The following is a 72,089-nucleotide window of genomic DNA, read 5'->3' as shown; positions in this document are numbered from 1 at the left end:
TGGAATAAACTGGTAACACTTAAAACATTTAATTTAAAAAGGAACACAATGAGGAGGTTCATTTTGCCATAGAAATTATGATTAATGCTGAAGAAAGAAAATGAGGGCACATTTTGAGTGACTTCTCAAATCCTCTTCTATTTCATTAAAAAATTCTGACATGCAGACTGAAACATGCACTTTTAATACCAGGAGCAGACTTCCATGGTGCAGTAGTTTTACTACAGTGATCTAATGAGCAACTAGAGTGCTAACATTCAGAATTTATGGCAAATGTGTGACATATCTGAATACCTTCATGATGGAATCAAAGTAAAAAACTGAAAGCATTTCCTACTGAGGAGACTGCAGTACATGAGGAAATTAGGAAACTTCATAACAAATAAATCTCCCAAGATGGCCACCGGAGACAAAAGAGCCCAAATGTAGCCCAAAATCACCCAGATGTAGCCCAAATATAGCCCAATGACAGAAGTGTGCAAAACACTTATTATTTTGTGTTTTTGCAGTGTTATATAGTGCAGACTTGTCAGGTATTGGAGTGCTTTACATGAGCATTGGTTACATCACACAAGAACAAATTCATTTTGGTTGTAGACATGGGGAGACTAAGTGATTTGACCAGAATCACAGAATGTCGAGCTGAAGCAGAAACTTCAACCTGGTTCCCCAGTTGCAAAGTCTGCAGTTCTGAAAGTAACACCACATCCTCTCCCCTAAGTGCAACATTTAATCAAGTGGTCAACTGGATAAAAAAACATAAAGATAACAAATAATTTAAAAGTGCTTTGTCGCTATTTGAAAACTCAGAAAATATGTCCTTATTTTAGTCTTTTAGAGCACTAACCATAATTTTGATGCCAATAAGACCCTCTCATATATGTAATTTCTAAAGGAAATGCTCTAGGTATTACAGTTTTGATTACATCAAGATGACGTCAGGCGTTCCACACTTTTGTAATAAATATAGAATGTTAGCAATCTAGTTGTTCATTAGGATACTGTTGAGAGGCAGAGGCCAGGGGCACGGACTCTGAAAATTGAAGGCAGGTAGGAGGGTGCAAAGGCAACAATGTAACCACACTGAGCAGGCAGGAAGGGCCGTGGAAGCACAACAGACTATGGAGGGCAGTGGAAAGGGGGGAAGGGGCAACAAACCAACAATACAGGACTTGCAAGAGAGGCTGTTGGAGGGAAGATCTATTACGGGTCAAGGAAGCTAGGGGCGGTCCCCAGATCCCCGGGAGCCACCACAGAACTGAGCAGGAGAGTGAGTCAGGGACAAAAGGGGCACCTTAATTTGAGCCGGGGTGCCTAGGAACGCTTGCTCCAAAAATGAAGAAAACAGACATATGAGACATGGAATTGGAGGCAGAATACAATGGCAGTTTAATGAGAAGATGCAACTTCAAAGAAACCGCAGAATAGAGACATAAAGTACAAAATACAGAATCCAGATAATCATACAGCTGTCATAATATTCTCTGTATCTCAATTAATGTACTGACAGAGAGAGAGAGAAAACACATCTATAAATGCATCATGAGAAACAAGTTACACCAAGGAAAATGTTACCTAGGAACACTCACGTTTACTCTTAGAGCAAGCATTCCTGCAATTACAATATAAAATCTTTTAAATGCAAAAGTAAAGAGAACAATGGTTAAACATAACATGACATTTCATATAGGTAAAATAGAATAAGATACTTCAAGCAAAGCAGAGCAAGACATTTTAAGCAAAGGAAGACAAGAGCTCCCAGCTCTTGGGGAAAACCTGCACTGCCTGTTAACCTACATACAGACGGCGAGGTAGTCCGTCGATATCTGTGGGTGCTCCCTTTTTATATAATTTTGTGGGCTCCTTTGCACGCTAGATCTACCTACGTATGCTACCCAAAAGCTTTGTCTGCAGATTTTACCAGACATTTCGTCATTTACCCACTTAATGCTGACAATGGACTGGGTGAAAAGGTCAGTCTCTCAGGCCAATCGCTTATCGTAAGTTCCATAGAGCAAGCAGAAAATAATGGGTATTGTACGGGAATTCAATATATTCATGTATAAAATCTCCTCAGTTCTCCTAACTTGACGCTCTGCGGTTGCCACTTCCTTAAAAGCGGGAAACCTGCCCAGGAAGCAAGTACCAGAAACAGGATGCAGCCTACTGTATGTTGACAGCTTCAGGGGGATGTTGAACTTTGATACCGAGCACGGAGCACTCGGGTAGGGTGGGGGCTACTAGTTTGGATCAGAAGGCCTCGCAGACCTGCCTTCAGACTGCTATACACTAAAATTGCAGAGCTATGGTCAATTTAACAAAGAGGCCTACATATTGAACAGAAGGGCCTACACAGGGGTTTTATGCTGGCTGAGTGGTAAGGATGTCTCAGGATAATTATATAGCAACACAGGACCCGCTGGTCAATTTAATACGGCCTACAAATGCAGCTGGCAGGTCAAGGACAAGGGTCTCATACTTCAGGTGTGGACAGAACGGGCCAGGTGCCCCCTGTGATACAAAATCTACCCTCCTTCAAGGCTGTGGCAATGTAATAGACCATTGTGGGCAGAAGGAAGAGGCAATGGTAGTACAACCATACATGCCAACAGACCCGATTCAGCCAGGAAACGTCCAATGTTTTTAAGCTCAAATGGGCTTTATTTGATCTGTTTCCTGTCTACAATATCCTCTTTTTCAATGTAACTCAAAGGGGAAAATCAATACCCCAGTTTTTTTTCAAAATCTCCCTCTTACCAAGTTCAAAATGTTCGCAAGTATGGTACATTGGATCATGGAAGGAAATGGGATAGGGACATGGACTTGGATAACAGAGGACAGGAGGGACATGGAGAGGTGCACCAAACTGACCCTGCAGGGCAGGCATCAGGGTTTGCAGCAGCACAATACACCACACAGGGCATGCAGGACGGGAGTGCAGCACAACAATCCATAGAAAGCAAGAGGGAGGGGACAGGACCATGCACATGGACAACAGAGAACAGAGGGGCAAGAGGCAATGGTAGCTAGCTGACCATAATGGACAGACAGGAGAGAAAGCTGCAGTATAACAGACCATAAAGGGCAGGAGGGACGGATCAGGGGCATTACAATGGAACAGACAAGCCAGGAGGGAGGGAGTAGGGCTGGGGGCAAGGGGGCAGGGCAGGAGCAGCAAGATAGCCATGGAGGTCAGGCAGGATGGGCACTAGAAGCAAGACACACCATGAAGAGCAACAGTGAGACTGTGATGGCATACACACAGACCATGGAGGGAAGGTGGGAGGGGGTCAGGGGCAGCTAACTGACCACACAGGGAAGGTGGGAGGGGCCATTGCAGCACAGAAGACCATGCATGGCAAGTGGGAGGGTTAGTGGCAGCACAATGGCTATGATGGGCAAGAAGGAGGGTGGAGGGGCATGCACAAAGGACGATGGAGGATAGAAGGAAGGGTCAGGACCTGTGCACAGACAAGAAAGTTCAGGGAAAGGGACCTCACAACAGACCACACGGGGCAGGCAGGAGGAGCAGTTGCAGCACAACAGACCAGGGAGGGCAGAAGGGTGTGGCAGTACAATGGACCATGTAGGACAGGAGGAAGAGGATAGGGGCATGGCATGTGGACAGGCAGGGTGGAGGTGGCAGGGACAGGTTACAGTCATCTGACAATGCTAGGCAGGTGGGAGGGGAGTGGCAGCTCAACAGAACACTCAGAGTAGATAGGAGTGGCAGGTCCATGGGACATGGTGAGCAAAAAGGATGGAGCAGGGGCATGCACAAAGACATCGGAGGGCAGGGGGAAGGAGAATAGGGGCAGCAAGCTAAGCACAGAGTTTAAGCAGGAGGTCAATGATGGGGCATAGAATTGGGCAATGGAGGGCAGGAGGAGTGGACTGGTACATCATACTAAATTGAGGGCAGTGGCAGCACATCAGACCATGCATGGCAGGAGGGAGGAGGCTAGTCCATGGATTCACACAACAGAGGATAGGGAGGAAGGGGATGGGGCAGCAAGCTAACTGTTCAGAGAAGGCGGGTATTAGGAACTTTATTGTTTTTAAAACATTGTGTCTGTGCGAACTACTTAAAATATGAACAAGTATGCAGCATAATCTCACTTTTATTCAGGAAGAAGAGGACGTTTGTGACTGTGACTCCGGGCTCACTTGACAGAAACACCCCCTGACCCTCCACCCCCTATCGCAAAATGTAATGCCCGTGAAAAGGGTAGGGGAACACAGTGTTATATAGAACATAGTCCTGAGAGCACGATTGAAAATGAAAACTAGATATAGTGTATGGTATAAACTATGCACCAAAAAGTGTGATATAAGATGAACCGGGCGTGAAATATAATATGCAATACATTGTGCGCAATGACAGATTCATTGGAGAGCGCGAGATAGCACAGGCACTAGCGCGTGCTATGCGATATGCGCCTTGGAGTGTAATATGCACAGGGCAGTGTTGTGTAACCTAACTAGTCTCTAAAGTTGTAATATAAAATATGTGCTGGGGAGTGTAACGTTGCATATGCACTGTGACAAAGATATGGATCCCAGATTGTAATATGTATGGCATAGCACTGTGCGTTATAACATAGGCATCGAGAAAGGCACGTTAGATGGGGCAATATAACCCGTGCGAAGACAAGTGTGGCATGACATATTCACGGGGTGGTGTTACAGTGCACATGGGCTAGAGAGTGTCATAGCATATGCACTAGCTAGTGGAATACAACACAGAGGTGTGTGGCACTCGGCAGGCAATGGTGGGTGTAACACAGCATTGGGCTCTGTCAGGAGCACGCTGTGACTCTCAAGTGATGTTCGTCCCCTTTCCAGAGAGTAAAATAAAAAGCATTACACATCCGGCAGTGGATGTGTGTTTTATTAACCGTGAGGGGGGTTTCTTGCATAGTTTTGGTCGAATTTTTGTCGAATCCCCTTTGAATGGCTTGGTGTGCATGTGTATTAAATGTGCCCGTCAATAGCTACCCATGTTTGTATAAATAAACGACAAGGGTGTCTACCAGGATTAGGCACGGTAGGGCATCAGACATGTCAGAGCTTCACTAGTGGTGTAAATACATTCCACGTGGATTCATTGCATGCATAGTCACCTTTTAATGAATATCACGCAAATCGTCATGGTAATAGGTACGTACGGTTTGTCCAGCATGTCCTAGGTGTGTCTATAAATATATATTTTTTAAAAATAATAAAAAACAGTGGCCGGCCCTGGGGATAGGGGTCAAAAAAATATAATTAGGAGACTGGCCCTGGGGGATGGGGTCATCAGGGCCAATAAATTAGAATAAGAAGGGGAACCAAACAGCCCCCCTTCTTAAAAAACTAAAATAAATAAAAGACTGGCATCGTGCCGGAGGCCATGCCCCCTCCGTGCAGCACTCTGCAAACGCGCCCCCAACAGGCATCTCCAGTATGCGCCAGGTGTTCTGAGGCCAAGCCCCTTTTTACACCTCTCTGCAACGCAGCTCTGTGGCGCTTACTGGAGGTACCTAGTGGTCTAGTTTGACCCTAGGGACCCTTAGGATTCAGGGGGACTTAATCTCTCAACTTAGAACAGCCACAGGGCGCGTTTACACAGTGGTGAAGGGAGGGGACGGGGCCTGAGGTGACGTGTGCAAACACGCACTATGGCACGTTTTAAATTGGGGATATAATTTCCCTTCAATACTGAGGGCCCCTGGGGGCTAACTAGCCCACCAAGTGCTTCCAGTAAGCGCCACTGAGCTGTATTGCAGAGAGGTGGTCCAGGCCGTGCCACTTTTTACACCTCTCTGCAACGCAGCTCTGTGGCACTTACTGGAGGTACCTAGTGGGCTAGTTGGACCCTAGGGACCCTCAGGATTCAAATGAACTTAATCTCCCAACTAAAAATGGACACAGGGCGTGTTTACACAGTGGTGAAGGGAGGGGACGGGGCCTGAGTTAACGTGTGCAAAAACTCCCTGTGGCCTGTTTTAAGAGGTAGTTTTAATCCCCATGCCCTATTATACACTAGGGGCTTACAGAGGAGGTCATGCTAATCACAGGGGGACCCCAACGCATAATGTTCCCTAGTGTATGTAGGTGTTTTCACTGTATTCTAAGTGTCTTTTAACATAGCACTGGCTCTAGGACTGGTTAGTCAGACTCAGTTACCACCAGTATCCGTCTGAAAAAGTTGAGGGTACAGGATGATTTTGCAACAAGGCTTCTTTCTGCTCTTCTTTTTGTTCTTTCTGCACGTTATCCTTCTTCCTGCACTTATCTTCGTATTTGAGGACTTCTGTTGCTTCTTTCTGCACTTCTTTTGTTTCTTTCTGTGCATTTTTTCTTCTTTCTTCACATGTCCTATCTCTGTAGGCATAGTTAGAAATTAGCATTTAAAAAACCTTTGAAATTCACAGAAAAAAACATAGGTTTCAGGCACGTTATAGTTAGGAATTAGCATTTAAAAAACCTCAGAAATTCACTGAAAAAACCATAGGTTTCAGGGGTGTTATAGTTAGCTGGACTTTTCACTTGTACAAAACCATTGAAATTCCCCCGTTATAGTTAGTTCAGCTAACTATAACTCGCGTGCCCGCAATGCACTGCTGATGACGTCACATATTACATCACTCATGACATGGTCAGTGACATCACTCATGACATCACTGATGACATCTCAAATGACATCACTGATGACATCACTGATGACATCATCCTTGTGATAGAGTGGTAGACCTCCTCTCACCCTAATATAACCTTTGATACACACATTCAAAAATAGAGACTAAAATTTTCAAAACAATGGACATACCAATACCAGTTAGAACAACCTCTTCAGTAATTCTAAGATCCACATACACATCCACTCATTCACCAACAGTCCTATACAGTCACTCATACATGTACTCCCTCATCATATGTACTCATACACCTATACATCCTGTTACACAATGCCACTCATCCATAGAGTTACTCACACACATAGTCACTCATGCTAATAAAGAATCAAACATACATTTACTTGCATATACAGTTATACACACACCACCATACTTACTTCTACGGAAACTTACACATACTTAGTCTTTTAAACAATCACTTATAGAAACACATACTTATTCATACAGGAACTCTTTCAATCTCTCACTCTCACATATACTCACATATATACACCAATAGTCACATATACTAGTTTAAAACATATGTAGTTACTCATAAAGACACTATTGAGACAGTCATTCACTCACTAACACACCCATACACACACTCATCCACCCATACAGTCCTGCACACATGCTGTGTTCAACACATACAAACAGTGAGTCACTCATTCATGCACCTATGCACTACGTAATACCCCCCACCGAACCATGCAGACACTCAGACTGATACTCAAAAAACCAACTAATAACCTATATAGACACCCATGTAGCTACTCACCAACCCATGCAGCCACTTATACACAAAGTGAGAGACTGATACAGATATTTACATATTTAAACATTACTCACTAAGCCATGTATTCACTATGATACACTTAATCAGTAAGTTACACAATCAATTTTTCAAAAACAAATCATCCATTTAGACACTTATATACCCATTTATTCTTCCATCGACCTTGAGATATACATATATAAAACATATTTAATTTTCAGAAAAACACACATTCACTGGATGATGTCATCAGTGATGTCATCAGTGATGTCATTTGAGATGTCATCAGTGATGTCATGAGTGATGTCACTGACCATGTCATGAGTGATGTAATATGTGACGTCATCAGCAGTGCATTGCGGGCGCGCGAGTTATAGTTAGCTGAACTAACTATAACGGGGGAATTTCAATGGTTTTGTACAAGTGAAAAGTCCAGCTAACTATAACACCCCTGAAACCTATGGTTTTTTCAGTGAATATATATATATATATATTATCTACTGGCGGTCGCCAGTAGATAGTTATAGTTAGGACAGTGTTTGTTTCCATAGGAAATCCGCAACATTCTATTTGGAATAACTTTGGCGCCGGTTGATGAATCCTCGCGAAATTTCAAAATAGGTGGGGCGCTCCGCTCCGCTCCTACCTTCAAAGTCTCGGGGGGATTCGTCAAGCGGGGGCTGAGAAAAAAGGGGGGTCCCAAAACACGTTTTCCCCATGCAATTTTCCTTAGGGACCTTTAGTCCAAGGTACAGCCCAAACGGCTGAACAGAATTACTTGAAATTTGGCAAAGAGGTAGTCCTCAGGTCAGGGAAGTGCCTTTTGCAGGTCTGGTGTCAATCTGTTCTGTAGTTCCTGAGAAAATCAAAAGTAAAATCATATATATATGTGGGCGGAGCCTAACCATACATCTCATCGTGAGATCTGATTGGCTGTCAGCACTTCATCCAAGAAGTGTTGGCAGCCATCTTGGGACCAATATACATGATAGCACCTCATTAAAAAGCATTGCAGTTAATAGAAGGTTTTAAGACTTTAGTTACATTATAAATCATTTGTTGATGGTACCATACTCATTTTAGGAATTGTGGTATGTTCTAAGCTGATTTCACCATGTGAAAAAGCCTTCTGCTGGGTTATCATGATTGAGAGAAAAATATTTTCTCATGCTTTTCCCACAGAGGTTTGGAAGGTGATCTATAAGCTAAACTGAGAGCTTATTTTCTGTAAATTCACATTATCTTTCTCAGTCATGTGAGAATGAAGTCTGACATTCTCAGTAAAACATGTACATCCAACAAGGGCAGAGACTGTCAGTTGATTCCTTTGTGTTCTACTGCAGCTTCCCAGAGTGTTCCAAAGAACTACTAGAGCGCTAACAGTCCTACTTATGATAAACGTATGGCACACCTGAAGCCATCTTGCTTGGATTAAAGTGGTAACTCTTAAAACATTTAATTTAAAAAGGAACAAAATGAGGGGGTTCATTTTTCCATAAAAAGTATGATTAGTGCTGCAGAAAGAAAAATTAGGGCACATTTTGAGTGACTTCTCAAATCCTCTTCTATTTCATTAAAAAATTCTGACATGCAGACTGAAACGTGCACTTTCAATACCAGCAGCAGTTTTCCCTGGTGAGCAGTAGCTTTACTACAGTGATCTAATGAGCAAAAAGAGTGCTAACATTCTGAATTTATGGCAAATGTGTGACACATCTGAATGCCTTCTTGATGGAATCAAAGTAAAAAACTGAAAGTATTTCCTACTGAGGAGACTGCAGTAAATGAGGAAATTTCATAACAAATAAGTCTCCCAAGATGGCCACCAGAGACAAAAGAGCCCAAATGTAGCCCAAATATCACCCAGATGTAGCCCAAGTATAGCCCAATGACAGAATGTCCCAGAGCGCTTACTGTCTTCATTATGACAAAAGTATGGCACACCTGAAGCCATCTTGATTGGAATAAACTGGTAACACTTAAACATTTAATTTAAAAAGGAACACAATGAGGGGGTTCATTTTGCCATAGAAATTATGATTAATGCCGAAGAAAGAAAATGAGGGCACATTTTGAGTGACTTCTCAAATCCTCTTCTATTTCATTAAAAAATTCTGACATGCAGACTGAAACATGCACTTTTAATACCAGGAGCAGACTTCCATGGTGAACAGTAGTTTTACTACAGTGATCTAATGAGCAACTAGAGTGCTAACATTCAGAATTTATGGCAAATGTGTGACATATCTGAATACCTTTATGATGGAATCAAAGTAAAAAACTGAATGCATTTCCTACTGAGGAGACTGCAGTACATGAGGAAATTAGGAAACTTCATAACAAATAAATCTCCCAAGATGGCCACCGGAGACAAAAGAGCCCAAATGTAGCCCAAAATCACCCAGATGTAGCCCAAATATAGCCCAATGACAGAAGTGTGCAAAACACTTATTATTTTGTGTTTTTGCAGTGTTATATAGTGCAGACTTGTCAGGTATTGGAGTGCTTTACATGAGCATTGGTTACATCACACAAGAACAAATTCATTTTGGTTGTAGACATGGGGAGACTAAGTGATTTGACCAGAATCACAGAATGTCGAGCTGAAGCAGAAACTCCAACCTGGTTCCCCAGTTGCAAAGTCAGCAGTTCTGGAAGTAACACCACATCCTCTCCCCTAAGTGCAACATTTAATCAAGTGGACAACAGGATAAAAAAATATAAAGATAACAAATAATTTAAAAGTGCTTTGTCGCTATTTGAAAACTCAGAAAATATGTCCTTATTTTAGTCTTTTAGAGCACTAACCATAATTTTGATGCCAATAAGACCCTCTCATATATGTAATTTCTAAAGGAAATGCTCTAGGTATTACAGTTTTGATTACATCAAGATGACGTCAGGCGTTCCACATTTTTGTAATAAATATAGAATGTTAGCAATCTAGTTGTTCATCAGGATACTGTTGAGAGGCAGAGGCCAGGGGCACGGACTCTGAAAATTGAAGGCAGGTAGGAGGGTGCAAAGGCAACAATTTAACCACACTGAGCAGGCAGGAAGGGCGGTGGAAGCACAACAGACTATGGAGGGCAGTGGAAAGGGGGGCAGGGGCAACAAATAAAACAATACAGGAATTGCAAGAGAGGCTGTGGCAATGTAATAGACCATTGTGGGCAGAAGCAAGAGGCAATGGTAGTACAACCATACATGCCAACAGACCCGATTCAGCCAGGAAACTTCCAATATTTTTAAGCTCAAATGGGCTTTATTTGATCTGTCTCCTGTCTACAATCTCCTCTTTTTCAATGTAACTCAAAGGGGAAAATCAATACCCCAGTTTTTTTTCAAAATCTCCCTCTTACCAAGTTCAAAATGTTCGCAAGTATGGTACATTGGATCATGGAAGGAAATGGGGTAGGGACATGGACTTGGATAACAGAGGACAGGAGGGACATGGAGAGGTGCACCAAACTGACCCTGCAGGGCAGGCATCAGGGTTTGCAGCAGCGCAATACACCACACAGGGCATGCGGGACGGGAGTGCAGCACAACAATCCATAGAGAGCAAGAGGGAGGGGACAGGACTATGCACATGGACAACAGAGAACTGAGGGGCAAGAGGCAATGGTAGCTAGCTGACCATAATGGACAGACAGGAGAGAAAGCTGCAGCATAACAGACCATAAAGGGCAGGAGGGACGGATCAGGGGCATTACAATGGAACAGACAAGCCAGGAGGGAGGGAGTAGGGGTCTGCACATGTAAACAGAGGGCTGGGGGCAAGGGGGCAGGGCAGGAGCAGCAAGATAGCCATGGAGGTCAGGCAGGATTGGCACTAGAAGCAAGACACACCATGAAGAGCAACAGTGAGACTGTGATGGCATACACACAGACCATGGAGGGAAGGTGGGAGGGGGTCAGGGGCAGCTAACTGACCACACAGGGAAGGTGGGAGGGGTCCTGGCAGCACAGAAGACCGTGCATGGCAAGTGGGAGGGTTAGTGGCAGCACAATGGCAATGATGGGCAAGAAGGAGGGTGCAAGGGCATGCACAAAGGACGATAGAGGATAGAACGGAGGGTCAGGACCTGTGCACAGACAAGAAAGTTCAGGGGAAGGGGCCTCACAACAGACCGCACAGGGCAGGCAGGAGGAGCAGTTGCAGCACAACAGACCAGGGAGGGCAGAAGGGTGTGGCAGTACAATGGACCATGTAGGACAGCAGGAAGAGGATAGGGGCATGGCATGTGGACAGGCAGGGTGGAGGTGGCAGGGACAGGTTACAGTCATCTGACAATGCTAAGCAGGTGGGAGGGGAGGGGCAGCTCAACAGAACACTCAGAGTAGATAGGAGTGGCAGGTCCATGGAACATGGTGGTCAAAAAGGATGGAGCAGGGGCATGCACAAAGACATCGGAGGGCAGGGGGAAGGAGAATAGGGGCAGCAAGCTAAGCACAGAGTTTAAGCAGGAGGTCAATGATGAGGCATAGAATTGGGCAATGGAGGGCAGGAGGAGTGGACTGGTACATCATACTAAATTGAGGGCAGTGGCAGCACATCAGACCATGCATGTCAGGAGGGAGGAGGCTAGTCCATGGATTCACACAACAGAGGATAGGGAGGAGGGGGATGGGGCAGCAAGCTAACTGTTCAGAGAAGGCGGGTATTAGGAACTTTATTGGTTTTAAAACGTGTGTCTGTGCGAACTACTTAAAATATGAACAAGTATGCAGCATAATCTCACTTTTATTCAGGAAGAAGAGGACGTTTGTGACTGTGATTCCGGGCTCACTTGGCAGAAACACCCCATGACCCTCCACCTCCTATCGCAAAATGTAATGCCCGTGAAAAGGGTTGGTGAACACAGTGTTATACAGAACATAGTCCTGAGAGCACGATTGAAAATGAAAACTAGATATAGTGTATGGTATAAACTATGCACCAAAAAGTGTGATATAAGATGAACCGGGCATGAAATATAATATGCAATACATTGTGCGCAATGACAGATTCATTGGAGAGCGCGAGATAGCACAGGCACTAGCGCGTGCTATGCGATATGCGCCTTGGAGTGTAATATGCACAGGGCAGTGTTGTGTAACCTAACTAGTCTCTAAAATTGTAATATAAAATATGTGCTGGGGAGTGTAACGTTGCATATGCACTGTGACAAAGATATGGATCCCAGATTGTAATATGTATGCCATAGCACTGTGCGATATACATAGGCATCGAGGAAGGCACGTTAGATGGGGCAATATAACCCGTGCGAAGACAAATGTGGCATGACATATTCACGGGGTGGTGTTACAGTGTGCATGGGCTAGAGAGTGTCATAGCATATGCACTAGCTAGTGGAATACAACTCAGAGGTGTGTGGCACTCGGCAGGCAATGGTGGGTGTAACACAGCATTGGGCTCTGCCAGGAGCGCGCTGTGACTCTCAAGTGATGTTCGTCCCCTTTCCAGAGAGTAAAATAAAAAGTATTACACATCCGGCAGTGGATGTGTGTTTTATTAACCGTGAGGGGGGTTTCTTGCAAAGTTTTGGTCAAATTGTTGTCGAATCCCCTTTGAATGGCTTGGTGTGCATGTGTATTAAATGTGCCCGTCAATAGCTACCCATGTTTGTATGAATAAACGACAAGGGTGTCTACCGGGATTAGGCACGGTAGGGCATCAGACATGTCAGAGCTTCACTTGTGGTGTAAATACATTCCACGTGGATTCATTGTATGCATAGTCGCCTTTTAATGAATATCACGCGAATCGTCATGGTGATAGGTACGTACGGTTTGTCCAGCATGTCCTAGGTGTGTCTATAAATATATATTTTTTAAAAATAATAAAAAACAGTGGCCGGCCCTGGGGATTGGGGTCAAAAAAATATAATTAGGAGACAGGCCCTGGGGGATGGGGTCATCAGGGCCAATAAATTAGAATAAGAAGGGGAACCACACAGCCCCCCTTCTTAAAAAATTAAAATAAATAAAAGACTGGCATCGTGCCAGAGGCCATGCCCCCTCCTTGCAGCACTCTGCAAACCGGCCCCCTGGCGAGTTGTAAGTTGGGGAATTAATTATTCCTCTTCAATACTGAGGGTCCCTGAGGGCCAACTAGCCCAACAGGCATCTCCAGTATGCGCCAGGGAGCTGCGCTGCAGACAGGTGTTCTGAGGCCAAGCCCCTTTTTACACCTCACTGCAACGCAGCTCTGTGGCGTTTACTGGAGGTACCTAGTGGTCTAGTTTGACCCTAGGGACCCTTAGGATTCAAGGGGACTTAATCTCTCAACTTAGAACAGCCACAGGGCGCGTTTACACAGTGGTGAAGGGAGGGGACGGGGCCTGAGGTGACGTGTGCAAACACGCACTATGGCACGTTTTTAATTGGGGATATAATTTCCCTTCAATACTGAGGGCTCCTGGGGGCTAACTAGCCCACCAAGTGCTTCCAGTAAGCGCCACTGAGCTGCATTGCAGAGAGGTGGTCCAGGCCGTGCCACTTTTTACACCTCTCTGCAACGCAGCTCTGTGGCACTTACTGGAGGTACCTAGTGGGCTAGTTGGACCCTAGGGACCCTCAGGATTCAAATGAACTTAATCTCCCAACTAAAAACGGACACAGGGCGTGTTTACACAGTGGTGAAGGGAGGGGACGGGGCCTGAGTTAACGTGTGCAAAAACGCCCTGTGGCCTGTTTTAAGAGGTAGTTTTAATCCCCCTGCCTTACTATATACTAGGGGCTTACAGAGGAGGTCATGCTAATCACAGGGGGACCCCAACGCATAATGTTCCCTAGTGTATGTAGGTGTTTTCACTGTATCCTAAGTGTCTTTTAACATAGCACTGACTCTAGGACTGGTTAAGTGAATTTGCAAGGTTTTTTAAATGCTAATTCCTAACTATAACGTGTGTGAAACCTATGGTTTTTTCAGTGAATTTCAAAGGTTTTTTAAATGCTAATTTCTAACTATGCCTACAGAGATAGGACATGTGAAGAAAGAAGAAAAAACGCACAGAAAGAAAAAAAAGAAATGCAGAAAGAAGCAACAGAAGTCCTCAAAGACAAAGAAAAGTGCAGGAAGAAGGATAATGTGCAGAAAGAACAAACAGAAGAGCAGAAAGAAGCCTTGTTGCAAAATCATCCTGTACCCTCAACTTTTTCAGACGGATACTGGTGGTAACTGAGTCTGACTAACCAGTCCTAGAGCCAGTGCTATGTTAAAAGACACTCAGAATACAGTGAAAACACCTACATACACTAGGGAACACTATGCGTTGGGGTCCCCCTGTGATTAGTATGACCTTCTCTGTGAGCCCCTAGTATATAAGAGGGCGGGGGATTAAAACTACCTCTTAAAACGCGCCAGAGGGCTCGTTTGCACACGTTAACTCAGGCCCCGTCCCCTCCCTTCCCCACTGTGTAAACAAGCCCTGTTGCCGTTTTTAGTTGAGAGATTAAGTTAATTTGAATCCTGAGGGTCCCTAGGGTCCAAGTAGACCACTAGGTACCTCCAGTAAGCACCACAGAGCTGCGTTGCAGAGAGGCGTAAAAAGTGGCACGGCCTGGACCACCTCTCTGCAACGCAGCTCAGTGGCAGTTACTGGAAGCAACTGGTGGGCTAGTTAGCCCCCAGGGGCCCTCAGGATTGAAGGGGAATTATTTCTCCAACTTAAAATGCGCCATAGGGCATGTTTGCACACGTCACCTCAGGCCCCGTCCCCTCCCTTCCCCACTGTGTAAACACGCCCTGTGCCGATTTTTAAATTGGGAGATTAAGTCCCCTTTAATCTTGAGGGACCCTAGGGGCAAAATAGCCCTCTAGGTACGTCCAGTAAGCGCCATTGCAGAGAGTTGTAAAAAGGGGCACGGCCTGCACCACCTCTCTGCAACGCAGAGCATTGGCGCTTACTGGAAGCACCTGGTGGGCTAGTTGGCCCCCAGGGTCCCTCAGGATTGAAAGAGAATTATTTCCCCAACTTAAAACGTGCCACAGGGCGTGTTTGCACACGTCACCTCAGGCCCCGTCCCCTCCCTTCACCACTGTGTAAACGCGCCCTGTGGCCGTTCTAGGTTGAGAGATTAAGTCCCCTTGAATCCTGAGGGTCCCTAGGGTCAAACTAGCCCACTAGGTACCTCCAGTAATCGCCACAGAGCTGCGTTGCATAGAGGTGTAAAAAGGGGCGTGGCCTCAAAACACCTGTCTGCAACGCAGCTCCCTGGCGCATACTGGAGATACCTGTTGGGCTAGTTGGCCCACAGGGACCCTCAGTATTGAAGGAGAATTAATTCCCCCAACTTACAACTGGCCAGGGGGCACGTTTGTAGAGTGCTGCAAGGAGGGGTCGTGGCCTCCGGCGCAATGCCGGTCTTTTATTTATTTTATTTTTTTAAGAAGGAGGACTGTGTGGCCCCCCTTCTTTTTCTAATTTATTGGCCCTGGGGACCCCATCCCCCAGGGACTGCACCCTAATTTTTTTTGTTGAAAAAAATTAATTTGGCCCTCCCAAGGCCTTAATCGGCCCCGGGGACCCCAACCCCGGGTCGTGGCCTTTTTTTTTTTTAATTCTTCAGGAGGGGGGCTGCGTTGCCCCCCTCCTCAGGCCACTTATGGCCCTGCGGACCGGATCCCCCGGGCCGGCCTTTGTTTTTAATTATTTAAAAAAAATATATATTTATAGAAACACCTAGGACATGCTGGACAAACCGTATGTACCTATCACCATGACGATTTGTGTGATATTCATTAAAAGGCAACTATGCATACAATGAATCCACGTGGAATGTATTTACACCGCTAGTGAAGCTCTGACGTGTCTGACACCCTACCGTGACTAATCCCGGCGCCCCGGCCGGTGGATACTCTCCAAGTAGACACCCTTGTCGTTTATTTATACAAACATGGGTAGCTATTGATGAGCACATTTAATACACACGCCCACCAAGCCATTCAAAGGGGATTCGACAAAAATTCGACTAAACTATGCAAGAAACCCCCCCTCACGTTTAATAAAACACACATCCACCGCCGGATGTGTAATACTTTTTATTTTACTCTCTGGAAAGGAGACAAACCTCACTTGAGAGTCACAGCGTGCTCCTGGCTGTGCCCAATGCTGTGTTACACCCACCAGTGCCCGCAGAGTGCCACACACATCTGTGTTGTATTCCACCAGCTAGTGCGTATGCTATGACACTCTCTAGCCCATGTGCACTGTAACACCACCCCATGAATATGTCATGCCACACTTGCCTTCGCACGGGTTATATTGCCCCATCTAACGTGCCTTTCTCGATGCCTATGTTATAACGCACAGCGCTATGCCATACATATTACAATCTGGGATCCATATCTTTGTCACAGTGCATATGCAACAGTACACTCCCCAGCACATATTTTATATTACAACTTTAGAGACTAGTTAGGTTACACAACACTGCCCTGTGCATATTACACTCCAAGGCGCATATCGCATAGCACGCGCAAGTGCCTGTGCTATCTCGCGCTCTCCAATGAATCTGTCATTGCGCACAATGTATTGCATTTTATATTTCACGCCCCGGTTCATCTTATATCACACTTTTTGGTGCATAGTTTATACCATATACTATATCTAGTTTTCATTTTCAATCGTGCTCTCAGGACTTTGTTCTATATAACACTGCGTCCACCTACCCTTTTCACAGGCATTACATTTTGCGATGGGGGGTGGAGGGTCAGGGGGTGTTTCTGCCAAGTGAGCCCGGAGTCACAGTCACAAACGTCCTCTTCTTCCTGAATAAAAGTGAGATTATGCTGCATACTTGTTCATATTTTAAGTAGTTCGCACAGATACACATTTTAAAAACAATAAAGGTCCTAATACCCACCTTCTCTGAACAGTTAGCTTGCTGCCCCATCCACCTCCTCCCTATCCTCTGTTGTCTGAATCCATGGACTAGCCTTCTCCCTCCTGCCATGCATGGTCTGATGTGCTGCCACTGCCCTCCATTTAGCATGATGTACCAGTCCACTCCTCCTGCCCTCCATTTCCCAATTCTATGGCCCATCATTGACCTCCTGCTTAGCCTCTGTGCTTAGCTTGCTGCCCCTATTCTCCTCCCCCCTGCCCTCCGATGTCTTTGTGCATGCCCCTGCTCCATCCTTTTTGCCCACCATGTTCCATGGACCTGCCACTTCTATCTACTCTGAGTGTTCTGTTGAGCTGCCACTCCCCTCCCACCTGCCTAGCATTGTCAGATGACCTTATCCTGTCCCTGTCACATCCACCTTGACTGTCCACATGCCATGCCCCTATCCCCTTCCTCCTGTCCTCCATGGTCCATTTTACTGCCACACCCTTCTGCCCTCCCTGGTCTGTTGTGCTGCAACTGCTCCTCCTGCCTGCCCCGCACTGTCTGTTTTGAGGCCCCTTCCCCTGAACTCTCTTGTCTGTGCCCAGGTCTTGACCCTCCCTTCTATCCTCCATGGTCCTTTGTGCATGCCCCTGCACCTTCCTTCTTGCCCATCATAGCCATTGCGCTGCCACTAACCCTCCCGCTTGCCATGCATGGTCTTCTGTGCTGTCATGGCCCCTCCCACCTTCCCTTTGGGGCCAGCTAGCTGCCCCTGACCCCCTCCCACCTTCCCTCCATGGTCTGTGTGTATGCCATCATAGTCTCATTGTTGCTCTCCATGGTGTGTCTTGTTTCTAGAGCCCATCCTGCCTGACCTCCATGGTCATCTTGCTGATCCTGCCCTGCCCCCTTGCCCCCAGCCCTCTGTTTCCATGTGCAGACCCCTATTCCCTCCCTCCTGGCTTGTCTGTTCCATTGTAATGCCCCTGATCCGTCCCTCTTGCCCTTTATAGTCTGTTATGCTGCAGCTTTCTCTTCTGTCTGTCTATTATGGTCAACTAGCTACCATTGACTCTTTCCCCTCTGTTCTCTGTTGTCCATGCGCATGGTCCTGTCCTCTCCCTATTGCTTTCCATTGATCGTTGTGCTGCACTCCCGTCCCGCATGCCCTGTGTGGTGTATTGTGCTACTGCAAACCCTGATGCCTGTCCTTAAGGGCCAGTTTGGTGCACCTCTCCATGTCCCTCCTGTCCTCTGTTATCCGAGTCCATGTCCCTACCCCAATTCCTCCTGCCTACCATGATCCAATGTACCATACTTGCGAACATTTTGAACTTGGTAAGAGGGAGGTTTTGAAAAAAAACTGGGGTATTGATTTTCCCCTTTGAGTTACATTGAAAAAGAGGAGATTGTAGACAGGAGACAGATCAAATAAAGCCCATTTGAGCTTAAAAACATTGGACGTTTCCTGGCTGAAACGGGTCTGTTGGCATGTATGGTTGTACTACCACAGCCTCTTCTTTCTGCCCACAATGGTCTATTATATTGCCATATCCTCTCTTGCCAGTCCTGTATTGTTGGTTTGTTGCCCCTGCCCCCCTTTCCACTGCCCTCCATAGTCTGTTGTGCTGCCACTGCCCTTCCTGTCTGCCCAGTGTGGTCAAATTGTTGCCTCTGCACTCTCCTACCTGCCTTCAATTTTCAGAGTCCGTGCCCCTGGCCTCTGCCTCTCAACAGTATCCCAATGAACAACTCGATTGCTAACATTCTATATTTATTACAAAAGTGTGGAACGCCTAACGTCATCTTGATGTGATCAAAACTGTAATACCTAGAGCATTTCCTTTAGAAATTACATATATGAGAGGGTCTTATTTGCATCAAAATTATGGTTAGTGCTCTAAAAAACTAAAATGAGGACATATTTTCTGAGTTTTCAAATAGCGACAAAGAACTTTTAAATTATTTGTAATCTTTATGTTTTTTTATCCAGTTGACCACTTATTAAATGTTGCACCCACCTGAACACGGAGTGCGACTCCATCTCTGAGCAACTCTTTGGAAAATGGACACACGGCGGCTCCAGGCCGTGGGAGCGACGCACCGCCCTTGGACTGATCTGGGTTTGCGTGGGGGAAAAGATTTCCCTTGCGATCGGCGTGGACAGGAAATTCATTTTAAGCAAACTGAATCTCATTCGGAGGCTCACTATAGAGCTGCACTATCGATCCCTTCATCGAAACACGAGCAACTAACCCACTGGAGGGCAACAAAGTGCTGATTTGAACTACAGGTTCCGGCATGCAATGGAGAGTGAATGAATTAAGTGGCACATCGGAGGCTAATAATTATTACTGAAGTAACATGCAGGGAACAATGCAGGCGCACGTAATGGAGCTGCTCGTGTTTGGCCGCTGAGGAAAGGGAATGTTTTCCCTGAAACGCGTAAGGCCAAGGGATAATCACGGAATGGGAAGCAGTTTGTTTTTTCATAATAAAGGTTGTTACCTACCTGAACACGGAGTGCGGCTCCATCTCTGAGCAACTCTTTGGAAAATGGATGGCGGAGCTGCAGAGGCAAGATGGCGTCTGCGCGAGTCTTCGCGCCGGCTGTGTGAGCTGATTCTCCTCTGTCCCGCAGCTCTACACATGAGCTGCTGTGTCCTGCTCGCGATCGATGAGAACGGGTGTGCTTTGCTGAGAGAACGCTCTCCACAGAGAATTCGCTTTATTTTCCTCCCGACCCCGGACTTACGGAAATGCTGAAGGTTTTGTGAAGAAACGCTGGTATCTTCTGAGGCGTGGATGCTGGAGGCAGTCACCGCTGTTGCCGCGCTGGGGAGGTTGCGAAGAGCGTGGTGGGCGGCGACCAGCACAGGTGTATCGGCTTGGCTTCGTGGCGAGTACTCCGCTAGTAAAGAGACGGTTTTGTCGAAGACGGGAGAAATGGCTCCAAAACAGGCTCGGAAGGGCCGTGGACAGGATTTAAAGACTTCTATCCCGGCAACAAAAAAAGGTGAGAGAGACTCCGGCGTTCACCCAGGGAAAGTTAAACAAACAATTATGACTTTGTTCTCTAACACCAATATCGAGCAAAAATGCTCGGCGACGCCGACTAGTGAACCTTCATCGCTTAATAATTGTTCTACACTTCAGCTTGATATTTATGCTACAAATGAAGTTTTGAATGATGGGGGAGATAGCAACATAGTAACAGCTGCGGGCAATAATGTAACTGCAGAGAAAGAACCTAATTGTTTAATCCCTCTCGAAGTCTTAACTGTAACGGATAATTTAACCCTTGAAGAGCCTGCTAGACTTACGCCAATAGAGGTTGAATCCGGAGATTTCTATTCTGTCTCAGAGAATTCAGCATCATCGTGTGAGGACTTGGTAATACAAGGTATGAGTCAGATGTCTTTTGAAGGGGACCGTGAGTCTTTTGAAGACAAGGTGAACGCTAGTGGCGAGCCTGGGGAAGAAGACACCCCCATTACAGTAAGAGGCCGTGATACACCTTCAGTTGCCGGTATTGCCGATTTTCAAGCAGCCCAAACGGCTGATATCACTCTTACCACAATCTATCAAACAATTTTGAGCCACATGGACAAGACTGCATTAGATAGCCAGAAGATACAAAATTCCTGTCGGAAATTACAAGGCTCGATCAGGCGGCTCGTGAAGGCTCAATCTGATTTCGGTGAACGATTTACAGAAGCTGAAACATGCATATCTAATATAGAAGATGAAATGTCCAAACAAAAAAAAACTACCGAGCTCTTGAATAGCAACAGAGACGATGTCCTTTGGCGAATGGCAGATTTGGAAAACCGATCACGACGCAATAACCTAAGGATAATGCAGATCTCGGAAGGTGACGAAGGGCAAGATCCACGGAAGTTTGTGGTGGATTTGTTTCAGAAAGCTTTCCCTGGTTTAAATAAATGGGATTGGGATAGAGAAATTGAAAGGGCCCACAGATTCCCTTTTAATGTTCAGTCTCGACCCGAGCAAAGCACAAGATCTAGACCGAGGCCGATCCTTGTTGCCTTCAACAGCTTTCGAGCAAGAGAAGATGTTTACTTGCAAACTCGATTAAACAGCAAATCTATGGCAGACGGGTACACCTTTTTCACGGTACCTGACTATTCGAAGTACACTATGGATATTCGCTGGCAACTGCGACAATTGGTGGATTCATTTCAAAAAGAGGGTGCGCAGGCTTACATTATGAATCCCGCAAAACTTAAAGTGACTTATAAAGAAAGATCAAGATTTTTCACCAATGTCGCTTTAGCAAAAGAGTATTTACATTCTTTGAAGAACCCTTAAATGTACACGAATGTATGGGGTTTACCAGATCTATTTTGGTGTATTTGGTGTATTAGATAACTATATTTTGTAATGTTTAGCAATGTTTCGGGTGGTTAAGCATTTGCCAAGAAAGGAGGGCAAAGACTAGATTAGACAGGATTGCGGGGGGGCATAGCAGGTAGGGGGTTGTTTCCCCAGAGTTGATTTTCTTTCTTTTTCACAATAGAGCAGATAGAGCTGTGGGGGCTGACAGAGGGGCTGACGCTCACTCCCATCCTCAGGACTGGGTCCTATAGCCTCGATTAAGGGAGAGGGGAAGGGGTCACCGGGGTCGGGGAGGAGTAGAGGGCGGGGTGGGGTAGGGGATGGTGGTGGGGGTGGCTGGGGAATAAGGGGAAAAAAGTCCTTGGCGGTTCCAAATGATAGTTTCGTAGCGGATAGTCTGGAAAGATTTACATGTATCAAGAGCTTATGTTTGTTTAATCCCCAGTTTGATCGGAATGATACTGTATTGTGGATATTGAGAAGAATTCTTAATGTCTCGTAGTATAAAAATCTGCTCGTTTAATGTATCCGGGCTTAACTCCAGCAATAAAAGACGCCAAATAGCTGCAGAAGTTCGATTTATTCAACCTGATATTCTCTGCTTGCAGGAAACACATCTTTCTTGGGATAATAGGCTTTTGATAGCTGATCTTGGTTATACGTTGAATGTAGCCTCCCAACAAGCCAATAATACTAGAGGGGTTATGATTTTATCGAGACCTGGATATTGTACAGTCGGTCGTAAATTAGCTGACAAATGGGGTAGATGGGTGATTGCAGAGTTCATAGTGCGGGGTAAGATTTTTACCATATGCTCCATATATGGCTCTAATATGGATGAGGCTGAAGTCCTTGAGTTTCTAAATATAGAGTTAGCTAATTGGGGAACACCGCTAATCCTATGCGGAGATCTGAATATAAACTTAAGTACCACGGAACTAATGAGAGGCTTAGTACATTATCAGGGACGTAAACCACGAGTTTTTAAAGCTCTATACAACTTAGTTGAGGATCATGGCTTAGTGGATATCTGGAGTAAAAAATACCCTTCTCTTCCTGGATACACGTATTACTCAGCACCTCATAAGAAATTAGTCAGACTAGATTACTTTTTTATATCCTCAAGTATTCATACATTGACAAAGATACAGATTTACCCCAGAGTCACTTCAGATCATTCTCCCCTTATGATTGACTGTTCAATTTTGGCCGAGATGAATATTGTAAAAAACTTCTCATTTGATAGGAAGCTTTGTCTTGATATACAATTTAGAAATCACATAATTGAATGGATGACAGAATTTTTCAGTATTAATCTAGGATCGGCTAATATCCCGATAGTCTGGGATACATTTAAGGCCTGCTTCAGAGGAGAAACGACAAAATTTGGATTATACAATCAAAATAAAATACGAGCACAAATGAGAGTGTTCTATCAGCGATTAGAGGCAGCTGAAGTGGGTTTGGCTACAGCTTTGACAAAAAAAGATAACTTAAATCAGATACTGCTTATGGAAGAAAAAATTGCACAATGTAAGGCTACTATTACAGGAGTATGGGCCGAAGAGATAGCGCGCAAATATTTAGCAAATAGAAGACATATTTATGAATATGGGGAATCTATCGGCCGCTCTTTAGCTTTGAGATTAAAAATGAGGTTCACCTCTCGGGTGATCTTAAGAGTTCAGGATCAAGCCGGGGTGGTTCGTGAAGCCCCCTCGGAGATCCTAGAAGTATTTCATCAATTTTATTCAGAACTTTATACTCAGCAATCAAACTCCACTACGGCTCAGATCCCTGATTGTGCAGTGATAAATCAACTAAATAAGATTGAAGCAGATATTTTAGATAGCCCCTTTACTATAGAGGAACTAGAGGAGGCTGTTAGTCAAATACCTAATGGGAAGGCTGCCGGCCCTGACTCTATTCCGGGGGAAGTCTATAAATGCTTCTTTGAACCACTAAAGAATGTATTGTTAGCAACATTTAGGATGGCACAAAAGGGAATAGCACCCGTTACTTGGAACGACGCCTCTATAATCGTTTTTAGTGAAAAAGGGAAACCTCCTGAATTACCTGGATCATATCGTCCAATATCTTTACTTAACTGCGACAGTAAGCTATACTCTAAAATGCTAGCCAATCGTATGTCTAAGGTTATATCATCACTAGTCACTATAAATCAGCATGGCTTTATACCTAAAAGAGGAACGGTCTCTCATATCAATAAAGTTATTACTTTATTTGACTATGCTGATGTGAAAAAAAGGACTTAGCTCTGATACTTCTCGATGCTGAGAAAGCTTTTGATCGCGTGGAATGGGTTTATCTATGGGAGGTGATGAAACGGATGGGTTTTGGAAGTGCTTTTTTAAAGGCAATTCAGGTATTATATAGTGCACCAACTGCCAGAATCTCAGCTATGGGCTTAAAGTCAGAGGAGATCAAAATTACTAGAGGAACAAGACAAGGGTGTCCTTGCTCCCCTTTACTGTTTGCCTTATATATCCATCCTTTTATCATAAACCTACAGAATTCTTTATGCATTAAACCCTTTCCAGTTGCTGACATTTTATTTACAGTATTTGCATATGCAGATGATATAGCCATAGTGACTACTGATCCCAGGGAGGCAATAGTGGAGATCGAATCATTGGCCAAAGATTTTGGAAGTATGTCAGGATACAAATTAAACGCGGAAAAAACCCACATTCTTTGTACAAAGAATATACAATTTAATGATTGTCGGGTTACTAACGAAGTAACCTATTTAGGTATTCAAATCAAAACCCAAATGCAAGAAATTGTCGAGAGTAATTGGGAAGCGAGCATAGCCCAAATTAAACACTCATTAGATAAATGGAGCAGACTTCAATTATCCATAATCGGAAGGAGGAATATAATCAAGATGAATATATTAGCCAAAATTTTGTATTTATTTCGAAGTATACCCTTGGAATTTCCACTTAAACATATACAGTATTTACAAAACATTTGTGGGAAATTTGTATGGGCTCCCGGTAAACCGCGTAGAGCCATGAAATGGCTTACATTGCCGGAAGAAAGAGGAGGACGTGGTCTACCCGATTTTCTTTTTTATTATTATATCTGTTTTTTACAAAAAATGGGATATATACTGACAGGGGAACCTCCAAAGAATGAGGCGGATAGCCCATCTATTTTCTTTTTACTTCTAGGAGAACAAGCAAAAGGTTGTTTATTAAAAGAATTAGAGGGCAATTATTATAAACATACACGATTTAAGATACTTGCCTCAGCATTTAAAGTGTGGAGAAATGTTAAGAGAATAATTAAACTAGGTAAAATTACATATTACACTCCTTTTGAAGCCTACAAAATACTCCCCTCGGTGTTCTGGGATGATATTGCTAAGATATGGCTTAAAAAAGGGATTTCAAGAATTGGGGATTTATATCATAAAAATGCTATATTTGCAACATATGCAGAATTATCAGACAAATTCCGGCTTTCACCGGTGTTTTTTTTTAAATATCTTCAAGTTCGCGATTTTTGTTTAAAAAATCACATTGAGGCTCTTCCTAATGACTTAATTGAGGGAATCCGGCTTCAGAAAAGGATTGGTCCATTATATGCGATTTTAAACGAATATAAAAATGATGACATGCAAAAATACAACCAGTACTGGACCATACAATTGGAAGACCCTCTAATTGACATAGGGGAATCGTTATGTCTCGCTAAGAAAATCTGTTTGGCAGCTAATTTAAAAGCCCAAGTCTATAAAACTACTTTTAGGTTATACTATACTCCTAAACGCATGGCGACTTGGGGCGAAAAATACGATGGTAAATGCTTTCGGTGTGGAGAACAAGAAGCAGACATGGTACATATCTTTTATAATTGTACAAAACTGGCGCATTTTATTGCTGAGGTTGAAAGATTTATTTCATTGGTATTAGTTTGTCCCTTAAAGATTTCTCCGTCACTGATGATATTGGGAAGATGTCAAAGTATATACAGCCATCAGGTTTTAAAAGAACATTCTTATTTTCTTTTTCTTGCAATGACTGTTGCCCGGTTATGTATTGCAACAGAGTGGTTATCACCTGAGGCTCCGACTTTTGAATTTTGGAGAGCTAAGTTGTATCGTATGTATGAAATTGAAATGCATTTATATGCCCTAAAAGGAATCAGGAAGAAACGTTTAGGTATTCTAATTTGGGGAACCCTCATGAATTTTCTGTCCGACGATATGGGTACATTGTAGTATGTGTGATCTGTTCTTTTTTCTTCGCTCTCTTTCTTTATTTTTTGTTGCTCTCTGCTACATCAATGCATGTATGTTTACATTTGTGAATCCATCTTGGAAACAATAAAAAAAAAAACAATAAAAAAAAAAAAAAAAGGAAAATGGACACACGGCGGCTCCAGGCCGTGGGAGCGACGCACCGCCCTTGGACTGATCTGGGTTTGCGTGGGGGAAAAGATTTCCCTTGCGATCGCTGTGGACAGGAAATTCATTTTAAGCAAACTGAGTCTCATTCGGAGGCTCAGTATAGAGCTGCACTATCGATCCCTTCATTGAAACACGAGCAACTAACCCACTGGAGGGCAACAAAGTGCTGATTTGAACTGCAGGTTCCGGCATGCAATGGGAGAGTGAATAAATTAAGTGGCACACCGGATGCTAATAATTATTACTGAAGTAACATGCAGGGAACAGTGCAGGCGCACGTAATGGAGCTTCTCGTGTTTGGCCTCTGAAGAAAGGGAATTTTTTCCCTGAAACGCGTAAGGCCAAGGGATAATCACGGAATGGGAAGCAGTTTTTTTTTTCATACTAAAGGTTGTTACCTACCTGAACACGGAGTGCGGCTCCATCTCTGAGCAACTCTTTGGAAAATATATATATATATATATATATATATATATATATATATATATATATATATATATATATATATATATATATATATATATATATATATATATTACCTACTGGCGGTCATCAGTAGGTAGTTATAGTTGGAACCTTGTTCCCATTCAAAAAGCGTTTTTTCTTTTCCCAATATCTTTGGCGCCGTTTGAAGAATCTTCGCAAAATTTTCCACACAAATGACCAGCTCAGGTCCGCTCCTGTCTTGAAAGTTTGGGGGTGATTCAACAAACGGGGGCCGAGAAATAAGGTGGTTCCCAAAAACCTTTTCCCTATGTTAATTTCCTTAGGAATTGTGGAACAGACTACAGCCTGAACTGCTGAACGGAATTACACTAAATTTGGCAAAAAGGTAGCTCTTGGTTCAGAAAGCGCCCTATTTTTTAAATGATGTAAATCCATTCAGTAGTTCCTGAGAAATTCACAGCAAATGTTTTATATATCTGAGCACTGAAGAGGATTTGCGCACCCTCTTGTGAATCTGTAACCGAGTCCCAAAAAATCAGTTTACATTTTTTTATAAAAAACAAGAAAAGGGGCCAAGGAAGAAATACCCTGACCCACTAGGCCTGCTCAGGGGGGGTCCCACAAGGAACCCCAGGGCCCAAAAACTATTTAAAAAAAAAAAAATCAACCAAATTCACGCGGTGTGCTCAAATCCAGCCGAGAAAATTAAAAATAAAAGTGTGGACCCTCGCGCTTTGTTTTCTATAAGCCCCCGGGTGGGACAGGTCCCGAGGGAAGCTGCCACCACAGCCCCCGGGACTGCCACTTTTCCAGGGCTTTAATCCATTATGTGCAGGGAGTACGCAGCCCCCACGCAGCCCCAGGGACCGCCACCTCCCCACGGCTTGTAAAAATATTGTGAGGGGGGCTCCTGCCTCCCCAGGACCACCATCTCCCCGGGGCATTCATCATTATGGGTGGGGGGGCCTTGTGGGCCCCCAATCCCCGGGGACCACCACCTCCTTTTGGCTTAAATGAAAATTATAAAATGTGGGGGGGCTCCTGCCTCACCACACTTCCTCGGGGACAACCACTTCCCCAGTGCACTTTTTAAGCTAATGCGGGGGTCTGTTACAGCCCCCCCCTGCCCCGAGGACCGCCACCCCCCAGGGCCAGATCCTGCAATGTCCCGACATGTCCTGACATTGCTGTTTGCTGTGGCAGGGCAGGAGCACAGCTCCCACACTCCCATAGCAAACACTGCTTTGCTTCTTGGAAGGAAGAGCAGAAAACCTGCTCTGGCTTCTAAGAAGCAAAACAGTATTAGTTTGTCAGCAGCTCCCCTTGCCGCTTGCTGGCTCCCGCAGAAGGTGAGGAGCTGGCAGGGACTGTGGGGGCATTGGGGCTCCCCCCATGGTCCTCAACTTGAGGACTGTCCCTGGGGGATGGGCTCCCCGGGGCCACAAGTGGCCCAGGGAAGGGAGGCCACATGGCACCCCCCTCCCCTAATTAAACAGTAAAAAAAGAGGCAAGGCCCTGGGGGGTGGGATCCCCGGTGTAGTGTAGTTCCTATTTCCCTAATAGGCTCTGCGCATTGGAATAATATACCCTATAGATTTGGCATAGGACTGAGGTCAGTATGCCCCTATCGAGTATATTAAACTTAATCACTTTGTGCCAGCTAACTCAGAGGCCACTAGAAACTCCTTGTAAACAAGAAGGGAGTAGTTTCTGGCAAGCGCATAAACATGCCAACTTTGTTTCCCTTTAGAATTGGAACACTCTCAGAATCATGGAAACAAAAGATAACAGTTTCACTCAGCTAATCATGCATGCTTAGTTTCTTCAGAGTTACACAGAAAGAATAGACGGGCGTTTCAATAAAAGGATTTATTGAACAGTCTTGTTTCTCGTGTAAGAGATATGTGTTGTTACAATTGTAAGACAGTATGCAAGATATATTATGTACAGCTTAAGCAGTAGAAAGAAATAATACCGCGCTACCATTATCTTTTAGCTATGACACATATATTCATATACATAAATAACATAAGCTAAAAATGGGAGCACTCATAAGATGCTTCTCTAACTAGTTCTATCCCAGTGTACCTAACCTAAGTGTAGTACAAGGTAAGAAGTAGGTGATGTATTCTATAGTATGGTAGGCTATAGTATGGTGTGCTATAGTCTGGTATGCCAAGTCTGGTATGCCAAGAGTCCCTCTAGGTTCTAGTTAGCTCCATACCTTGAGAATGAGAGAGGTGGGAATCTCTTTCCAGGTCTCGAACTCTAACACCCTGCGAAGGGAGTCAGAACACTGGAAGCTGGATTTACTGCGAGCAGGGATGACAGCGTCTCTTGTCAGTGCGTCAGGCCAGGACACGGGCTCCTCTAAAGTCGAGGTCTCCTCCTACTTGCTTGGGAAAGGTAAGGTATATTTATACCTGGTAGGTGCCTTAGAATGTTAGCATTGACGTAAAGTCGAACAGAGAAAGACATCAGGAATGAACCCTTAAGGAATAGTGGTTCATGCATAATAAATGAGTTCTTGGAGAAATCAATAATCCTGTGCTAGGGGAACTCCCAAGAGCTTAAGGGTCTGGTTTCTAAGAACTCATTGTTACGTTGGGGCGGACAGATGTAGGTGATCATGCCTGTATTTTGATAGCAGGGCTAAAGCTAAATAAGGACTGGGATCTTATGCCTATATAAGGGCAATGCGAATTGTGCCTATATAAGGACATGTTTCAGGAAAACCTATATATGGACACCTAAAGCGGAATACAACACCAGGGCCAATAGTGGCCCAGGGAAGGGGGGCCACGTGGCCTCCTCCTTTAAATATAAAAAAAACGAGGCCAGGCCCCGGGGGATGGGGTCCCTCGGGCAAATAGTGTCCCTGGGAAAGAGGGCCACGCAGCCCCATTCCCATTTTTTTTTTTAAATAAGGCTGGGCCCCAGGGGATGGGGTCCCTTGGGACATAATTGGCCACAGGAGGGGGGCCATGTGGCCTACCTCCCCAAAAAGCTCCAGGTTGGCCAGGACATGGGGTCCCTGGGCCAGAAGTGGCTCATGGAAGGGTGGCCATGCAGCCCCTTTCCCATTTCTTATAAAATAAACAGATAAAATGCTGAGGCCCTGGGGGATGGGGTCCTCAGGGCCCAAAAATATTTAAGGGAAGGGGGACAACACAGTCCCCCTTCCAAAAACAAAACAAAAAGAAAAGCCAGCATTGCGGGAGGCCTTCCCCCTCCCTACACCATTGTGCAAACGCACCTCCTGGCACCTTTTGGATTGGAGGATTAAGTCCCCTTCATTCCTGAGGGTCCCTGGGGGCCAACTAGCCCATCAGGTTCTTCCAGTCAGCCCCACACAGTGGAATTGCTGAGAGGCGGGCCGAGGCCACTCCCCTTTTTACACTACTCTGCAAATGCGCCTCTTGGCTCACTGCTAGTGGGGCGATGAGGTCCTCTTTTGTCCTGATGACCTCAGGACACAAGTGGACTTCGAGCACTCTCAGCAAACCAGCTGTATGGGGCTTACTGGAGGGCTAGTTGGCCCCCAGGGACCCTCAGGAGGAAAGGGAACTTCATCCCCCAACCAAGAGTGGGCCAAGAGGCGCGTTTGCAGAGTGGTGGAGAAAGGGGGCGTGGCCTGTGTCCACCTCCCAGCAATCCCACTGTGTGGGGCTTACTGGAGGTGAGAGGTAGGCTAGTTGGACCCAAAGGAACCCCAGCAGCAAAGGGGACTTCAATCCCCATCCAAGCGCGTGCCAGGGAGCGTGTTTGCAGAGTGGTGGGCCAAGGGGGAATGGCCTGCTATGAGAACATTGCAATCCTGCTTTGTGGGACTTACTGGAGGTAATAGGAGGGTAGTTGGCCCCCAAGAATGTCCTTGGGGGCCAACTACCCCTCTTGTTATCTCCAGTAAGTCCCACACAGTGGTATTGCTAAGACGTTTTTGGGGGCCATGCCTCCTTTCTCCACCACTCTGCAAACACTCCTCCTGGCAGACTATGGGATTGGGGATGAAGTCCACTTTACTCCTGACGTACTTTGGGGGATAAGAAGCCCTCCTGGTACCTCCTGTAAGTTCTACGCAGCGGAATTCCTGAGGACTGGTCGGAGGCCCAGCACCCGTTTTCCACCACTCTGCAAATGCGACTACTAGTTTAAGAAGCATTTGCAATGTAATAGCTTTCACATTTGAGAGAGTTAGAGCTATTGGAGTTGTAAATGTGAAGTTTTTTTACTAATGTTTTTGGTGTAGAGCAGATGTACGTTGTTTGTATTGGAATTATGTGGTATGCTGTGCAGTGAAATTATGTGAATAGAAAGTATGCGGTATTTAGTGTATAGGAATTATATGGAGTGGGATTATGTATTTTGGAGAGTCATTATGTGGTATTGTAGTCTGTGTTGTGGAGTGGTAAGCTCAGGTTTATTCTTCCTCGTTTCCTTAGAAGCTAAACTATAAACTCAATGAGACACAATAAAACAAGCATTGGCATAGCCAATAGGTCTTGCCTTTGGGACCTTATAAGTGTTTAGCCATGCAACAGTTGCATAACTAAATACTTATAAGGTCCCAAGAGCGAGACCTATTAGCCTAGCCAAGCGGCCGTGCGGCCACGAAAGTGAAAGTGATCGCGACTGCGATCAAACATCAAAGCAGCCGTGCGGCCGTGAAAGTGAGGCGTGCGCGCCCCCGTGCACATGCACTGTAGCTCTAGGCTGGCCTGGTAGCACTTTTTGGAGCCCTCTCAATAAGTCTCGCCAGACCAGCGCATGCGCTGGGTCAGGCGAGACCTAAAAAGGAACCACTTAGAAGCACTTATGGACCTAGTCGAAGGTATGAGCAGGGCCAATTTCTCTTGCTTTTTTCTGCAGATTTCTTGCCTCTTTCTGCACCTCTCTTGCTTCTTTCTGCACTTCTCTTGCTTCTTTCTACACCTCTCTTGCCTATTTCTGCTTCTCTCTTACCTCTTTGTGCATTTCTCTTGCATTTTTCTGCAGTTCCCTTGCCTCTTTCTGTACCTCTCTTGCCTCTTTCTGCACCTCACTTGCCTTTTTCTGCACTTCTCTTGCTTCTTTCTACACGTCTGTTGCTTCTTTCAGCAATTCTCTTGCCTCTTTCTGCACTTCTCTTGCTTGTTTCTGCCCCTCTCTTGCATCATTCAGCACCTCTGTTGCCTCTTTCTACACCTCACTTGCTTCTTTCTGCACCGCTCTTGCCTCTTTCTGCACTCCTATCCCCTCTTTCTGCATCTCTCTTGCCTCTTTATGCACCCCTCTTCCCTCTTTCAGCACCTTTCCTGCCTGTTTCAGCACATCTCTTGCCTCTTTCTGTACCTCTGTTGCTTTTTTCAGCACTTCTCTTGCTCTTTCTGCACCCTTTGCGCCTCTTTCAGCACGTCTGTTTCTTCTTTCTGCACTTCACTTCCTTCTTTCTGCACCCCCAGCCTCTTTCTGAAACTCTCTTGCCTCTTTGTACACCTCTCCTACCTTTTTCTGCACCCCTCTTGCCTCTTTTTGCACCTCTGTTGGTTCTTTCTGCACTGCTCTTGCTTCTTTCTACTCCTCACTTGCCTCTTTCTATACTTCTATTACTTCTTTGTACACCTCTGTTGCTTCTTCCAACAATTCTCTTGCCTCTTTCTGCACTTCTCTTCCTTCTTTCTGCACCCCTCCTGCCTCTTTCTGTACCTCTTGTGCACCTCTACTACCACTTTCTGCACCCCTCTTGCCTCTTTTTGCACCTCTGTTGGTTCTTTGTGCACTGCTCCTGCTTCTTCCTGTACCTCACTTGCCTCTTTCAGCACTTCTTGTGCTTCTTTCTACACCTCTTTTGCTTCTTTCAGCAAATCTATTGCCTCTTTCTGCACTTTTCTTGCCTGTATCTGCACCTCTCTTGCATCTTTTGGCACCTCTGTTGCCTCTTTCTACACCTCACTTGCTTCTTTCTGTACCGCTCTTGCCTCTTTCTGAACCCCTCTCCCCTCTTTCTGCATCTTTCTTGCATCTTTCTGTATCCCTGTTCCCTCTTTCTGTACCTTTCCTGCCTGTTTCAGCACATCGCTTGCCTCTTTCTGTACCTCTGTTGCTTTTTTCTGCACTTCTCTTGCTCTTTCTGCACCCTTCGCGCCTCTTTCAGCACGTCTGTTGCTTCTTTCTGCACTTCACTTCCTTCTTTCTACACCCCTCCCGCCTTTTTCTGTATGTCCCTTGTCTCTTACCTCTCCTACCTTTTCTGCACCCCTCTTGCCTCTTTTTGCACCTCTATTGGTTCTTTCTGCACTGTTCTTGCTTCTTTCTGCACCTCGCTTGCCTCTTTCAGTACTTCTATTGCTTCTTTGAACAGCTCTGTTGCTTCTTTAAGCAATTATCTTGTCTCTTTCTTCACTTCTCTTCCTTCTGTCTGCACTTCTCTTGTGTCTTTCTGCACCTCTGTTGCCTCTTTCTGCACCTCACTTGCTTCTTTCTGCACCCCTTCTGCCTCTTTTGGCACCTCTGTTGGTTCTTTCTGCACTGCTCTTGATTCTTTCTGCACCTCACTTGCCTCTTTCGGCACTTATCTTGCTTCTTTCTACACCTTTGTTGCTATTTTCAGCATTTCTCGTGCCTCTTTCTGCACTTCTCTTGCTTGTTTCTGCACCTCTCTTGTGTCTTTCTGCACCTCTGTTGCCTCTTTCTGCACCTCACTTGCGTCTTTCTGCACCCCTTCTGCCTCTTTCTGTACTTCTCTTGCTTCTTTCTACACCTCGTTGCTGCTTTCAGCATTTCTCTTGCCTCTTTCTGCACCCCACTTGCTTCTCTCTGCACCCCTTTTTCTCTTTCTACACTTCTGTTGCTTCTTTCTGCTCTTCTCTTGCCTCTGTCCATTTCTCTTGCCTGTTTCTGCACATCACCTGCCTCTTTCTGTACCTCTCTTGCCACTTTCTGCACCTTTCCTGCCTCTTACTGCACTTCTCATGCTTCTTTCTGCACCTCTGTTGCTTCTTTCTGCTGTGCTCTTACCATTTTCTGCACCTCTATTGCCTCTTTATGCACTTCTCTTTCTTCTTTCTGCATCCCTCCTACCACTTTCTGCACCTCTCTTGCCTCTTTGTGCACCTCTCTTGACTCTTTCTGCACTACACTTGCTTCTTTCTGCACCTCTCTTGCCAGTTTCCGCACCTCTGTTGCTTCTTTCTTCACTTCTTTTGCCTCTTTCTGCACCTCTGACTTAGAGGTAGTTTTAATCCTCCTGCTCTAATATGTACTAGGGCCTTACAGGGAAGGTCATGCCAATCACAGGGATACCTCAACTCATAGTCTACCCTAGTGTACGAAGGTGTTTTCACAGTACCAGTCAGAAAAAAGTTGAGGGCACAGGATGACTTTTTTCAGCAAAGCCTCTTTCCACTCCTTTGTTGGTTCTTTCTGCATCTCTCTTGCTTCTTTCGGCATCTTTCTTCGTCTTTCTGGACTTTTGTTTCCTCTTCCTGTATTTCTCTTGCTTCTTTCTGCACTTTTATTCCTCTTTCTGCACATGTCCTACTTCTGTAGGCATAGTTAGAAATTAGCATTTTACAATACCTTTGAAATTCACTGAAAAACCATAGGTTTCAGGGACGTTATAATTCGAAATTAACACTTAAAAAAAACCTTAGAAAAAAACACAGGTTTCAGGGATGTTTATTATTAGTTGGACATTTCACTCATACAAAACCATAGAAATGTGTCTGTTATAGTTAGCTGAGCTAACTATAACTCGCGGCCCCGCAATGCACTGCTGATGAGGTCACATATTACATCATTCATGACATGGTCAGTGACATCACTGATGACATCTCAAATGACATCACTGATGACATCATCCAGTGACTGTGTGTTTGCGTAAAGTTTAAATATGTTTTATATATATAAATATGCCAAGGTGTATTAAAGAATGAGTGAGTTTATAATTTTCTGAATGGATGATTTTTTTTCCTAACAAATAGTCCCCCAAGGAACCAGTCAGAGCACTCTCGGACTGTAAGCTTAAATGTATTACTCTGACAACGCTTTTCAGAAATCAGTCTTCTTCTTGTCAGTTCTTTTGAAAAATGTCCAAAACACACAAATAAATACCAGTTAATTGATTTCACATGATGATATTTCATGAACAAGAACAGAGGACTCACAGCTCTCCCTTAGAATTGCTTGTTTTTTTTCCGTCATTTCAGCATGTACCTTTCAACATAGTAGTTGCCACATCTTTCTTTGTACCTTAGCAGGCATGTCAGCTCCCATTGTGTGTGAAGCCACTATATGTATCAACCATATCAAATAGTTCAGTATTGGCATCTTGTGAGTGCAACATTTTCAAAGTATCAATTCAAGTATTTCATCCTCGTTTTGCCACAATTCTCAGCCTCTTGGTATCATGTCTGTAGGTGCCAGTCTAGTGATAGACACCTATCCATTACAGTGATGTCCCAAATCTGTGCGGGCGAATCTAGTACCAGTGCTTGCAGTGGTTCTGACAGTTTCAATACAATCCTTCCACCAAAGCCACATAAACACTGCCGAACACTTTAATGGGTGCCTCCATCGTGAGATGTGGACTCACGCAAATATTTTTCAACAAATAGTCCCCCAAGGAACCAGCTGGAGCACTCACGTACTGTAATCTTTAATTTATTACTCTGACAACGTGTTTCGGCAATCAGCCTTATTCATGTCAGTTCCTTTGAAAGATGTAAAAAAACACAGTATTAAATACCAGTTAATTGATTTCACCTAAAAACCCATACTTTTGTAGACACAGCTATAGCTAAAGTTTCCAGGATGTAGAGCTGAGTGTAGCCCATTTCCAGCAGGTTAGGTACACACATGATTGCTCTGCTGAGGATATGGTGGCCAGCCATGCAGACCCTGACCATTGAAAGCCATGAGTCAGCCTGATGAGTACTGCATACACAGTGCCTTGACAATCTCTTCCCTTACCTAGAAACCAGAAGAGGGCTTTCCCAAGAGTACCCATTGATATGGTTAGTGGGATATACCAGCACTCCCACCTTTAATAGTGTGTCTTTATCTACTGCAAATGCACAGCTGTGAAAAAGCCCTAACATAAAAAATGTGATACAGTTGGTTGGCGCAACTTTGCCTACAAACCTTTGTTAAAATCACTTTTGGATCACTCATTCACCAAGTCAGTTTCTTGAAACTAGGGGGGGGGGGATACAATATAACAAGCTACTGTGGCATCTAAATAAGTTTAACAGAAGATGAGCAGAGAGACAATGGAAGTGAATTTCATGAGGCCGGTGATGACCCAAAGCCAACAACTATGAATATGGTTCCTTTTGAATCTGGGTGATGTAATAAGAGATACTGTGGCTTAGTGTAGATTTCTGTTTTCATAGTGATATCAGTCAAGTGGGCCACCCAAAGATGGATTTGTGCAGGAATACATCACTTTAAAAATCAGTTATTGTCTTATCTCATGCCAATGTACAGTTTTCAGAAATGGTGGCAAAATCAGAAAGTTTTTAATCAGCCTGATTTCCTGACTTTAAATTACATAACAACTAGATATTTATGGCCTGAATATGATCTTGGTAGATGGGTTACTCCGTCACAATGAAAACAGATATCCCATCCACCGAAATATAAATTCCATTATATGCTATTGGATTTGTATTTTGGCTGACGGGATATCCGTCATTGTTGTAAAGGAGTAACCCGTCCGGAAAGATCATAATGAGGCCCTTCGTCTTTGCGTGTTGTTGTGTATTGAGAATTTATATAATCAAGCTTGGACCCACCCAGGATGGCCATCAGAAGTATTTTACTATCTTGGTTGAGTTATGATAACATTTTCTGAAGATTGTATGTTCAGCTCAACACAACAACCAATATCTAGGATGAAAGACTAAGGACATCATTAAAAGTTTGGTGATCACAAGACATCCACCCAAAAATTGGCAGATGAAAAGCCACTTTAACATCTGGAATCAACTTAGACAGCAAGATTTTGTGCCACAGTTGCTTGTGAAGGAATATGGACTACTTGAGGAGACCAATATCCTTCAAACGTTAACATGACTAAAAGCTTTCTTACCCATGCCAGGAGATGTCTGAAGCAATGTTGAAAAGAGACTGAAATCTGTCAAGACCAAAGCAATCATTTGATTGTGGCCTTTATAGAAGTGATGAAGATTCCACCTTACTCACTGTATGTTTAACCCGATCTTCTAATGATTGAATAGGGAACAGGAAATGAAGACACTAGGATAAACTAGGAAGGGATAAAAGACACCTACCATGAAGCAGTTCTTAATTTGGGCCAATTCTTTCCGGTGTTAAGCACGGGCTCCTATTTCTCGGGCCGGGGCTATAGAATTGAGAGCCATGGGTATGCTCCAGAGCCTGAGGAGTGTTGCAGGTACCGACTTTTTCATGGTGAAGTTTAGTTCAGTGTTTGAGGCTCGATTGGAGTCTGTCAGCTGCGGAGCAAAGAGTGAAGCACTGAGGGGAGGCTGTGGTCGGAGGAACCATCAAGGCTCTGCAGGGACAGGCAGGCCTGGGCGCAAATTAAACAGACAGGCCTCGGTGCAAATCGACTTCTGGGGTACTCCTGGCAGCATGGGAGCTAGTTGGTTGTCCCTATCCAAACCCCCGGTCCCGGCCATGAAGGAATCTTCCAAAATAGAGATGGAGCAGTTGAGTTTGATGAGAGGATGCAGATTAAGCAGAGGAAGTGGCAGAGGAAACCGTAGTGAACCCACAAAAACCTGGCAAGAGAGCGCTGGGTTTTCCCCAAGGTGACTCATTGAAACTTCTTTGCTAACAAATGTGCAGATTACTGCTGGGGCTTATTTATGGTAGGATTATAAACGACAGTGATTAGCAGAGAGTCAAATGCCATATTTTTTGTACGCATTAGGAAAAAATGCTGCAAAGAGGCAGGGATGGAGAGGAGTACTGGGAGCTAGGGGAGCCTGTTTACTTGAGCAAAAGGGGAAAAAAGTCCTCCTTCCAGATCTTTACTAATACAGAATTAGTCTCTTCCAAGAGTCTGGTGTTCCTCTAAAGATCTGTTTCTGAATATTTTGAAAGGAAAATAGTGCACACATGCCAGTCCAAGCCCAGCGTTTCTAACTTACACCCCCAGGTGGTCATTCCGGTCATTCTCTGAAGGGGCAGTTTGCCCTCAGGCCCCATGTGGTGCGGGCTCTGTCAGAGAAGGTGCTTGGCGCTGGTGGAGGAAAATGTCACGTGCTGAGGACTCCATGCTACCTTTCACTATCACTTATACTCTGTGCACAAGGGGGCGGTGCAGGACCCTTGCTTCACAGAACAATGCCGTGAGTGCACGGCCAGTTATTCACGCTGCAATGACAAGCATTATTAACACGCCACCATGGCCACCACAGGAATGTGCATCCACAGAGAGCAGCGTTACACTCTGGAACACGCTTTGCACAGGCACAGTGCTCTGCCCCCCTCTCAATCACACTCTTAACTTCCAGGTCTTGTGACTCCTCAGCGAGGAGCTGGCACAGTGTTGTTATGATTCTATTGTGGTTACAGGGAGGGATGTATGTGTCTCAGTTTTGTCAAAGTTCCTTACAAAGTATTTTATTTAAGATTTTACTTGCAGGGGCTGATCGTATGACTACTTTTCTTGGTTTCGAATTAACCAGGAGCGTAGTTTCCATTGATGCACCAGGTGCAGGCTCACCAAGGCTCATTCAGTTGGCCTACTGCTATTGTTTACAATCCAAACAACAGCTAGGAGTGGGGTTTGGGTAGGGGTATTTTCTGCTTTGTACTATGGCCTATGACACACTGGCTACGCTATTGGAACAAAATGTTCTAAAATAAAATCTTGGCTTCCCATTCCAAAAAGATAGTACCCTGATCAAGCACCTCAACCTCTGTGTCCCACTTCTGTTTGCCTTGGTCAGGATTCATACACTTTGCTCTCTGGCTGTACCATTTTGCACCGACATTTGTACTTCTGCCTGTTATGCAAAAACAGCTGTTTACTGAATAAAGTGTGAAAATTGAAGTCTGCAACAGTAAACAGGTTCAAAGGTATTGATTACATGGTGGGCAACCTATAGAAATGTTAGCGGAAAACTCTATTGTATCAATACCAAACTACGTTATTTGTACCCAGTAGTTCTTCAAAACACATACATTCTGATTTTAGCGCTATATAAAGAATGTTCTTTTACAAAACAAGCAAGAACAGAAGCATGACCAATCAAAGCAAGAGAAAGAAAGTTTAACTCACAGACGTTGATTGTTTTGAAACCTTACCAGTTATGTTCCTTTAAAAAATACACAATGCATTTGCAAAAGAAAGTGAAAAGGACGGAGTACAGTTTGTGCTTATTAGGCAAAAACTAAGTTGACATTCTAGCCACTTCAATAAATAAACACTCAGGTGTGACTTCACACTGGGCTTGACACACAAAATCATAATCACTAGCTTTTTGTAATCACTGAGACCGCATCTCAGCACTTTAAAAAATATATTTGAAAAAAACAAATTCAGAAGGTAATATTTCATCAATAAAAGCACTGGTGCCATATGTTGGCGTTAATATTTGCTAAGGGTTATAGAGTTTCAAGACAAAAAACACACCAGGTTTGTGTTTATATCCAGGCAGCCTCACCAGCCTCCATCACCACTGCCTGAAGACTCCTTGGCGGTAGGTTGACGGTCACTTATCCATCAAACAATCTTCTCACACAACTTGACCTTCGGTTATACATAGAACCAGGCGCACTGCAGCCTCGTTCCCATATATAATATTATGTTATACTGATTTGAATAGTGCACTAATCACTCAAGAGGGTATCCAGGCGCTTGGACAGGTGTGTAGGTGTGAGGTCCCGGGAGTGTTAATGGGAGGAGACGGGGCTTCAGCTTTTTGTGGAGCTCAAGAAGTGAGGAGACGGCTCTGATGTGTTGAGGCCTATGGGTGTGGGTGGAGCTAATACATGAAGTGGGTGGAGCCACTGGAGGAAGTGGGCGGAGATAGGGGATGTGGGTGTGGCCTCCTAAAAATTAGCACCTGCACCTAATATTTTACAAATTAAGCACTGCCATGAAGAGTATACTCTCTGCTGTAGCTGCTGTAAGGTGAAGTAGTATGAGATAGAGCGAAGACTACTAATCTGTCTACATTTTCTGAGGCAGAGCTAGTGGAAAGATTACAGAATCCTAAACATATGCAGACAATTTATATATAGCATATATTCATTATTTTAAAAAAAAGAAACATTCTTAGACAGATTTACATCTGATTGTTTCTCACAATGTTTTAATATATATAAACAGATTTAGAATCACAAATAAAATTTAGCTGAGTAGGGCCACCAGCCAAAATTTGTGGTGGTATAGTTTTTATTTTTTCATTCTATTTAGATTAGTGGTGTTAGACTAGGCTTTTTCAGTGGGTTTACCCCAAGAGTTTTTGCTTTTTGGCCTCTAGGTTTTGACCTTCTTTTTGTTGGTCTTAAGACTCGGGGCACTTTACCACTGCTAGTAAGTGATAAAGTGCATATGCTCTTGATGTGAATTGTGCTTATGGATTGGTGTTTCCATAATTGGCTTATTTGATGTACTACTCAGTCCCTAGTACAGTGCACAGGTATGCCCAGGACCTGTAAATCAAATGCTACTAGTGGGCCTGCAGCACAGATTGTGCCACCCACACAGTCACCTTTCAAATGTGTCTCAGACCTGTCACTGCAGTGTCTGCACACAGTTTTTGCTCCTATGTCATCCTGGAAAGTGCACCCACTTGCTAGGCAAAAACCTTACCATTTCTTACACGTAAGGCACCCCTCAGGTAGGCCCAAGGTACTCCCATGGGCAGGGTGCAGTGTATGCGAAAGGTAGGAGATCTACTGGTGTGTTTTACATGTCCTGATAGTGCAAGACCATGCAATTAATTTTGCACTATTGTAAGGCTATCTGTCCCACAGGCTGAAATGGGAGTTGCTTTGTAACATTCTTTGGGGCAAGATTGAGAAGAGGAGTTTAGTATGCCTGAACTCAGGAATTAAAAGTACATCTTTTATTAAAGATGATTTTGATATTGTGTGTTTGAGTATACCACTTTTAGAAAGTGGTTTTTTTCTTGTCTAACGATATATGTGCCTCTACCTGTTGTTTATTTGTTGTCTGGGTTTTAGACTGATAGGGGCTGGTTTGTTCATTCACTCTAAGCAGACACCAGGAGGGGTTGAGTGTGTCCTGCCTTTCCTGGGTGACTCATAGCCAAGCCGAATACACCTGGCTGCATTTAGATTAGTGGGAGGAGTTGTTTCTTGCATCTAAATAGATTGTGTCTGTCTTCCATATTGCTGTCTCCACCCTCTGGAGTGAGCCTGGTCGAAGACAGGTAGAACTGGATTATGTACGCCAGTGGAACTTTGTTTGTGCCAACTTCATAGGGTAATATGGTATAAGTATTGCGGCCCTGACCCCAGAACTTGAGATTACTGCTGGACTAAGGAACCTGCCAGGAAGAAGAACTGGAAGAGCTGTGAGGAAAGTCTACCACTCAGCTCTGTGCTTTGCTGGATTGGCTTGCAGTTGCTTCTGTCTTGGGCAGGGAAAGGACTGGACTGTGTTTTCTGCATCTCAAGTATTTCCAAGGTCCTGAGGTAGAGCTTGCCTCCTGTTGAAAGTCTCTGGGAAATCAAAGACTTCAACATCTTCTGGGTACTGGCTTCTGAAACTGGATCTTTCTTCTGCAACAGAGGAGAAAAGGTAACCTGACGCCGTCAACAACGCCACTGGTGGCTCCATGACCTGAAGGCACTGCCGAGGGCACCGTCACATGCTTCACACCACAACCCTGGTCTCACCGCCGATGACGTCCGACGCCACCACCGACATGCTGCTTGAATCGTGACCAGTGGGCACCGCACTCCGCACCGCCTTGCTTCGTACCGCCACCCTGGTATCCGTGGTGGTGCTGCGATGCTGTCACTGACTCTGCTGCTGGCACCGTGACCTGTGGTCACCACTCATGGACAACACGGAGCCCTGTCCCACTTCGCACCGCAGCCGTAGTCTCACCGAGGACGCTGCTCCAAGCTGACATCGATGCCGCAGCCAGCACTGTGATTTGGGGGCCCACTCATTGGTTGCTCGATGCACCTCCCTGTCTCAAACCTCAGTCTTGGCCCACCGAAGACAGCACCATTGACTCTAGATCATCAACCGACAACTCTGCTTACACCGCGACCTGTGGGCCCTGCATGATGCATTGTCCCATCTTTCACTGCAATTTTGGGTCTACCGAAGACAGTGCTTCAGCAACAGTGAGGTCGCTGCTTGCACTGCAAGAGCCCCACCCCACTGCACACAGCAACCTTTGTTTCAACAACGCCACTGTACGGCATCACCGAGTCACTGCCTGCACCGCGATATGAGTGCACAGCTCCACTTCACACCACAACCCCAAAGCCTGCCGACGACGGTGCTCCTGACTTCAAACTCTTGGAGTCTAACCTGCAACACATGTTACTTCAAGGGCCCAATTACTTGCACCCATGCCCGAAACTGTCGCCTGCCTATGCAGCTCCTCTGGAGCTCACCACAAGGTCCAACACCCTGCATCTCCAAAGGTACTTTTTTACGGCTCTCCCTGACACAGTAGCTTCTAATGCATCTCCAAAGGTACTGCTTTACCAGTCTCCCAGCATATTAGCTGGCCCGCGACATGCCGAAACTGTTGAATTTGTTCATTCACGACACCGTGATAGCCCTGGATGGAGCTATCAACTGCAAGGAACTGTATTATTGCTTTATTTGTATTTTGATCACTGTATGTTGGATTTGTTTTTATTTGGTATTGTTTTACACTGATAAATGTTGGATATTTTTCAAAAACTGGTGTGGTGTCCTTTTGTAGTGTTTTTACTGTATTACTGTTTGTTATGTGCAAATGCTTTACACACTGCCTCTAGGATAAGCCTGACTGCTCGTGCCAAACTACCAAGGGGTTGAGCAGGGGTTATTTGTAATCCCCTTATCCTGACTAGAGTGGTGGAATATGCCTGATTTAGGTGCAAACCCTAGCAAACCAGAAAACCCATTTCTAACAAGGTGAAACAGCAGGTTTGCATCAACCAAGCCTCCATTGGCTCTACTGGTTTAAATATCTGACCTGGCAGCCCTTCAAATAAGGCTCCGCCAGATCACAGAGGCAGTGCCCCCTTTTAGGATCGAATAACAGATAATTGTGTGTTCAAAATCTTTATTTCTGCACTATCCAGTAAGCTATAAAAGCACAATACAATAGCTATGACTGTCAATTAGTCCTTTTGTAACTCACTGGCAGATTTCTTTTTAGAGAAAGTAGACTCAATCAATAAAAAAAATTCAGATGTTAAATTATACACTATACTGACACCTGCTACTGAGAGCAGCCACACCGCCAACACAATCAAAGTCTTGATGGAATTTTTTCCTCCTCCAACAGAGTACATTATAAAAGTATTAAATATTGCTACCTCAGGCTCACCATATGATCCATGCCCGCCAAACATAACTAAACTAGCAGCAGAAATCACTGCATCCAAATTAACACCTATTTTTCAAAAGATCTTGAAAAAGGCAGTTTTGGACCCTCTTCCAAAAAAAGTTTTTCTTGATCACAAAGACCCTTGTAACTATCGTATGATTTCCCATCTCCCATTGCCAGCTAAAATAGCAGAAAAATGTACAAACGAACACTTGGTCTCTTTCATCGAGACCAACAAAATTCTGGGGAAAACACAATTTGGATTCTGGGCAGGTCACAGTACGGAGAGAGCATTGCTTAAGGCAACCAAAGAGATCAGGCAGGCTCTAGATCAAGGAAAAGGGGACACCCTGATCCTGCTGGATCTCTCGGCGGCTTGCGACACTCTTAACCATCAACTATTATTAAGTCGCCTAACGAACTGTGGAATCACAGGTCAGGTGTGGAACTTTCTAAAATCCTACTTAGCAGATCAGGAGCAAGTAGTGAAGTTAGAGAACTTCTCCTCTCAGTTATTCTCCCTGCCTTGCGGAGTCCCACAGGGATCTTCACTGAGCCCCACTCTTTTTAACATTCATGTTTCTCCGCTAGCAGATCTGATGTGGAATTTCGAATTTGCACTCACATCCAATGCTGACGACACTCAAATTGTTGTCTCCAAAGGGAAAAATTATGATAACACTGGAAGCAGATTTCAGAATTGTATGATGGCTGTCCATGATTGGAAGGACAGAAACTACCTCCAACTGAACTGAAAATACAGAGGTTCTACTCTTTGGACCAGAATCACATTTTTGGGGCCCTTCAGTTTGGCCAACCATTATGGGCCCAATTCCCCTTCCAGTGGAAAATGCGTAAAAAACTAGGGCTGAATATTGATACAAAACTTGATTTTACAGCTCATGTAAATGAACTTACTTCTTCTACATTTAACACCCTCAGAATAATTTAAAAAGTCATGCCTTTCAAACCCGGTAAACCTACAAAAAACATTAGTTACATCATTAACCTTGTCTAAAATAGATTAGTGCAACAGTCTGCTTCTAACCACCCATAATTACAATTTAAATACTTCAGGTCCTGCAAAAGGCAGCAGCAAGGCTCTTACTAAAAATTCCCAAATTCTGTTCAGTTGCTCAAAATCTAAAACATTTGCACTGGTTACCCGTCAAGCAAAGAATAACCTTTAAGGTGCTATGCCTGACGTATGAGACAATTCACAACCTTGGTTCTGACTTCTTGAACCACAGTTTAAAAAAATATGTTCCTGCTAGAAAACTTTGTTCAGCTACCGCCAACCTATTGGTACAGCCTAGATTCCAGAAAGCAAGATGAGGTGGAAATAGCATTGTGACTGAAGCATTCAAAATCTGGAATATACTTCCTCTGTGCATAAAAAATGAGTTCAGCCTCCTCTCACTCAGGAAGGCCGTACAAACCTGATTATTCAAATCCAGGGAACACCTCAAGCACCTTTTTTGACACTCGTAGCTGAAAAAAAACATCGCTTAGACGCCTCAGGGCAATAACGCACTATACAAATAAAATTACCATAACATAATATAACAATACATTATAAAAAGAATTTTAAAACCATAAAAATACACATTCAAAACATAATTATAAGCAATCAAAACAGTGTCAGAGTTAATGCGGCATTTTTTTTCCTGGCATGTTTTACCTTGAAGATATAAGAAGCAACATTAAAACATATGACAGGTTACTCCATAGTACACCACAGGTACATGGCAACCTTGTGGTCCCTTATATCCAGGCACATGCATCAACGTTTTTTGCGAGCGCAAACGGAGCGATTTGCAAAAATCGTAAGTTCGCGTCCATAAAAAGGGCTTTTGCGATGCATCAAAGTGCAAAGCACTCGCAATTCAAGAAATCGCAATTTATTGCAATTTCTTAAATTGCGATTGCATTTAAGGAATCGCAATTTGTGATTCCTTAAATGCAATGCATGTACCCCTTAGAAATAGCGAAATCGCTATTTGGGGCTGCAAAATACAGAGAAATTCCTCTGGTCTGTATTTTTCAAAAACCTTGAAAAATGCACTTAAATGCATTTTTCAAGGTTTTAGCTTACACACACACATGCCCTTGGGGCATGTGTGTGCGTAACATGGGTGCACATCACAGTTTCAGGGGTGCAACAGGGTGTCCTTTTGGTACCCTTGCACCCTTGAAATTGCATGTGCAATTTGCGAGTACCTTTTGGTACTCGCAAATTGCACATACAATTTCCCATTCATTCCTATGGGCCTGTAGGCCCATAGGAATGAATGGGAAGCTATTCCTTTATTGTGACTTGCAATTTGCTAGTCGCAATTAAGGAATGTTTAGAAATTGCTATTTTAATAGCAATTTCTACATGCATTGGCTTTTGAAGAAAATATTTTGCAGATCCTCATTTTCATCAGATTTAAGGATAAAGCACAACATTAGACACTGAAACCAAACCTGTAACATGCTATTTATTAATGACCCATTCTTTTCTCCATCCTTTTTATTCTGGATGCTTTATCCTTTGCCTTGTTCTTTTTTAAATCAGTAAGGTGCCATGCTGCTCTGCCCTACGCCAAAATCCCATAAATGAGGGCCTTGGACTCCATTTGACCTGAGCAGGCTCTTTCATTGTATCACAAATTATGCTAATTTTCCATCGCTCTTTTGAATATGTGTGATATTTGGTTAACCAAAGTGCAAAATGAGGCATAAAATCCAGCAGGAGATGAGTTTAAATCAGAAGACTAATATTAGTACAGAACAGGAAACAAAGGACCAACTGCTAGAAGTAAGCTATTCTCTATTTTTTATATTGGGCCGAGTAGGTTGTCTAGCAAAACAAAAAGATAAAATAGCGATCCATTCAGAAAATTAGTGTAAAAAGCAAGCTCCACATTGAATAGTCCTGAGCCCAAAACCCATTCCAGTCCAAATATTCAGTTCTTTGGTTCAGTGTCATAAGAATGAGTGCTTCCTGATAAGTTAATATTACTATTCACAAAGAATCAAGCAATGTAGCAACCATGCTCACACCATCTTGTGTATAGGCACCCATGTAAAAACCACTTACAATGGCAACAGCTCCAATTCTTCCTTTCTGACAACTTGGCAACAGTGCATAAGACATAAAATGACATTTGCAAAGGTTTGTTTACTCAAAATTACACTGCCCTATCTAGAGGTGGGAGAATCACTGTGTTACCACCAGTGGAGCCTCAGCTGCCACTGCCTGTGGAAACCGTTGACATAACAGTCTATCTACCAAAGGACTCCTGGCTCATAGTGGTGGTCGCTCTGCTACCTTTAGGGCTGATCTATACTCATTAATTTTTCCTACCTAGATATCATGGAAACATGCTGGTCCTAGGTAGGTAGATTGTTGTTATTAAACAAAATACATGATTAAGTGGGTGCATAAATATGGTGCTGGCTCAACAAAGTATTATTGCCTTCAATGGACTTGCTGCAGAAGAGACTCTACTGAAGGGACAGAGATCCAGCAAAGCAGATCTCTAAATCTGGTGTGAGATCCTCCCCCATGATAGTAGATGCAATAGCCTCCTTTAACATGGCAACCCACCAATCTTCACATGAGGCTCTAAGTATTTTTATGTTTTTGCTTAAGAGCAGGCAAGTAACCACCAAGTCTTTTGTCTTTGTCTAGTCACACCTACCTGATCTCTATGCTCAACTCAAATTCAGCGCCTGGCTTGTCAATGTATTTGTTAATGTTTTGCACTGTTTATTGAAACTTTACTTGGTTTGACATTGTGCATCTGGTCAATTTATCTGTGCGAAACGTGCTTTTCTGGGCATGTTAATCTCTTACAGTTTACTTACTGCTTCTGGTGGTATTTTTCAATTGTATTCTTTCCTTCAATGTGCATTATTAATTGTATAATTATCTGTTTTTGGTTAGGTTTACCTCACCTTGAACCTGTCTGTGAGCTTCCCTGGGTACTTTGGTGCATATTCACAAGGACCGGCGATACCTATCGCAAACGCGAGTTAGCGGCAGTTTTTTTATCACCACCTAACCCTGAAAACTATCGCCATGTTAGTGGCGTATTAACAAGCCGTCGCTACATGGCAATCGTATCAGGGAACGGCGGTGAAAACTGCCGCTAACATCAGCGCGATGGCAATAGGAAATCCAGCATTAGCGGGCAAAAACTACTGATAGGCCCGTCAGCAGCAAAGAAAAACTCAAATTAGTCAGTCCAACGTGAGTTTTTTTGCCTCTAATGACAAACATTGACTATCAGTCAACATCCGATAGAAAATAGGCATGAAAACCAAAAAAATGCAGAATGGACCAGCCAGGGCCAAGTGCAGCACACATCAACAACCCCTGCAAGCCAACCAGCATCCAGGATGACCAGGATGAGAGCCAGGATGTCTCGATGGACCTGCGTCTGGAGCCTGGATGCCTCGCTGGACCATCGCCTGGAGCCTGAATGCCTCGCTGGACCTGCGCCTGGAGCCTGGATGCCTTGCTGGACCTGCGTCTAGAGCCTGGAGTGGGATGTGGAGGAGCTGTGGAGTCAATGAGTCGTGGTGGTAGACATTGAGGCGAGACGATCGCCCGTAACTGATGGTGAAGTCTGACAGGTGGCATGGAGACACGTTGTTGACCTGTATGAGAAGACCGCCTTGCGCACCTTGGAGCTGTTAATAGTAGAGGAGCTCCTGCGCCTTAAAGTAGGGAGGTCTGCATCTCATACTACGATCCACCACTACACCGGGGTGCATGGAGGGGATTACCAACGGTGAGTCCCGCTCTCTGCATCACAGGCCGGATGATGTTGGGCTGGCCAGATGCTGTGGAGGTAGAGGCCCCTGAGCTGCACCGAACTTGTGTGGCGGTAGCGCTGCAACTTCACACCTAAGGAGGCCCTGCTGCATCAACTGCATCGGGAGCTTCACCAGCAGACTTGGCGTTGACTGATGTACCCAGGCTTGTGAAATCCCACCTGGCTGAGGCTCCTGCTCGCTGAGTCACAGATTTGGAGAGAGTGCAGCGGATTGCGCCACGGTGTCAATGTCCCAGTAAGGAGAAGGTGGGACACGTAGCGCAGGATGCCTGGGAGTCAAGTCGCCCAGGCCTAGCTAACACACGTAGATGATGAACCCCCAGTGGAGGCTCATCCGCTATGGCGGAAGAGCGTCACTCCACTTTCTAGCAGTGCACAAGAGGAACAATCATCACATGATGATAACTTAGTGATGTAACCGTTATATCTTTCCTTTGTGGGTCGGGGGTGGCTAGGACTACTCCAAGCACGGGGCAAGGCATGGGCGGATATGAATGCCCACGCAAGTGCGTAATGACTATTTGGTCGGCCCATTCAGGCCGCCCAAAGCAGTCATGCGCACTTCCCTGTTTGTAATGCAAGCTGCATTACAGCCGGCATGGAGAACATGCCCACCCCTCCAGCCCCTGGCTGCATGCATTGTCCCGTTGCCAATTACCAATCCCACAGCCGCATCACAGCATTGTGATTGGCTGCCTACTTCCTGTTCCTGGAAGCAGATGCAGGAGAGCAGGAGCAATGAACACCCGCTCACACACACACCCCCGCGTCCACACCCATCCAGTGTTCTTTGCAGTGTTTACCACCTCCCAGCGGTCCAGCCCTCCAAGCACTTCTCAATGGCGGCCGCTGTGCGCCCATGCGCAGCGGGTGTACCACTGGTGTGCCAAAGGTACATACATAGTTACGACACATGCCATTACATGGCATTCCATTCCAATGCATACTAATACTAGGCATATTAGAACAGTAGGGAAGGTGTTGCATAGTGGAGATGTAAAAATAACTATTCCCAATTCAGTGAGTCCACCCAAAAACTAACCTTTGTACCCCAAAACAAAGCGTGAACCCTAACATTCCTTTTTGAGCCCCCAAAACACACCCCAATATTCATATTTTACCCCAAAACACACCCCTATAATCACAGGCAGCCTGTATTGTAATGGTCATCTCAAAGGCAACCCATAGGCTAATCCGTTTGCGTCCGTCGGCCCCTGGACCGCACTCAGCACCAAGGAGCCTTCCTCTTGGACACTCTACCGCTACGACGCCAGCACCCTTCTTGCCATCAACCCTGGATTCCACCTAGCCTGCCAGGACCTACCTCTGCTCCGGACCGGACATCGCCATCGCCATCACTGACGGCTGCAGTATCACCCGCAAGGAGCTCCATGACCATCAAGGAGGAGGCATTGCCATCACCTACAGAGCACACTCTGACTGACCACGCACTCTAATGACCCAAGGGTGACCATGGACCACCTCAACTCCCAGATCGAACCAAGCCCAAGTACATCCTCTGCAGCACCCTCATGTGCAGGCTTCCCGGTCCATGGCCCCCCATTCTCCAATACCATTGTAGACCTCATTGCACCCCAGGGTCTACCATCCACCGACGACATCCTACTCAGTGAACTCAAGTTCCACCTGGACAACCCCAGTGACCAGAACACCACCCCCTCCTGGGGAAGGTCCCCTACATCAGACACAAGCAGCAAGCCACCTCAACAAGCCACAAAGCAGGACACACGGTCAAGCATGCCACCTCCGCCAGCGGGAACTTCAACTACAGCTACAACACCGGACTATCCTGGACTGACCATCATTGGTAACATCATGTCTTCACCTTGCCCACCGGAAGCCACCACCATCATCCCACCCCCTCGCAGCTGTATCAAGGCCACCGAAGAACGTCTCGTCAACTCCCTCTGCACCAACACTCCACAAATGCTTCCAAACAATGACACCGCAGCACGCAACCACCACTGATGCATCTCAAACAGCGCTGACATTCGGGCACCCCTCATGAACGTTACTGCGTCAGTGCCTTCCGCCTGCCTGATGGGAGGCATGAGGGTGACGCAGTGCCACAGGGATAGGCTGGCCCTGTGCATTGCTGGAGTTGCGTCATGGTTGTGACACGACTGCAGCAATGGATTTCTTTAGCGCAGAAAGATAGGCAGAAGGGCATAGTGAGAAGTGTTGCAACGCTGTCTTGTCGCAGCGCTGCAACACTTTTCATGACTGGGGCCCAGGAATGCGCACTATCTTATTGATGGTGCACATTCCTGCACTGTAGTTTTGTCGCAGGGCAGCGCTGCAACATTGCTTGCAGCGCTGTCCAGCCCCAAAACCTGCTGAAATGAGGCCCCAAGAGTTAGTCCCATTTTTAAGACCAGCTATTTTCTGGTCTAGTTTCTGGTCTTAAGTAACTGGCTCTAACTGCAGTTAGAGACAGCTTTTTTGGTCTTCAGAACTTCCAGGATCCCCTTGTGAATATGGAGAAGTGGGGTTTGTGGCCGTTTTTGCACGGGAGCTCCTCTCCTGCATATAATTATGGCTAACAGAAGTGGTGATCTTTACAACGGACGTTTTTCGCCTAGAAACTGTCGCTAACGGCTGTCAGCGACAGCTTGGTAATACTGCAATAAAAATATCTCCGCATTAGCGGCAGAAAAGTGCCGCTAACGCGGCGATAACTCCTGAATATGCCCCTTTGTTTATTCCAATCATGTTTTCTGTTACTGTGCCTCGCCTGCAAGTTTTCTGTCCAACTCTTGCCTTTTGTATACAAAGTGTATTGAAGCTATCCTTTCTCTGACAGTGTGTGTCCTCTGGAACGTTTGTATATGGCTTTGCCCTCAATAAAAGTCTTTGGAAGTGTGCTTTCTTAATGGTCTACCTCTTCCTGAAATTTTTTGTGGCACTCTTGTCTTTCACACTCCTTGTTTATTGGAACTGCAGGTGCTCGCCAGACAATTTGCCTCCACTAGAATTGTTCTATCGGACTCTTACCTCTATTATATGTGTTTTTTAGGACTGTTATTTTTCTGTGTGTCTTTTTCTGCTAAAACCTGTCCGTGAGACTCTGCCTTCTCGCGGCCCAGTTATTTGGAATTTGCATTCTGGGACTCTCGCCCCTATACGGCGAAATTTGGATTTTATGGGGCAGATTTATGACGTCTGGCGCATCTCTGCTAATTAGCAGAGATGCGCCAGAAGAGTTGCGACGCATCTGCCCACCCGTGCGCCACCATTGATGCGCCGCATTTACAATGCGGCGCACCGTGGCACTCGGATGGGCAGATGCGTGACGCATCTCCAGTCGGAAAGGCGGCGCATTGCTGGAGTTGCGTCGCAAGCGCGACGCAGCTCTAGCAAGGCTCGGGGGTGCCCTATCCCTTACATGCTGCGTCAATCCTTACGCCTGCTTCAAGCAGGCGCAGGGTTTTGAAGCAGCATGGCCTTAAAAGTGACTGAGTGAAATCTTGTAGATTTCACTCAGCCACTTTTAGGAGGCGTTCCTGCGCCGGAACGCCCCCCCCTGCTCCAGAACGCCTACATGTGGCGCAGGGCTTTACAACGTGACGCATCTGCCAGATGCGTCACGTTGTAAATACCCCGCAGCATGGCGCAGGATTTGCGCCGCCGCTGCGTCACAAAAGTGACACAACGGCGGTGTAAATAAGGCGCAAGGGGCTCATAAATCTGCTCCTATGTGTGAAATTCTCAAAAATCATGTAACTCTCATCATGTAAATCTTGCAAAGTTTCTCATAACTTCGCATTAGATTGCTTTTGTATTATTTCACCTGCCGAATACTGGTCAACGTTGAAAATGCCACTCCAATAGTTTTTTCCTGCTAAAACAAGCCTCATGAAGGGATCTCTGGCAGTGGCAATTAATGCAAGGTATACTCTAGCATAAATAAGCACTAAACTCACAAAACGCATTTCGTGCTGTATGTGCAATTGTGCATATTTGCCAACAAGTTTTCTTAAAAAGTAAGGAGTTTCGTACACCACTAGACAGCAGTCTCTGTGCATAAAGTAAATTTGTTTAATGCCTTCTAAAGGATATATACTTTTTAACAAAATCCTCAGTTACAGATCCTTCGTTTTATATCTTCTTTAGGCTTTCGGACGTGGAGTGTTTGGATAACTTTACCTTCAAAGGAGTTGAAGACTTAAAAGACATCTAGCCCAATTTAGTCTACCCATTGGCCAGCCTCCCGAATCACTCAGTAGCTCATTTAGTATCTTGCACTGTCAGGGCTGACTTTCATAGCTATGTTTCTTCAATATTTATGGAGATTATGATGCAAGCACCCTATCTAAGCTCATGTGAGACTAAGGAACACAGGATGTTGGTTTTGTTGTTTCAGACCATCAGTGCTATTTTCTGTGCTAAGATTCCAGACTTTTGAGAATATTACCGGTGGGGGCCCTGCCGGTGGAGGAAACGCACCACCGAGAGAGAGAGACCCTTTACGTTCACATTGGGCAACAAACGGCTAGAATATATATATATGAATATATATATATATAGAAATTGACTTTAGTTTTAAATGCATCACCCACCAGAGGGTTGAAATTTCAAGATACCACAAGTACCACAAGTACCAGCATGGTTTATGAATGTGTCCCATCTGGGCGGCCACTAGGGGTCAAAAAACAATAAAAGCTAAGCAACTGCTGTTGTGATGGATGCTGACAGGCTGTACCTTTGAAAAAGTGCAATGCTGAACGAAACGCGTCAGGACTTGCCTCGTAGAAATAAATGAATGAGGATTTTGCCTTGCTGTAATAAATGAATTATTCAACTCACCGCGGGAGTGCAGCTCATTTCTTTCCCTGTGTGGAGAGAGTGTGTGAGATATACATATATATATATATATATATATATATATATATATATATATATATATATATATATATATATATTACCTACTGGCGGTCGCCAGTAGGTAGCTATAGTTAGGACCTATTTTCCATAGGAAATCCGTAACATTCTATTGCCAATAAGTCTGGCGCCGGTTGATGAATCTGCGCGAAATTTTCGAAACTTTTGGCCAGCTTCGGTCCGCTCCTATCCTGAAAGTGGGGTGATTCGTCAAGCGGGGGCTGAGAAAAAAGGGGGGTCCCAAAACGCGTTTTCCCCATGCATTTTCCCATAGGACCTTTAGCTGCAGCTTCAGCCCGAACTGCTGAATGGAATTACACCAAATTTGGCAAAAAGGTAGTCCTCAGTTCAGACTCGTGCCTTTTGCTTAAATGGTGTTAATCTGTTGAGTAGTTTCTGAGAAAATTACCGTTAAAAGTACATACATATCTATGGCCTCTTAGTATCCGCGCACCCTATGGGCACCCTGAGCGCACCCTCTGCGCACCGTGCAGGCACCATCCCAATCACGCGCTGAATGCTAATTGGCTGTCAAGTGGTTGTCAACATTCAAAACCAGGAACTGTTGGCAGCCATTTTGTGCCTCGGTAGAAGTGAGGATGAAGAAGTAAGGGAAATAAGTGTGTAAAACATATAAAGGGGGCAGGGTAGAAATACTCTGGCGCTCTAGATTTGCTTAGGGGGTCCCAGAAGGACTCCCAGGATCCCAGGGGCAAATCCGTAAAAATTAATGGGGGGCCCAGGGGGGCCCCCCAGCCCCGGGGACCACCAACCCCGGGGCTTTATTTATTGAGCGAGGGGGCTGCGTGGCCTCCCTCCTGGAGACTTGGAGGGCACTGGGGACCGCCACCCCCCAGGGCCGGCTCCTGCAGTGTCCTGGGGTGCCCACCCCCAGGACACTGTTGTTTGCTATGAGAGGGCTGGAGTCTCCCGCCCTCCCATAGCAAACTTCGTTTGGATTTTGAAAGAGAGAGCAGGGAAAACTGCTCTCTCAAAATCCAAACCATATTGCTTTTCCACACGGGGAGCTGCATGTCAGCAGCTCCCCATGTGGAAAAGCAATGCCGGCTCCTGAAGGACGCGGGGAGCCGGCTGGGTCCGTGGGTGCGTTGGGGCTCTCCCCACGGTCCCCAACGTTTTTTATAAGCCCCGGGGGTTGGGGTTCCCGGGGATAATAAAATTTAGTGATAGGGGCTATTTTTTGTTTTACGGTAATATTAGGAGTCGCGCATCCTATTGCGTTGGGTGCACGATTTCTCGCGCGTAGGGTGCTCGGTTCTTAACGCGTAGGATGCGCGACTCCAAGCAAAAAAAACCTGACATTTTTTGGAGATACACGTCAAGCTTCTGTGTTTCATTCTTGAGTGGCTCTAAAAAGAGCCGTTGTGTTCATTGAGAGTTTTTGGTACTTATAAGTAAGTACCTATACAGAGTCTAAAGTTGTTGAGGAAGACTCTGTTTCCTTCATCAGTAAAGTGTACTCCATCTCTCCTATACATCTCTTGCATATGAAAATGTAGATTGTTATTGTAAATGGACCCCATTCTATAGTCTCGGAGAAAAGCAGAAACAGATTTATTCACATAGGCAGCACGAACCGAGAGCGAATCCGCGAAATTGCATTTAAAAGCAATATAGGATTAAGAGTAAAAATATATTAATTTTATGAGTAGCTTAGATTATGTCTTCCCTTAATATTTACATGAAATACATATCTATATGTTTTTTGACATTTAAAATATTTCGCAGGATTCGTGCACCCACCGCGTCAACCATGCACATGATGTTTTGTGGAAGCGCGCGAGTGTCGTGTAACTTACTTTGTACGTGTCGCGTATGGGCTTGGAGTCGCGTACGGGTCGCATAGCAATCGCGCATGAAAATACATACCCAACGCACACCGTACGCGAATCCTAGACTACAATCATAAAATGGCGACTATGTTCCATGCAGGGATCAAGAAAGGCGCGAATCCAAAAAAAACTTGGAAAAAAAACTAACAAAGTATTTAAAATATTGTTTAAAAAATATAAAAAAATATAAAAAATAGTTTAAAAACAAACTACAAATATTTTTTTTTTAAATTCATTAAAAACAAATAATATTTTTTAATTTTTAAAATAAATAAGTAAAAAAAAACTTTTAAAAATGGTGAAAAGCAATATAAAAAACATAAGTAAAGGAATTGATACACTAAAAAATAAAGATTTAGAAATCCTATGAACATCATTAAAAATCATAGGTTTAGAGATAAGTTATAGATAGGAATTAGCATTTAAAATACCTTTGAAATTCACTTAAAAAAACATAGGTTTCAGGTATGTTATAGTTAGGAATTAGCATTTAAAAAACCTTTGAAATTCACTGAAAAAACCATAGGTTTCAGACACGTTATAGTTAGGAATTAGCATTTAAAAAACCTTTGAAATTCACTGAAAAAAACATAGATGTCATGAGTGATGTCACTGACCATGTCATGAGTGATGTAATATGTGACGTCATCAGCAGTGCATTGCAGGGGCGTGAGTTCTAGTTAGCTGAACTAACTATAACGGGGGAATTTCAATGGTTTTATACGAGGGAAATGTCCAGCTAACTATAACGCCCCTGAAACCTATGGTTTTTTTCAGTGAATTTCAAAGGTTTTTTAAATGCTAATTCCTAACTATAACGTGATTGAAACCTTTGGTTTTTTTCAGTGAATATATATATGAATTAAGCATTGTTAAAATGATTGAAGCCTGGTCAGACTCAGATCGATATAATTCATATTTTGTTGAAAGTTACTGCTTTTTATGTTGAATGTTCAGCTGTTCCTGGTGCTCGCTACCACCATCCTTATTATCATGTTATGTTAATATTTTAAAACACTCAAACTAAACTCAACCATGCATAGACTATAAAGAGACAGGCAATAACCATGTGTACATTATTATCTCGATTCCCGAACATCATAAATTATTCTGAAGGCCTGCTTTTCCATTTCTCTTAATGCAATGGCATGTGCAGGATGGAGCAATTGAAAAAGAACTCTAATTGAATTGAAACATTCATGTCATTTAATATTAAATAGAAACAAATGACATATCACGTGATTCAGCAATACTTTCTACATATTGTGAGGAACTGGCGCCCTCTCTAGCCCTTGGATGCTTTTTTGAATACAAATATATGTACATAAATATACACACATGGATTCACTTTCTATCTCACGCACACAAGCATGTAAGCACAAGCACACACCTAATAGATCTTGCACAGGGACTAGTGTAATATTCCCACACACATAGAAAATTAGAGCAAGATGGCCTTCCACAGCCACAAAAAAGGTACAGCATGAGCAGCAGAACTGCAACATGTGCGCAGAGGCACGCATACTCACACCATTGTAACAGCACTACATGGTGTGTAGACACACACACATTCAGTTTATAGCTTGATGGATTGTTACAGGTGATGCAGAGATTTGTTTCAGTTTCTCCATGGCAGTGATATTTATGTATGTATTCATCAAACATGGTGTTTTCTTCCATAACAATTAGTGGCACATCCCACTGAGACATATTTAGAAAAATGTACCTGCCTCTAGGGCTTTATTTATGTTTGGCTCATAAGTGGTGAGACGTATAATGGTTTAAACTGTAATCTACAGCATAATAAAATGTCATGCAAATCCTGCCCTTGTTATCCATTTTGTTTAATCTTCTGTGCATTTTTAACTCTTACAAGATGGCGGGCACTCTTTGGAACACACAATTAAAATGCATTCCCATTATAGGTTCTAATAATCTTCCCCTGGTTGCACACATTTCAAGCATGCTTGTCAGATGCATTTTTGTTTGTTTGTCCGATGCTTTTAATTTATTTTCTTCATATCAGCACCCATTTCAAGTGTGCTTGTCGCCTGTATGTATTTTTTCTTTGTCCTCCTCCCTTTAACTAATCTTCCTGCTTTACAGTACCACCAGTTATTGCTCGGAGGTGTGAACTTTCCCAGGAGTCAGAATAAAAGCCTGGATAAGAAGTAGGTGCCACCTCCCTCCCTTGCGGGATGACTAGTGAAGTGGCACATCAAGCTGGTGACCTTAAAAGGATACACCGCCTCTGATATGCATTCAAGCTGCCTCCCAAAGGAGTAAAATGCTCTCCCTCTAGGGACATATACATACGGGCAGCATGGAATCTTTTGTAGTCACGACGTGTTCATCTCCAGAAGGCTAGCAACAGCTCTAGGGTGGGCTAGCTGGCCTACACAGCTAAGGAAGGCTGCTGCCATTTTTCAAAGTGGTACAATAGAGGGTTCTGGTTAGAAAAGGTGGTCACCTCAGGGTGTTTTAGCCACTGGGGCTAATAGTGCATGTGCTTCTTAAACTATATCCTTAACTCCCCTAAATCTAGGACTTAAGGGGTACCCCTGGTACGAAAACCCCGGTTCTAATCTGACTTGCAAAAAAGGATGAAGAAGAGACCTCTGTCTGAGACAACAGAATCTGCACAAAACAAAGGCATGATACTCTGCACCTGTGGCAATCTTCCTGGAACTGTACAACTGCAACTCATTCCAGAACAAAGACTAGTTCCTTCAGAGAGGTTAATCCCTTTCGAGCCAAAGGCAACTCCAGACTCCCTTGACCTAGCGGCACGAGTCACCTGTGGTCCACAGATAAAAACAAAGTACCAGAACCAAAGAATTGCTGGCTATCAGGCCCTCTGAGGGATAGCACAAAAGTATATGGTCATGTGCATTGTGGAAAACATAGTCCTGACCTCAAGCACGCTTCAGGCAGCTATAATTTTCCACCAAATCTCCGTTCTTCAAAATACATTCTTGCTGACCATAGCGCTTCCAAGGCTTGTTGGTGAAAAGTCCGGCAACCATCATCTTTACTTGATACTGCAACTTCAAGGAACACCTCAACATCTTCATAGGAAACCAGCAGTGGCCTCTTTGTCAACATTTTGCACCTTTTCCCAGCCAACACCATCTAAGCGGCAAAACCAGCTCCCCAGCGGCTCCCGCTTCAGCATTATGGGCAACCAGGACAAATCTGCATGCAGGCTTCTCGAGACAGGTAAAGTTGAATTGACTATTGTAATGGGAAGAAAGGCACTCAGTTTTTTAAGAATCTGTTTGAAAAACTAATTTTTAGAAAATCCTAAAAGGAAGGGGTGCTTCCGAAATTTGGGCTGTCTGTCTGATCAGGCCCAGAAGTGAAGTGTTTAGTGATGCAAGTGCTTCGCCTTGCTTCGGAGCAACGTACCCACCAGCCTCAGCTGGAAACGTTCTAAGTTACTTATTCAGTTTCAACAATTTCATAACAATGTGGTTAAATCATAATTAACATATATAAACTTCGCTCTATTAATTTTGCACAGTGATTGATTTAATCAAAATATACATTTCACAGCGATGTTTACATAGTATACAGGTATCAGAATTTCAATATGATCTGATTCGCCCAATGCATTTCGGGCCTTTAGCGGCCCTTCGTCAGGGGCTTCTCTGCAAATGAAAAAAATACAATCATAATAACGTCGGTGTACAGGAGAGCTACATATACATGCAATACATATTTAAAAACTCCACATAATTTTTTTTACATAGAAAAAATGTCCTTGTATCAAAGAGAAAAGGTTTGTGATAAGAATGATCCACAGTAAAAACCAGTCACCCTGTGTGGTGAAAAAATCGTGCAAAACAAACTAAACAGAATACCTGATTATCTGGTACTCTCCCTGGCTGCAAAAAGGTAAAACAACTTCCGTAACTAAACAAACTTCCTCCTTAAATAAAAGATAATGAACGGACAGCCGTCCCTCAATTTAACTGACCTGCAAAATGAACCTGATCCTCGTGAACACTCCGTCACCGGATCAACTGTAGGAAAAGCGTATGCAAAAAAAATGCTTACTAACAAGGCTTAACTTGCTTCTCTGCGTGCCTACACCACTCATACGTATCCGTCTAAACTAAACAACGGTGACCCTCACCTTTACTGAGAAAACATCTTGACTTCTCGTGACCTCCAGGTAAACAGCTAACCGAGCTCTTCAAAGCCGTGCATAATCATCTGATCGGCGTCTACCTTATACGGACCTATTCTAATCAGCAAAGAAATAGGACTATGAATCTCTAATGCAAATACGGGCCGCCATTTTCAAATGGGAATCAGTTGCTATAATCCTAATAGATAAATACAGCCACGACTTTCAATGAGAAACGTGATCCCATAAAAAAGTGAACGAACGAAAATGTGAAAATAATGTGCAAAATTAAATAGAAAGGAGAGGAGAAAATTCGGAATATACCTCTAAAAAAAGATAGAAACTAAAACAGTTTAAGGACATTCATAACATAGACGTCTGTATGTCTCCTGTAGCTTGCCAAAGCATCGTTTTACAAAAAACATGCTAAATCAACTTTTTCATTAATCCCATGGGGATCTTGTGTATTCAACCTCCTGATCCAAAATATTTCTCTTTGTAAAAGAGATTTTGATAGGTTCCTACCCGGGACTGGGACCATTTTATCTATGATTTGAAATTTCAGTTGGGAAATGGAATGTTTGCACCTATTCCAATGTGCCGCTAAACTACTCTTTTGGTTGTTATTACGAATAGTGCTTTTATGTTCAGAGATTCTAGTTTTTATTTTTCTCTCTGTTTTCCCTATGTAAAGAAGTCCACACGGACATTTAATAGCATAGATGACGTTGGTTGAATCACAAGTGGAACTGTGATGTAGTTTGATGGTTTCCCCCATGGTGGGGTGGTGTACTATGTCGCCTGCTATTACGTTGTTGCAATGTACGCAATTGGCACATCTTTGCGTGCCTTTAAATTCCAAGGTGGTGGTCTTGAATGAAGTAGATAAAATTTCTTTGATGTTCTTTGATCTCTTGTATGCAAATAAAGGTTTCTCTTTGAAAAGGTCTTTAAAATCCTCTTCGTTTTGTAGCATATCCCATCTATTCAAGATGATTTGTTTGATTTGTTTGGAACTTGTGGAATACTTAGAAACAAAAACTTGTCTAGTGGAACATTTCTTAGGTGCTTGTTGTAGTAAACTTTCTCTTGACCTTTGTTGTGTCTTGTTGATAGCTTCGTTCAAAATTTCCTCAGGATATCCTTTGGATAAATACTTTTTCTTCATGTACTCCGTGTTAGATTGACATGTTTGTTCTGATGAACATATCCTTTTGGCGCGTAGAAATTGTGAAAAAGGAAGATTTTTCAATAAATTCTGTGGATGGAAGCTTGTGAATCTCAAAGTGTTGTTCTTATCAGTTGGTTTATGATGTATTTCTGTTTGAATGGTACCCTCCTTGATTTTTATCGATACATCCAAAAAAGATAATGAGTGTTTACTGATGGTGTTAGTGAATTGTATATGTTCATTTTTTTGATTGAGTTCCGATATCTTTTTGTCCAACATTTCAGGACTGTTTTTCCAGATTAAAAAGATGTTGTCTATATATCTCACGTACATGAGAACATTATCCGTCCATTCACTATCTGAGTAGATGTACTGGTCTTCAAAATGGGCCATGTAGGTATTCGCGTATGCGGGCGCCCCCGCAAAACCCATAGATGTGCCTTTGAGTTGTAGGTAGTATAGATCGTTCCACTCAAAGTAGCTATGATGTAAACAGAAATGCAACATTTCCAGTACAAAGATTTTGTCTGCTTTCAAGGTGGTTTGTTTCAATAATGCCCATTCTACAGCTTCCATCCCTCCGGAATGAGGGATGGAAGTGTATAACGATTTCACATCCAAAGTACATAATAAGCTTTCATGAGTGATCTGAACCCTTTGTAGTTTTTGTAAAAATTGGGTGGTATCTTTGATGTAAGAATTCCAATCCTGAACAAAAGGTTGTAAAAAACAGTCGATGTATTTACCAATGGGTTCAAAAATGGTCCCGCACCCGGTGACTATGGGTCTAAATGGCGGATTGAAAAGATCTTTATGAATTTTTCGCAGCATGTATAATCCAGGTGTACTTGGATTCTCTTGAGTTAAGAATAATCTTGTGTTGTCAGTAATCCATCCCATTTCTTTGGCTTTGGTTAAAATGGTGTTGAGTGTAACTGTGAGTTGGTTAATGGGATCTCCGTCTAAAAGGAGATACGTACTTGAATCTGAGATATGTTCCATGACTTTTTGATGATAGAATGTTTGGTCCATGATAACAATGGCTCCTCCTTTATCCGCCTTTTTGATGTTTATGGCGTTGTCATTGGCGATGTTTTTAAGAATGGATTGGTCAGATTTGGTAAGATTGTTCCTGATTTGTTTTTTGGTATTCATCTTAAACAAATCTTTTTTCCCAGAGGATTAGGATTCGTTCCCACATATCATACCAACCAATTGGAAAACGAGATCACGTTATTTAAGTTTATGCGAGTCTTGAGACTGAAATACTTTTTTTCTACGTTTGTAACGGTAGAGGGTTCACCTCCCGAAAAGGAACGAGAAGAGTTTAGAAGAAAATCAACGTTTCAAGCACCCATATCTCACAAAATCCTGGATGCGTTTGAAAATTTGGTGAAAAAAGATTTGTTTAAGATGAATACCAAAAAACAAATCAGGAACAATCTTACCAAATCTGACCAATCCATTCTTAAAAACATCGCCAATGACAATGCCATAAACATCAAAAAGGCGGATAAAGGAGGAGCCATTGTTATCATGGACCAAACATTCTATCATCAAAAAGTCATGGAACATATCTCAGATTCAAGTACGTATCTCCTTTTAGACGGAGATCCCATTAATCAACTCACAGTTACACTCAACACCATTTTAACCAAAGCCAAAGAAATGGGATGGATTACTGACAACACAAGATTATTCTTAACTCAAGAGAATCCAAGTACACCTGGATTATACATGCTGCCAAAAATTCATAAAGATCTTTTCAATCCGCCATTTAGACCCATAGTCACCGGGTGCGGGACCATTTTTGAACCCATTGGTAAATACATCGACTGTTTTTTACAACCTTTTGTTCAGGATTGGAATTCTTACATCAAAGATACCACCCAATTTTTACAAAAACTACAAAGGGTTCAGATCACTCATGAAAGCTTATTATGTACTTTGGATGTGAAATCGTTATACACTTCCATCCCTCATTCCGGAGGGATGGAAGCTGTAGAATGGGCATTATTGAAACAAACCACCTTGAAAGCAGACAAAATCTTTGTACTGGAAATGTTGCATTTCTGTTTACATCATAGCTACTTTGAGTGGAACGATCTATACTACCTACAACTCAAAGGCACATCTATGGGTTTTGCGGGGGCGCCCGCATACGCGAATACCTACATGGCCCATTTTGAAGACCAGTACATCTACTCAGATAGTGAATGGACGGATAATGTTCTCATGTACGTGAGATATATAGACGACATCTTTTTAATCTGGAAAAACAGTCCTGAAATGTTGGACAAAAAGATATCGGAACTCAATCAAAAAAATGAACATATACAATTCACTAACACCATCAGTAAACACTCATTATCTTTTTTGGATGTATCGATAAAAATCAAGGAGGGTACCATTCAAACAGAAATACATCATAAACCAACTGATAAGAACAACACTTTGAGATTCACAAGCTTCCATCCACAGAATTTATTGAAAAATCTTCCTTTTTCACAATTTCTACGCGCCAAAAGGATATGTTCATCAGAACAAACATGTCAATCTAACACGGAGTACATGAAGAAAAAGTATTTATCCAAAGGATATCCTGAGGAAATTTTGAACGAAGCTATCAACAAGACACAACAAAGGTCAAGAGAAAGTTTACTACAACAAGCACCTAAGAAATTTTCCACTAGACAAGTTTTTGTTTCTAAGTATTCCACAAGTTCCAAACAAATCAAACAAATCATCTTGAATAGATGGGATATGCTACAAAACGAAGAGGATTTTAAAGACCTTTTCAAAGAGAAACCTTTATTTGCATACAAGAGATCAAAGAACATCAAAGAAATTTTATCTACTTCATTCAAGACCACCACCTTGGAATTTAAAGGCACGCAAAGATGTGCCAATTGCGTACATTGCAACAACGTAATAGCAGGCGACATAGTACACCACCCCACCACGGGGGAAACCATCAAACTACATCACAGTTCCACTTGTGATTCAACCAACGTCATCTATGCTATTAAATGTCCGTGTGGACTTCTTTACATAGGGAAAACAGAGAGAAAAATAAAAACTCGAATCTCTGAACATAAAAGCACTATTCGTAATAACAACCAAAAGAGTAGTTTAGCGGCACATTGGAATAGGTGCAAACATTCCATTTCCCAACTGAAATTTCAAATTATAGATAAAATGGTCCCAGTCCCGGGTAGGAACCTATCAAAATCTCTTTTACAAAGAGAAATATTTTGGATCAGGAGGTTGAATACACAAGATCCCCATGGGATTAATGAAAAAGTTGATTTAGCATGTTTTTTGTAAAACGATGCTTTGGCAAGCTACAGGAGACATACAGACGTCTATATTATGAATGTCCTTAAACTGTTTTAGTTTCTATCTTTTTTTAGAGGTATATTCCGAATTTTCTCCTCTCCTTTCTATTTAATTTTGCACATTATTTTCACATTTTCGTTCGTTCACTTTTTTATGGGATCACGTTTCTCATTGAAAGTCGTGGCTGTATTTATCTATTAGGATTATAGCAACTGATTCCCATTTGAAAATGGCGGCCCGTATTTGCATTAGAGATTCATAGTCCTATTTCTTTGCTGATTAGAATAGGTCCGTATAAGGTAGACGCCGATCAGATGATTATGCACGGCTTTGAAGAGCTCGGTTAGCTGTTTACCTGGAGGTCACGAGAAGTCAAGATGTTTTCTCAGTAAAGGTGAGGGTCACCGTTGTTTAGTTTAGACGGATACGTATGAGTGGTGTAGGCACGCAGAGAAGCAAGTTAAGCCTTGTTAGTAAGCATTTTTTTTGCATACGCTTTTCCCACAGTTGATCCGGTGACGGAGTGTTCACGAGGATCAGGTTCATTTTGCAGGTCAGTTAAATTGAGGGACGGCTGTCCGTTCATTATCTTTTATTTAAGGAGGAAGTTTGTTTAGTTACGGAAGTTGTTTTACCTTTTTGCAGCCAGGGAGAGTACCAGATAATCAGGTATTCTGTTTAGTTTGTTTTGCACGATTTTTTCACCACACAGGGTGACTGGTTTTTACTGTGGATCATTCTTATCACAAACCTTTTCTCTTTGATACAAGGACATTTTTTCTATGTAAAAAAAATTATGTGGAGTTTTTAAATATGTATTGCATGTATATGTAGCTCTCCTGTACACCGACGTTATTATGATTGTATTTTTTTCATTTGCAGAGAAGCCCCTGACGAAGGGCCGCTAAAGGCCCGAAATGCATTGGGCGAATCAGATCATATTGAAATTCTGATACCTGTATACTATGTAAACATCGCTGTGAAATGTATATTTTGATTAAATCAATCACTGTGCAAAATTAATAGAGCGAAGTTTATATATGTTAATTATGATTTAACCACATTGTTATGAAATTGTTGAAACTGAATAAGTAACTTAGAACGTTTCCAGCTGAGGCTGGTGGGTACGTTGCTCCGAAGCAAGGCGAAGCACTTGCATCACTAAACAAAGTTGAATTGACTGTCATCTCTTGGTTCTGGGACCCACATCACCTTAAGCCTTCTTGAGTTCCACGCAACTCGACCTACAATTGACCGATTGTCACTGGTGCTTTTTACGATTGACCGCAGTGCTAAAGTTCTGCAATATTGATTTGCTTTGATTTATTTCACCTTCTAAAATCGATGACTCCGGTTATATTATGTATCCAGATGTGGTCATTTTGGTCTCGAAATTAATATACAAATCTGCTTTATTGTTATAAATTGGTGTTGGATATATATTGATTTGTGTCAATTGTTTATCTTCCATGTTGGTACTCTGAAATGCTTAACACATGTTCCTCTAATAAAGCCCCACTGCTCTTTGCCACTCTACCAGTACTGAGCTAAGCACTTATTATTATGTATCCAAAGACCATCTTTGGGGTATTGTGAGAGTATTGCATTGTGAAGCCTAACCAATCTCATTATATAGTACTCCACCTTCCTACATTGGGGATACAGCTGAGGGATCCTGAACTTGTGGTTCACAGTACTACGTGGTCATAAGTGGTCTTTGCTTGAGAAAATAACTATTGGCTTTGGACTAAAAAAATGTTTCAAAATGTTTTCACATTTTTTAAAATCAGAATTTCAGGGCCCTGTATAGACCTTCATTCCAATAATGAAGTAAAAGACTTTGAAAGTTAGGAAAAAATATAAACGTTTTTGTAAAATTTTAAAAAGGTCCCATTATCAGGTTAAAGTTTAGACCCAATGGGGGCTGGCAGTAATCTCAACCTGTCTGTCATTCCAGCTCTTAAGATTAGTGTTTTAAGAGTACTGTTCAAGGCTAGAGGCATTGGCTATAGAGCTACAGTCAAAAAGGCGGAATCAAAAGGGCCCTTAGCTTCTACCAGAGGAGAAAGCTAGAGAGGGAGAGCCAATCCTCAGAATAAGACCATGAAGAGGATGAGGCCCTAGCCCAAATTTACAGAGATGGGGAAGAAGGTGAATACCAAAAAGCACCACCCTTTCCGAGTCCCCGTTTGCCAGTGGGAAGTAACAGAAGGAAGGTGGTAGCAAGCCTTGAGGAAGAGCTTGCCCTCCCCTCACTAGAGGAAAGAAGACTTGAAGACGTGAAAATAAGACTGGCCCTTTAAGAAAGAAGGGGCAACATGGGCTTGAAGTCCAAAGATAATGGTGACCTCACCAGGGAGGAAGGCAGATTGAAGTTTAGGGATATCCCTAAAGGTCAAAACCAGACATGGGTGGACTTTGTATACTCATCGGTCAATTCAATTTCAATCTTTATTCGATCAAAATAAAATGATCATAAACGCACAGATAAAATACAATACAGAAAGATATTTAAAATGAGCAAATAGTTCATCATTGATCTTAGAAAAAGACACTGTTACAGCAAAATCATTTTACGCATTAAAAATTACCGCATAACAGGCTCAAGTCTCTTGGAGTCCCCTCTTTCCTCTTTCTCATGCAGGCCAATACGAATGTAGCTACTGAATAACAAACCAGGGGGTCGGGTAACGATTTAAAAAAATGAAATGCCACGCGGCATTGGTTAAAATTCCCTTGCTTTAAAATTGGCTTAAGGTAGTCATTCCTTTCTTTTTCATAGAACCTGCAAAATAAAACTAGGTGCTGTTCAGTTTGAGGTGAAAGGTTATCACAAGGACATGCACTTAAGTCAGCTTGATTATATGTTTTTTCTAGGTAACCTAACATCAAAGTGATCATATTCATGTGGAACCTCAGTAATATAAATCTGCATTGCGGCCTGGTGACATCTGCTAAATAGGAGTACCCCCCGCCCATCATGGAGGGTTTTGGCGATAAATACAAACTGCTTGTTTCTCTCTGTGGTATTCCTTTCGCTTATAATCTGCCATCAGTAAGAACATATTGGTGACTTTTTGTTTAGAAACCTTTTTACAAGCCAGTGGGTCCTTAAACAGTTCCGGGAGACCAATCTCCTTCAGTACTGACTTCACATAGCTGAGCCACCTAGACATTCTCCATTTGTCCATACTTAAGCAATTCTTTATTATTATTTGTGTCAATGAGACTGTGTCCCTCCACCAGATTGAGTGCCACAAGAGGATTGGGGCTACTTGTATTGAATCTGCAATATAGGGCAAACCCAATTCCAAATGTAAAATATAGTTTGAGGAAGAGAGAGGGAGGCCTACTATGGATTTGAAGAAGTTGTTCTCGGTGATGTGCAATAAGGTTGACACTACCACACACTGCTGCATTTACTTTGGCCTGGTAGATTTCTTTTATTGGTAGTAAAGGTCTTGTGCCTAGCTTTTGGGTGAAAGATTTAACAGCCGAGGTACCTCTCTCCATTACCATCTTCCTTCCTTCCACCAACTTTGACCATGATAGGTCTTTATCAAAAAGAACCCCCAAATAGGGGGAGGTGTCCACCACCTCTATTCTTTCCGTGTCCGCATGTAGATACGGGGTTTATCTCTTTTTCTGGCCCCGGTTATGATTACAAAGGACTTAGTTTGGTTACCTTCGGCTGTATCGAATCCATGAAGGAAACGTACGCAGTTATCAGGCGTTGCAGACCAAGCCCCGTTCTGGCGATTAGCACCGCGTCGTCCGCACAGGCCAGTATTGGTAGCAGTTGGGAATCAAAGGCAGGGACGTCCCGGGTGGCCACTGTGAGTACTTCCTCAACTCCATTTGTTTATATGGAGAAGAGGAATGGGGCGAGGACGCAACCCTGCCTTACTCCCCATGCGATTTTAAATAGGTGCGTGCAGTCTCCATTTTTTGGATAGTGGACCAATGCTGCGGCGTTTGAGTACAGTTGTCTAATAAAATTTAATATGGCTTGGTCAACCCCCATCCCCTCAATGATGTTTCATAGCTTAGCATGGACCACAGAGTCGAACGCAGCCGACAGGTCCATGAATGCCATGCAGATCTTTTCATCCTTCATTCTGGAGTACTTTTCTATGGTCAGTGCTAGATTTAAGCACTGATCCACAATGCTCCTTCTCTGCTGGAATCCGTACTGGGCCTGGATTAAGATATTATTCTCCTTGGCCCACCCCTCTAACTTAGTCGGTCAAAGCAACAGAAGGTAATGAGGTGGACACTTATAATGGGCTATATAATTTAGTTATGAAACAGCACATTTTGACTTATTGTACCACAGAGAAATAACATAAGCATGTGGTTGATTCCAAGTTGTTTTCTCCCATGGAGCTGGGGAAGATACTTCACAAATGGGTCAGAACAGAGGTGTCCAGAAAGACCATGGTGATAGTGACCAGGAAAAAGGGTGCTCAGATGTCCCAGCAGGGGTAATATGTAAGCAACAACAAAGACAAATTCACAAAAGGCCACTAAATTATTTTCAGGATGCTTGGCCCCAAGCCTTCTCCCGGACCAAAGGCAAGAGGTATCAGGTTAAGAACTGAGACTCAGTAAAGGTTTCTGGGGTATGACATGAATGTCATCAGTCAGGACATAAGAAAGGAGATGTAGCCTGCTCCACAAAATGTCCCCCAGTGGTGGACATTCCAAGGGATTTGTTAGCATAGCAGTGGGGATGGAAGTTTACTCTGGAGCGGCCAGAAGATATACTGAGGCTACTTTAGTTTCCCTGGGTAGGGTGGATATTGGAGTCTTGGGAGTTTTACCTCCAAGCATGGGGAAGTATAGACAAAGGACTAAGATAAATGGGACTGAGGTAGAGGCTCTGAGGGATACAGGTGCCAGTGTCTCTTTGGTGGCAGCTATAATGGTTTCCCCAGACCAAATAATACCTGAAGTTAGTCACCAGGTAGCTAATACGGACAACAAAACTAAGCTCCACCAAGTGGCCTTGGTAAGCTTAGCGTGGTGAGTGGTTACTGACCCAAAGAAGGTGGTTGTGTCCGCTGCTATCCCAGTGCATTGTCTTTTGGGAAGTGATCTGGAAACATCTGCTAAGGCAGACGTGGAAAGGAGGGCCCATGCAGAAATGGTAGGTCTCTGTGTGGGTGTGTGTAACCAGAAGAGCACAAGCCAAACAAAAAGCACAATGTGGGTGCCTGGAGCCTGCAATAGATGACCAGGGTTCCCAAATCAAAAGAAAGGTCAAGAGGTTAGCTAGGGCAGATTCACAGAGGTCACATGGATGGGGAGAGTTCCCTGAGGGAGATGCCCTGGTGTCTAAGGAGTGAACTGCAGCCAAATTAGTCTAGTCTGACCTTGCAAAGCTCCTAAGTGCAGGGGGCCCACAATAGAGGACCTATGCCAAGGACAAAAGTCATGTCCAACTCCTGAAGGCCACAGGCAGCAAGCTGCAACACAAAAAAGAGGGAGATGTCAATGGTATCTACAGGGTCTACTGAGATCTGCTTCTGTACACTGAGGCCAGAGACCGCAAACAGGGACAACCTGGGAAACAGTGGTCCCTCAAGTGTACAGATATTTCATTTTGACCTTAGCCCATGACAAACCCTAAGCCAAAACATTTGGAACAAACCAAAACCTGGGACAGGGTGGCAGACATCTGTGGCCATTTTTATTGGCCCCAGATGTCTGAAAAAGTGAGGAAGTGTTGTTGCTCCTGTTTCACACCAGTGGCAAGACAGGGGGATAACCAAAAGCTCCCTTAATTTCACTTCCGGTGGTTGGGATTTCCTTTGAGAGAGGAGGGATTGACATTGTTGGACCCCTTGACCCTCAAAATGCAACTGGGAACAGGTTTATTCTTGTGGTAGTGAACCATGCTACAAGGTACTCAGAGTAATTCCCATCAGGACTGTCACTGCTACAGCAGTAGCAAAGGCCCTTCTTGGTATCTTTATCAGAGTGGGATTTCCTAAAGTGGTGATCTCTGATAGAGAGACAAATTTCATGTCTCATACCTATAAGCTATGTGGGATGAATGTGGTGTGAGCTACAAATTCATCACTTCCTATCACTTCCAGATAAATGGCTTAGTAGAGAGATTCAATAAAACCATTAAAGGCATGATACTGGCCCTCCCTGAAAACTCAGAAAGAGATAGGGTGTAGTGTTACCTTGCCTCTTCTTTGCATACGGAGAGGTGCCACAAAAGGGGGTTGGCTTTAGCTCCTTTGAACTTCTGTTTGGCCATCCTGAAAGGGGTCCCATAAGTTTGGTGGTTGAAGGCTTGGAGAAACCTCTCACAGAGCCCAAACTGGGTGTTGTGGACTATGCACTGGGCCTGCATTCACGCAAGGCTAAGTACATGAAAAAAGCAAATTTTTGCAGGCCGGACAGGAGCTTATTAAGCATAGGGCAGGGCGTAATTTGCATAAGGGGTCTACGCGGAGAGGCACGGAGATGGAACCAATCTCCGCACTCTCCGCATAGCTCCGTTACGCACCGCCCGCCTCCTGCCCGCCTCCCGCCCGCAGTATAACAAAACTTTAAAAAACATTAGAAATAACATTTTAAATAACCTTACCTTATCGGCGGCGTCCCCGGGCTTCCCTCCGTCTACATCGCGTCTTCTTTTGGGAACTGCGTATGCGTGGGCGCCCGCCCATGCGCAGTTCCCAGAAAAAGACGCGATGGAGATGAGGGAAGCCCGGGGACGCCGCCGATAAGGTAAGGTTATTTAAAATGTTATGCGATTAATGTTTTTTTAAGTGTTAATACAGCGGGCGGGAGGCCAACTCCGTTACGCCTGAGTGTGCGGAGATTTGCCTTGTTTCTCCACCAAGATTGCGGAAGGGGCAAATCTCCTCAAATTATGTGGGCAGAATGGAGTTGTCCGCCCACCCCTAATTAAGCATCGGTATGACTGAAGGTCAGCACTGGTTGAATACTAACCAGGTCAGTTGGTATGAGTGTTGGACCCTGTTGCTCACAGGGCCCTCCAGGACAATTGGACAGCGCCCTATCCCATTTTATAAATGAAAGGGAAAGTCACCTACTCAATAGACTTAGGTACCTCTAGGAGTCCTCACTGAGTCCTCCTTATAAATTCCCTAAAGCCACACCAAGACAGAGCTGAAATGACCATGTTCATGGTCACTGATAGAGGCCAGGAGAAGGAAAGAGACCCCTCCCTGACCTATGTCAAGCAACCCACAAGATGGCTCAGTAGAGGATGTTGTTTTATCAGACTATCTTACTGTGCAACAGCAATCTGATTACAGGCAAGTCATCAACTAGTTTCCTGATCTCTTTTCTTTGACCCCTGGTCAGACAACCTGGTGTACCCATGATGCGGCCACTGATGACAGAATCACTGTCGATAATATAATACACTGATTGTCTGATCAAGTCAAATTCTGCATCAGCTAAGGTCAACAAAATGCTAGAGCTAGGGGTGATTAAACCTTCTGAGAATCCCTGGGCTAGCCCAGTGGTACTGATCCCAAAACCTCAGTCGAAGAATTTAAAACCAGAGATTAGGTTTTGAATGGATTACAGGGGTTTAAATGAAGTAACTAACATTGATGCACTCCCCATACCAAGAGCAAATTAGCGTATTGATCAGCTGGGTGCAGCCAAATTCTTGGGTAATTTTGATTTAGCATCAGGGTACTGGTGGATTGGACTCATCCAGGGAGAAAACAAGAGATCAGCATATTCAATCTCTGATGTCCATTTTCAATTTAAGGTGATATCTTTTGTTCTGAAAAATGCACCTGCCACTTTCAAAGTTTGGTGAATCAAGTTCTTTCAGGTCTGGACAACTTCAGTGCAGCATATCTGGATTATATAGCTGCCTCTAGCTCCACCTTGGAGTATTACCTGGTCCACCTAAGGGACATTTTACAGGCCCTGTAGCAAGCAGGCCTAACTATCTAGGCCAGTAAGTGCCATCTAGGACAGAGTGCTGCTGTATACTTGGGCCACCTTGTAGGTGGAAGCCAAGTGCAACCTTTCCAACCCAAACTCTAGATCTTTCTGAAATGGCAGGCTACCAAAACCCAGACCCAAGTCAGGGCTTTCCTTGGCTTGACTGGGAACTACAGGAGGGCTGTGAAGGGATATGGTACCATTCTGGCCCCACTCACTGAACTTACCTCCAAAAAGCAGCCTCAGAAGGTCATCCGACCACAGGATGTCAAAAGGCCTTTGACACCCTAAAGGAGGCTATGTGCTCAGCACTTGTCCTTGTGTTTGCTTTGTTTGCCCTAAGTTTGCAGGGTATGCCCAGACGTGAGCCCCTTGCTCACTTTGCCACTGGATTCAAGCTAGCCTGGCTGATGAGAGGTGTTACCCCGAAACTGGTCCCAGTTTGCTTGTTTCTGGTCCAGGGAAGACCTGGCTTGGCTTTTCAGGCTGGACTTTTCCCATGAGGAACAGGGTCAATACTGATTTGCAAATGGCTGAGTCTGAGCTGGAGTGGCGAAGTGAACTGAAGAACAGTGATGGATTCAAGTCAGATCTGTGATTGGGGGTGAGTGTCTGAAAAGTTTTGGTGCTCTGTCCGTCATCTTGTTGTGTTTCCCAAGTAAACAAATGACAGGAGGCCTACCATTGCAGACTGCAGGAGCAGTGCAAATTGCTAAAACCTAGCCTCACCCTAACCATGTGTGGCAAGGTCAAAGCACTATTTTTAATATATGCCAGTCACCCCTAAGTTAGGCCTTCTGTGCCCAGGAGGCGGGGTACATTATGTTAAAGGTGAGGACATATAAGTGTCAGTTTATATATCTCTTAGCAGACTTTTCCATTAAGGG

General features: G+C 43.9%; 2 long non-coding RNA genes across 2 annotated transcripts; one reads left to right on the top strand and one right to left on the bottom strand.

Moving 5' to 3' along the window:
* Positions 1–58,119: 58,119 nt before the first annotated feature.
* On the bottom strand, positions 58,120–58,622 carry LOC146856612 (uncharacterized). The gene is made up of 2 exons (XR_014980971.1): positions 58,590–58,622; positions 58,120–58,260 (listed from the first exon to the last, which is right to left on the bottom strand). It is a non-coding gene; the product is annotated as an uncharacterized LOC146856612 (long non-coding RNA).
* A 5,150-nt stretch (positions 58,623–63,772) lies between these two features.
* On the top strand, positions 63,773–64,275 carry LOC146856611 (uncharacterized). The gene is made up of 2 exons (XR_014980970.1): positions 63,773–63,805; positions 64,135–64,275. It is a non-coding gene; the product is annotated as an uncharacterized LOC146856611 (long non-coding RNA).
* Positions 64,276–72,089: the final 7,814 nt, after the last annotated feature.

This window comes from Triturus cristatus, chromosome 4_1, assembly GCF_964204655.1.
Source record: "Triturus cristatus chromosome 4_1, aTriCri1.1, whole genome shotgun sequence".
In the NCBI taxonomy this organism is placed as follows: domain Eukaryota; kingdom Metazoa; phylum Chordata; class Amphibia; order Caudata; family Salamandridae; genus Triturus; species Triturus cristatus.
The sequence above is the reverse complement of the archived record's forward strand: the minus strand, read 5'-3'. Positions and strand labels throughout refer to the sequence as shown.